Source organism: Triticum aestivum, chromosome 4B (genome assembly GCF_018294505.1).
Source record: "Triticum aestivum cultivar Chinese Spring chromosome 4B, IWGSC CS RefSeq v2.1, whole genome shotgun sequence".
NCBI classification, from domain to species: Eukaryota; Viridiplantae; Streptophyta; class Magnoliopsida; order Poales; family Poaceae; genus Triticum; species Triticum aestivum.
In genome coordinates, this window is record NC_057804.1 from 621688399 (window position 1) to 621760487 (window position 72089).

At 43.4% G+C, this 72089-nt stretch overlaps 1 protein-coding gene and 1 long non-coding RNA gene across 3 annotated transcripts; both read left to right on the plus strand.

The window, feature by feature from the left end:
• The first annotated feature begins 10699 nt into the window (after nucleotides 1-10699).
• LOC123093652 (ABC transporter G family member 45) lies at nucleotides 10700-22143 on the plus strand. Of its 2 annotated transcripts, none has more exons than XM_044515661.1 (22): nucleotides 10700-10962; nucleotides 11057-11177; nucleotides 15241-15329; nucleotides 15443-15527; nucleotides 15626-15785; nucleotides 16023-16099; nucleotides 16176-16226; nucleotides 16295-16385; nucleotides 17051-17352; nucleotides 17583-18172; nucleotides 18246-18406; nucleotides 18512-18615; nucleotides 18708-18867; nucleotides 18953-19116; nucleotides 19227-19559; nucleotides 19653-19943; nucleotides 20244-20327; nucleotides 20398-20531; nucleotides 20598-20825; nucleotides 20920-21091; nucleotides 21173-21427; nucleotides 21654-22143. In XM_044515661.1, the coding sequence occupies exons 1-22, from the start codon at nucleotides 10844-10846 to the stop codon at nucleotides 21921-21923; spliced, it is 4041 nt and encodes a 1346-aa protein (XP_044371596.1). In that variant the 5' UTR covers nucleotides 10700-10843; the 3' UTR covers nucleotides 21924-22143. The 2 variants fall into 2 exon arrangements, with proteins under 2 accessions (XP_044371596.1, XP_044371597.1); XM_044515662.1 differs by having other exon boundaries at nucleotides 16038-16099.
• A 28108-nt stretch (nucleotides 22144-50251) lies between these two features.
• Nucleotides 50252-52845, plus strand: LOC123089443 (uncharacterized). Its single transcript, XR_006442287.1, has 5 exons — nucleotides 50252-50409; nucleotides 50543-50862; nucleotides 51485-51731; nucleotides 51896-51986; nucleotides 52090-52845. It is a non-coding gene; the product is annotated as an uncharacterized lncRNA (long non-coding RNA).
• The last annotated feature ends 19244 nt before the right edge of the window (nucleotides 52846-72089 follow it).

The following is a 72089-nucleotide window of genomic DNA, read 5'->3' on the forward strand; positions in this document are numbered from 1 at the left end:
ATGTTTATATTAATGTTTTTATATTATTTGTAATGTTTGTTTGGGTTAAATTTCAAGTCCAAATAAACAGACAGATTGGGATGCGACGGGCTGATTGGGTGCACCAACGTCTGCACGACCGCACGCGGACGGCGTGTCCTCTTTTCTGCCCCAAACAAACGAAATCCGGAAGAAATGGACGTTTGTTTGGGGTCGTGCTTAGAGTTGCCCTTGCAAACGAAGAAGCTTTTGCGTACGCGCATGGTCCAAGTAGCGTCTGTTTCTTGCGCACGCACACCAACTCGCCAATCCGAATATCCCGCCATCTGCTTGTGTTGCGGAGGCAACTCGCTTGCATGGACCAAACTACTCGCTTGGCTCACGACGGAGGCGTCACCGTGTCAGGGGAGCAGGGCGTAGCCTACGCGGTCAAGTGCGGCATCTCCGCCCGCGCATCACCTCCTAGATCGGCGGTTTTGCCCCTAAAACAGCAGGGCGGGGGACGCGCTCGGTTGCCAGCGGGCAGCAAGCAGCCAAAGGAGGGTGATGCATCGGCATGAGAATGCGTTGGCACAAGCGCGGGGCCATTTCCTATGGGCGAAGACGTGTTGCTGTAGCTGGAATTATGATAAAGTGCTATTGTGAGATCGAGCTCACATGCTCTCGGATGAATAGTAAAATCCGAAAAATATCTGAAATTTTTGTCAAGAAACAATGATGTTTTTTCTACAGCCGTGCAAATTTTCGCAATGGAATCGCATATGTGGATGTGTCAGAAAAAAACAAAATCAACGCTCCAAAATGCTTCCATAAACACTCTTTTTAGAGCATTGATTTTGGTTTTGCCGGCTCCTCCACAAATGTGATTTGATCATGAAATTGTTTACGCATGTAGAAAAATCATCAATGTTTATTGACTAAAGTTTTCAGATTTTTCTGGTTTCTTACTATTTTTTTCAGATTTTACTATTTTTTCGAATTTTACGCATGTGAGCTCGAGGTCAGATACTCCATATGTCCGGAATTATGATGCTTCTACTAGTTGTTGCCTGTTTTCTTAGTTTGAGCGAAAGTAAAACTTTTGGAGTAGACACCCGCGTATCCTATTTTCCGCTCACTGCGGCAAAGCCAAATCCCCCCCCCCCCCCCCCCCCCAGGTCAGATACTCCATATGTATGGAATTATGCTGCTTCTACTAGTTGTTGCCTTTTTTTTAGTTTGAGCGGAAGTAAAACTTTTGGAGTAGACACCCGCATATCCTATTTTCCGCTCACTGCGGCAAAGCCAAATCCTATTCGGCGCCTTAAGCGCCGAATATAGGCCAGCTCATACAGGGCGCACCCCCTCCCCCCCATCACCACCCCGATCACACATCATCGCTAGCAAAAGAGAAACAGGTGCAGTAGGAATCGAACTGGATACCTGTTGTTTCATCGTACATTACACAAACCACCACGCCACCAAGCCAATTCTGATTATGTGTACCTTTTCTAGTTCTTCTCTTCCTTGTACTTTTCTTTTTTCATTTTCTGTTTTCCTTCTTTTCTTTCCTTTTTTTGCTTTCTTCCTGGTTCGACACAAAATCGATGAATTTCTCAGATTCGATGAACTTTTTTCAAACTCGATGAACTTATTTGAAACTTGATGAACTTTTTCAAACTTGATGAACTTTTTTGAAAACTTGATGAACTTTTTTCAATCTCGATGAACGTTTTTCTCAAATTCGATAAACTTTTTTCTCAAATTCGATGAACTTTTTTTAAACTTGATGAACTTTTTTTCAAACTTGCTGAACTTTTTTCATATCCATGAACTTTTTTCTCAAATTTGATAAACTTTTTTCAAACTCGATGAACTTTTTTTCAAACTTGATGAACTATTTTCATAATCATGAACTTTTTTTTATGAAAAGTGATGAACTTGTTTTAAATCTATGAACTTTTTTCAATTTTGTGGTCTTTTTTTTTATCAAAATGGATTAATTTTTTCAAGTTCGTGGACTTTTTGTGAATTCATGAACCTTTTTTCCTCAAAATCGATGAACCTTTTTCAAAATCTGATGAACTTTTTTCAAATCTGTGAACTTTTTTAAAAAATGATGAACTTTTTTTGTGAACATTTCTTTGAAATACACAACCTTTTCAAAATCGATGATCTGTTTTTTAAATTCGCGAATTCTTTGTTCAATTTTTCGTTCCCTTTTTCCAAATAATTTGTACTACCGCAGAAACTTGGGGTCAAATAAAACTGTTTTCGTACTTAACACATCAATGTTATCATGGTGCAGTGGTTGAAGTCGCAGGTACGTGAGCAAAGGCACGGATCGAAACCCTCTTTCTACATATAATTTCTGGCCGTTTGTTTTTTATCTTCAGAACGAGGGCTACATATATTTCGGCTCGTTCTTGGGCCAGCCCGCATAACCAGGTGCCTGGGCGCTCGGTTCGTTTGCTGGCGCATAAGGCGCCAGCGAGGAGCTCTCTGCGGCAAACTGCCAGAGAAATGTACACGTGAGGAGGGAGCGCATGAGTAGATGGGGTGACATGACTACAGGACAAGTATGTATTTTTCAACAACCTACGATTTTTTTTCTCTTTTGGGTGGCTTTTTTACTGGTTTTCGGTTTCGTCTTTGTTTTTTTTTCTGGTTCTTTTTCCTTCTCTTATTATTGTTTTTAAAAATTCTCAAATTTCAAAAGTCGATTCTTTTTTGTGTTTAAAAGAATGTTCGAAAATTTCCAAAAATATAGACATTGTTTAAAAAATTCTTAGAATTAGAAAAAGTGAGTGTGCTTCATAATTGACATGAAACTTAAAATATGATTTGTTTTTTCAAGAATCATGCAGGAATTTCAAACAATATTCACGTTTTCAAAAGTTGTTCCCGTTTCTAATATTTTGTCACTAATCCCAAAAATGTTCGCAATTTCAAAAATTGTTCGTATTTTAGCAAATGTCTATTTTTTAAAGAAAATTAATCTGTAAAAAAACGACTAAACAAGAACAAATGGCACGCTACGGTCCTTTCTACCACAGTACCAGATTGCTACAGTGTGCTCCGCTACAACACCCACCCCCCGTGCGCGATTTAATCAGCTCTGTACAGTTTATGGTGGTCCAGCCCAATACAGAGTGAGCCGTGGGTTGCTAGATTGTTTGACCTCCCGTAGACGGAAAATCCTACTTGCCGCTCGTTGCGGCAAGTTGTCGATCCTTCGCACAGGATGAGGTGCTACCAGCGAGCGAGTGGGCCGGCCCATTCTATCGTTTCAGCAAACACCGGTTTTAGGAACCTTCTATGAAGTTTCCAGCCGGTTTTTTTTTCCGGTTTTGGGAACCTTCTAGAAGGTTCCTGAACTGGCTTTTTCTTTTTCAGTTACTTTTTCTTTTTCGTTTTCCTTTTTTCTATTTCTCTTCTTTTTCTTTTTTTCTTTCCTTTTGTTGTTTCTTTCTTCTTTCTGTTTCTTTTCTTTTTTCTGTTTCTTTCTTTTGACCTTTTTCTTTTTTTTCATTTTCTTTTTCTTTTTAAGTTTATTTTCAAATTTATTACCAAATTTCAAAAACAGTTCCTATTTTTCAGATTTTGTCCACAAATTCAAAAAATGTTCCCATTTTATAAATTTGTTCAAAAATTCAAAAAATGTTCCTGGTTTGAAAATTTTTGTTCCAAATTTTAAATAAATGTTCCTGTTTTCAGATTTTGTTCACAAATTCAAAATATTTACCATTTTACAAAATTTGTTCACAAATTCAATAAATGTTCCTGGTTGCAAAAAAAATGTTCTGGATTTTCAAAAAATGTTCCTTTTCTCAAAAAATGTTCCTTTTTTCAAAAAACAGTAGATTTGTTTTTGTTCATTTTTTACAAAATTTGTAAATAATGACATGAATTCCAAAAAATGTTCCTGTTTTCAGAAAAAAAATCACAAATTTAAAAAAAAACGTTCTTATTTTTCAAATTTTTGTTCACGTATTAAAAAATTGTTCGCATTTCAAATTTGTTTGGAATTTTCAAAATTTTCTTCATTTCAAAATTTGTTCGTTATTTTAAAAATTGTTCCCATTTCAGAAGTTTGTTCGAAAATTCTAAAAATGTTCATGTTTTTGAAAATATTTATGTTTACAAAACAATTTGTTCACAATTCAAAATTTGTTCTCCTTTAAAAAATATTCATGTTTTTTAAAAAATCACTATTCAGAAACTTGTTCATATTTTCGAAAAACTTTTTCGTGTTTATCAAAAATTGATCGTAATTTAAAAACTATTCTCGTTTTCAAAAGAAATTGGAATTTAAGAAAATGTATGTGTTCCTTATATTATTTGAGTAATGTTGAGTTACACTGCTAAACTTGTATTCTTCTTGCTTCGCGCTGCATATATTTCACAGACAGCGACACAGTTCGAGTGGCAGCGTTGTTCTAAAGGTCTCAGGATCGAATCCTCGTTCCCACAAATTTGTTTTTTCGCGATTTTATGCGCCCAGCCACGCGCTGGTTTGACCCCAATGGCCGGCCCAATCAGGGCGCGCCCTGTGCGAACAGCAGACTATTTGCCGCAGAATGCGGCAAATAGGAGCTCCCTAGACCGTAGACACACTGTCACAATCTTTTTTGTTTCCAAAAAACATGCCACAACGGTCTGATGAGGCGCATGAGGCCCAAGTAAGAGCAAGAGTGACATTGCCCAAAAAGGACCCTGTGTGAAGCAATCAGCATGACACACAAGACTTTTGAGTTTAAAAAGAAACATTTTCTAGCGAAATAATAATAATCACCGCCTGCACAAAAAAAAGGCCAGCAAAAGGGATCTTTGAATGGTGGAAACAGCGAGAAAATGCACTATTTTATAATTTTGAAAATCTCATAAGAAACAGGGAAAGATAATGTGATAGGAGCTCCCTAGACCGTAGACACACCGTCACAATCTTTTTTGTTTCCAAAAAACATGCCACAACGGTCTGATGGGGCGCATGAGGCCCAAGTAAGAGCAAGAGTGACATTGCCCAAAAAGGACCCTGTGTGAAGCAATTAGCATGACACACAAGACTTTTGAGTTTAAAAAGAAACATTTTCTAGCGAAATAATAATAATCACCGCCTGCACAAAAAAAAGGCCAGAAAAAGGGATCTTTGAATGGTGGAAACAGCGAGAAAATGCACTATTTTATAATTTTGAAAATCTCATAAGAAACAGGGAAAGATAATGTGTTGCAATATATATAGGTAAAACTGTGTCTATCATAGCTTGTCATAGAACTAGTTAAGGCTTGCTAAACATTTAATGGTTTAAAAGTTAATAAAAAATGTGAAATAAATAGGGGAGCCTCACTCTAATATAATAAGATGATCCAACAGTGTGATTGTGAAAATATGCATTTGTGTGTCCTCGGTGAAAAAACAAGCATTTCAGCTCAATACTAGATCAATATATACTGAAATATTTTTTTCTTTTTGTTCAGGACACATCCAGTCATATTTTTTCAATTCCTCCGTTGGATCATGTTATATGATAGGTTTGTTGGTTTAGTATTTTTTTCAGGATTTTTGAGAACTGTTACACCGTCGAAAACCTTAACTAGTTCCATGGTAAGCTATTGTAAAAAATCCTACTCTTAACTACCACTAGTGGTAGTTACCACCACTTAAAATTTTGTATGTTGTATGTGGTATTTACCAAATCGGAGAATATGTACGCGTAGTATGTAGTATATAAAAATGTTTACTTAATATGTAGTACTTTTTAGGTAGTATACATCATATTTTCAGAATGCTTCATTTTACGTACAAATATAAACGTATTTCACAAATATAATAAAAACCATGGGCCAACTTGCAATTTTTTCATGTTACCCACTTTGGATTATCTTATATATAATATATGAACATACTTATAATGATGGTAATATATAGAATATCATATGGTAATATATCAGACATGTGGGGTAACTACCCCTAGATGGTAGGATGGATTTTCCATATATATAGAGAGAAGGGGTGAAGAATAACTATTCCTCACCCAGGGTGACGATTGTATGGGATTTTGACATAAAGCAATGTTCACATATATGAAAAAATATGTTCATGGTATGGAATTTTGACATAAAGTAATGTTCACATATATGAAAAAAAATATGTTCATGCATATTAAAAAGATGTTCTTATATTTCATTTAGAAAGTCAGTTACTGTATACTAAAAGGAAGAAATGTAAAATAAAATTTTAAGAAAAACTTATTCTAGAAATAGAAACTAAAAGGAAAAGGTATTGTAGAAATTTTTGGCACCATTTTACATTTCACTGCCGTTGTCGCTGCCGGAGCTGCTCACCATGATGGATGGAATCGGAGAGGGTGAGGGAGAGGAGTAGACGGAGTGAGAGAGAGGGACAGAGTGAGCTAGGGTTTGAGCTCGCCGCCCGGATTGGTTTTTTTTATAGGGTCCGTGGTGGGCCGGGCCTGTCAGGCGGACGCGCCCTGGCGTTCTCATATTCGCCCTATATTTGGGCTGGATATGAGGGATGTCGGTCAGCCAGGACGTTTGTCCGCAGTTTGAGAGGTCTGGTTGGGTCGATTTTTTATGACCGGTCACTGACCGGACGGTCTGTCCGGACGTTTGAGATGGGTATGAGAGGCCCGGCTGTACATACTTTGATGCGAGGATCAGTTCAAGATTTTCTTGTTATACGCTGATTCTGACATCAAACATCTAAAAGGAAGGTAAGAATGAAGTAGTCACCCATCTGAACGCGACCCTAACGATGTGTGCGTGAGAGAGAGGGGTAGGTCGTCGTACATCACCAACAGCGATAATCATTATGGTACACATATTGTCACATTAATGGGTGTCAATTTAAGTGTGACAACGCACCCACAATTTATGTGTGATCGTGCCTAGCTTGTGTGGTAACGTGTACTATATCCATCTAGCATGGGCCGTTGCAGAGTACCGAATGGGCACACCATAAATAATAAATACTGCCCATGCAAGGGTTGGCTTCTTCTGTCCTTGATCACTGTGTATGTCTTGGTGTCGATAGTTGTAGGTAATGTGATAGTTCAAACCAATTTGTAATTTGTACTCCCTCTGTCCATAAATAAGTGTATTTCTAGCTTTTGTCTTAAGTCAAAGTTTTAAAACTTTGATCAACTTTATAGGAAAAAGTAGCAGCATTTATGACACTATATTAGTATCACTAGATTCGTTTTGAATTGTAATTTCATAATATATCAATTTTATGTCATATATGTTACTACTCTTTTGTATATATTTGATCAAAATTTTAAAACTTTGACTTAGAACAAAGGCTAGAAGTACACTTATTCGCGGACGGAGGGAGTACACAATTTATAGACATAGCTGAAGAAGTGTCTTTCACTAGAAAATTCAGTAATGCCCACTGACTACAAAATTCAGTACAAATCCTCTTCTTTGAATTTATAAACATACTGAAGAAGTGTCTTTTGCTAGAAAATTCAGTTATGCCCACTGACTACAAAATCCAGTACAAATCCTCTTCTCTAAATTTATAATCATAACTGAAGAAGTGTCTTTTGGTAGAAAATTTAGTTATGCCCACTGGCTACAAAATTAAGTACAAATCCTCTTCTCTAAATAACTACTACCTCAGTGTTGCATCACTATTGCATCCAACAACTATCCAACAACTAACCTACAGTGCAAAATCCTACTAACTGCATCCAACTAACAAATCCGAGACAGTTAACCATCCAACTAACTAACTAAGATGAATCAATGCTGCATTAACCTAGGGTTTGGTCAATCCTAACTAATGATTGCCTGAACTGTGTACTAACCTACCACTAATGAATTGAACAAGGGTTGGGGAGAGAAGAAAATATACTTACTCAACACCTCCAAATGCCGATGCCCAGCGGTCGGAGTTGGCCGGATCCGCGGCCGCTGCCCGAGCAACACTCCTAGCTGCTCTGTACTCCAGGGAGAACTGCTTGTTCTCCGACGACGGCAGTGACGCCTGTGGCGTTGTCGTAGGTGTCCGCTCTTATATTTTTTTTATGGAGAGAGTACTTACGATGTTGTGTTATGTACTTTCTCTGTAAACTAACATAAAACATTCTAGATCACTAAATGAGTAATCTAAAACAAAGCATAACTCAGATGACTAGCTTTTTGTGGTGGAGCATGATCAAGGTCAAGTCCTGGACTTGGCACGGTGGTTGTATTTTTCTGGATTTATTTCAGTCTTTTAGACGCTACTCTTCCTATGGTATGACGTGTCCGTCAACTTTGAGGTTTCTGTGACACTTCATCAATCTCAAAATCTAGCGCTCACTCTTTCAAAGATGCTCATAGGTGTAGGTGTGTGCGTCTATTCATAGGAATGAGTGTGTGCATAAGCATCAACATTTGTGTCAGTATTGTGTTTAAAGAAAATTAGAGCGCATCGAAGAAAATAAAAAGTATAGTTTCTTCCGGGTGGGCCCTAAATTAATGGGATGTGTATTATTTTTATGTAGTAATATCTGGGGCGGCATTGGCCTTGGGCCATAGACCTCGGCCAATATATAGGAGATGGTACTCTCAACTCTCAATGGCTTTAAGAACGAGTCGATCGATCTCTGTAGTACAAGGCGGTTGTAACCCTAGCCGCCGGCAGGGGAGGCCAGTCTTCCAGCGCTGTCCTTTGGCGGCTCCCCTCCGTCGGTGACCTTGGTTGTCAGTGGCGAGGGGGGTCGCCGGATCCACGTGTGTGAATCTTTTCTACTCCTTGGTTGTATAGGTTTTTAGGCTGTTCATCGTCTTTACTTGGGCGAAGACGATGACAACGCTGAATAAAGATTCTTTGGATCCATCCCCGACGAGGCCATCGGTTCTATGTTTGGGGATGAATTTGAAAATCAGTCTGTTCAAGCAATGAAGGTGTGGCGACTGCGGCATTCTCGCGGTGGACCTGTGTCCTCGGGCTCCGCCGTTACGACTATGTTTGCTCCAGCGCCAACGCGGAGGTTGGGAGCTGGTCCAGGAGCGGATGCAGATTGTGGTCTGCATCGACAATACATGGAAGACGGAACGTGTGCTGGGCTCGTGGTTCATGGATGGCAGGTATGGTTTCCTCCTTCGACGTCTTAGTCGTGGTGGGGTGCCAGATATGGAGTTCGATGGCGTGTCCGGGGTGTTGCCCCGGTCTAATTCGTTCAACGGCAAGGATTCCACTTTTGTTTAGCCACCTTGAAGGTCCGTAAAGCTGCATATCAGCGATGGAGCCGCGTCGAGCTCGAGTGAGGAGGTGATTCATCACTCTTTTCTTCGGCGGCTGCTGTGGTGGTGCCGGAGGCAGGTGACGGGCGTTGGTGTCAAGCTCAGAAATGTTCTGCTATCTTTTCAGTTTTGTCATATGTCGCTCTTTACGTGACATGTACTTTGATCTTTATGATATGAATATAAGACACGTATTACCATGAAAAACAACGTCATTAAGAACGAATATGGTACTATCTCCTACTAGTATCTCGTACAAACCATATGTCCATGCACGTGTAGGCCATTGACACGCCGTCTAGGACAAGCAGCAACCGCCGACGTTGCACGACTTATGGCACCTACTTATACAAGGGGCCACACTACGTCGTCTCTGTTGGGATATTTTTTCGTAGGGAAAGACAGTATGGAGTACGTCTTTTCTTTGCGGGTGAGTATGGAGTACATCTTAAATAGAGAAGCCATACTAGCAAACATTCGTAGTAAAAACAAATTCTGATCTCACAATGAGCAACATCACCAAAATGCTGGAACCATTGGATTTGCTATCCTAGTCCACCAACTGCAAGATCTAAAAAAAAACTCTTCAACATGCAACATGTAATAGTTTTTTTTTGTTTCATTTTGAAAAGGGCTTGGATCATAAAGGTTCATCAGAAGTATAAAACACCTCAAACATAATAAAAGTTACATTGATGTCATTGGACCACCAAGCAACCATTGTTGCCATCCGAACATGCTGTTGACGAGCTGTTGTCGCCGGTCCTGTATCGGAGCTGGCCTGACATTATCGATGATAATTGGGAAATCTTTGCGCATCTGCCCCGCAAGGATCAACGCTCCCAGAGCTCCAGTCATGTGCAGTCGACTCTAAATCAATGGTGTTAAAGAATCGTGGCTTTAACAATCCCGCTAAGATTTCTCTTTTACTTTTTGCAGAAACTTCTCACATGTCTTTTGATTTGATGCAAATGTAATATTTAGAAACCAAAGAACAACATGGGTACCATCTAGTGAGTTTATATAATATGCATGACATCAATGTGACTCAGTACGAATGTCCAGCTAGTGACAGGTAACCAGAAGCGCAACGTACCTAGCTATGTGTTGAGTCATTGTAACTACTTACAATGTTGTGTTATGTACTTTTTCTGTAAACTAATATAAAACATTTTAGATCATTAAACTAGTAATCTAAAACAGAGCATACTCAGATGACTAGGAATGAGTGTAGGTATGTGCGTCCATTCATAGGGATGAGTGTAATATAAGCGTCAACATATGTGTCAGTATTGTGTTTAAAGAAAACTTAGAGCATATCGAAGGAAAGAAAAGGTATAGTTTCTTTCGGGGGGCCCCAAATTAATGGGACATGTATTATTTTTCGGTAGTAAATGTCCGGGGCGGCGTTGGCCGTTGGGCCGTAGAACTGGACCAATATACAGGAGATGGTACTCTCAACTCTCAACGCCTTTGAGAAGGAACATAGTACTATCTCGGAGTAGTATATATCTCGTAAAATCTATATGTCCATGCACGTGTAGGCCCATTGACACGCCGTCTAGGACAAGCAGCAACCGCCGACGTTGCACGCAAAGCCGAACGAGGCGTTGTCTCCGGCTCTGAAAGGATGATGGAATACAGCAGGGAGGCCGAGCAGGCGTCGGAGATGCGGGTCAGGCCACTGCCGCCGCTCACCCATGAGGACAACCGCCGATTCCTCGAGATGCTCCGCGAGAAGAAGGAAAGGTATGCGCATGCAACGATCTCATGCAAGGGTCGATTGAGCCAGCCAACAGGCTTTAATTTGTTGGGTGATGAGTTCGGGCTGAGAGCTTCGCAGGCTGGGGTTCGGCGCCGAGAAGGTGGAGGTGCGGTTCGAGGAGCTGACCGTGGAGGCCGACGTGCATGTGGGCCACCGCGCGCTGCCGACGCTGCTCAACTGCGCCGTCAATGCCGCCCAGGTACATGGTGTTACTTGCGACCGAAAAAACAATTGCTCTGCATATGCGTGGATATATCCGTTGCGACCAAGAGTGATTTGATGAGATGAAGCTATGCTTGGATCAGCTACCAGTGTCGCCCTCTTTTATTTCTTTTGGTTTGTTTGCTTGTTCGCTGAGGAACCACCGTCTAATTAGTACTACCTCAACTGCCAAAACTTCTTATAAACAGAGGGTGTACTTTGATGCTATGCCCGGTACTTCCTTTTTCCCTTTCTTTAAACTTTCCTTGCTGCTGGTCGATCAGTCGCGAACTTTGCCATATGGAAATCCTCTAGCATGTGACTAATTGTTGGCGTTGTTGGTTAAACAAGTTGATATCCCACGCAAAGTTCCAATAGAAATACAAGTGTTTTTTACCGGATCAATTGCTAAGTTTTTCAGTTTGCCTAATTTACATCGAGACATTTTCTAAGGATGTCACATCTAAACTCCCACAAATAAAGCAGCAACAAGAAACAAAAAAAAAACTGAGACAAAAAAAAAGACCACAAACATAGTGAACATACTAATACCCGCACGATGCACAATACGGCAGGCATGGTGAGCAATGTTCAAATCATTCAAGAAAAATGTGGGAGTGTTCCCGGTTTACTTTTGAAATAACAATAAACATACTAATCATGTTAGAAAAATGATATATAATATGGATTGAAGTTCACGATACGTCATTTCCTAGCAAAAAGGTGAAGCATCAACTACGTAAGTAGGCTCTAAGGGTCCAACACTTATACCATCCATGACGACATAAAAGGTAATGCAAAATGTAAGTTATGACGGGCATGGAGGACTTGCTAATGTGGCGTGGTTGCATGACTAAATTAGTGCAAAAAAATCGTAGGTTATGCTTGACATGCATGACTTGCTGATGTAAGATGGTTGCATGGATAAAAAAAAAGGTAGTGACCTATTACTATTTATGAATAAAAGATGAAGTAGTCAACAGTTAAGAAAAGTAATAAAAAAGGACTCCATGGTTAACGAATTTGCCACGTGGAGCTATTTTGGTTGGCGCACATCTGGTTTTACCCATTTTGCTAACCGGTTGAGATATCCATTTGGGCATATATTTGTTTGTAGATCCGCGGCTGAATTTATAGATTTTTTTTTGAAAATGGAGGCATGCCCTCGATCTCTGCATCATGACGATGCATGCAGCAAACTTATTAAAAAGTCTAAAAGTATCACAGAAACAAATAAGTATTACAGCTCGTAAGCGGAGCGAAAAATGAAAGGAAATTACATGCTCAAAATCCCAATCGGTATGACAATGCCAAGGGCAAGCTCCCTAGATTCCGATCCTGTTATGCAACCACCATCCGAACCGGCTGAATTTATAGATAGGTAAGGCCTACCTAAGAAAGAAACAGAGTATGCAAGTATCTCTTCAATAATGGCATTGTTTTTTCTAGGGAACAAATAAATCCATTCTTTAAACTAGGATAGAATATATTATAAATTTATTGCAATCTATCGCTGATAATCTAATTAATAATGGCCATATGTCCATAAAAATATGATCATTTGTTGATGCAAATAGCTGCTCAAAAAATGTTGAGGCAGTGAAGTGGTGGACTTCGGCAGGCCTGGATCTACGAGGAGGCTTCGCCGGGCTGATGGGCCTAGACCGGGCTAGATGGGTGGTGTTTCAGGTTGGGGCCTAGTGGAGACTAGGTGGACTAGCTGTTTTGGTTAGGGGTAGTGTGTGACGACATCAGGAGAAAGCTCGACCTCGGTCAAGGTAGGAGTCGTAAACGGCGACATATGTTGATGTCACTAACTTCTTGAAAGCATTGGTTAGGGGCAGTGTGTGACAACATCAGGAGAATGCTTGACCTCGGTCAAGGTCGGAGTCGTAAACGGCGACATATGTTGATGTCACTACCTTCTTGAAAGCATTGATGTGGTGATGTGCTACTCTCTTGTAACAACTATTGCTTCGTAGTGATATGGCCAGGGATTGGGAGGATGGTGGGGGTATTGCGGCGACGGCCGGTGGAAGACGACGTTGGTGGTGACGGGTCTTCTGCCACAACGACAGCGGGTGTGTGCGATGTCGTGGTCGCGGAATGGTTGTCGTAGTTGGCTCTTCTCCTAAGTGTCTACGGGATTGGCTCCGGTTGCTTGTTGCTCTGAAATCGGACATACGTCTGTGGTTCCGAGTGGCAATGACGACGGGTCATTCTTATCAAGTTTTAATATTTGAAACTTGATAAATTTTTAGAACTGATCAAAATGTATTTAGGAGTGCCTTATTTCAAAGTCCTCATCTAAGGAACAAAAATATACAAATGACACATAAAGTAGGCTTTCAGTTCAAAAGATATATTAGATTCAAAATTGGAAGTCAAATGAAAAAGCATGAAAGAGAAACTATCTTTGGCAAAAAGTAGGCATGCATGGGATAATGATAACTGATGGGTCGACACATCACATACCCTCACAGTAATCAAGGGCCAAGCCATGCATGAGACCCCGAATCTTCAGCCCAAATCTGCAGCCCACAAAGTGTGTGCACTAGCCATTGCGCCCATGTGAATTTCTCTGGTTAGATCATGTAGTATAGACAACAATCAGCTATAGGAAGTTGCAACGTCACTTATAGCCAACATAATATTACAGGGTTAGTCATACTACCAACAAACTGATGTGCTATCTCCTCTCCTCTCCTCTCTTCTGCTTTCTCCTCTCCTTTCCTCTCCTCCAACTAGCCAAGAAACTTATGTGCTATCTCTTATAGCCTGCCCACGTCATCCTATTATACTTGCTCTTAAAGTGATATTCTAACTGCCAAAAACATCAAACTTAGTTGTTTCGTTGTGCTACGGCTAATCCACTACTCCATCCGTTCCACAATGTAGTGCGCCCGCGCTTCCCGGATTTTAAGTTTGATCATAAATTTGACCAATGAGACCGACTGCGGCGAATTCGGTGGCATAATTTTTGCTCTCACCACAGTCGGTCTCGTTTGTCAAATTTATTGTCAAACTTAGATCTCGGGAAGCACCGACGCACTATATTGTGGAATGGAGAAAGTATTATTTAGCCGCATCCTAAAGACATCTATTATTATTTAGCTGTAATGTACCTAGGCAATTAAATGAAGACTTGACGACAAGGTTCCTAGTTAACCAACTTTACTGGTGCTACGATGTACTAATCAACTAATTAAATACTTCCTCCGTCCGGAAATACTTGTCGGAGAAATGGATGAATTTAGACATATTTTAGTTATAGATACATCCAATTTTATTCATTTCTCCGACAAGTATTTCGGGACGGAGGGAGTAGTTAGCAGAGTTTGATTGTCATTATTCGCAGATTCAAAATAAATACTACATCTGGAGTATTATCAATTCAAAATAAATACTACATCTGGACTATGAAAAGTGCGGCATCACTGCCCTCGAGCAGTTTATCAAAGATTCATTTTGAGTCTGCTAAAAAAACTGATCATTCTAACTACATCTAGTTGATTTCTAAGGATATGTGAACCTCTATCTCCATTTCCCCTGGAAAGAAAGTACAACACAAGCCAACTACACGGCCAAAGTAAACTACCTGCACATAAAGGGTTTTGAAGTTTGAAAACTGTAATGCACAACGACCAGATAATTGGATTACTTTGCAAGCCACATCACTCCATTGAAATGAAATCGGCCGGCTATGCATAACGACATGCACAAAAAGGAAACGGAGGAGGTGATAGTTCTAGAGCTAGGATGTATGGTACACAAAATTAAGCAAGTTGAGACATAGATAGTGTGCACCTACGCCAAGATAATTCAAATTGTTCAACATAATTTAAATGGAGATCAAAGTACATCTCAGCTTTTGCATCCCAGGACTTAAACTGAAAAATGTTCATATTGATTCCAGAACCAAAACGAAATGCATGTTGCCATAATGTTTAACATCTTTATAGCATATGCACGTTTAAATCTAGATGTTTCCTTCAATCTACCTATTGTTGGGTAGGTCACATCTAAAACCATCGTTCTAATAGTTTTTTGTATGTATGCAGAAATTGGCAACATGTTCACACATGTGTACTACAAGAAAAAAACCCATCAAAGTCATAAATGGAGTGAGCGGGGCAATTAATCCATCACGGTAAGCACTAAATTGATAATGATTACTTTTACACTATTTATCTTCACAATCAAGAGTTCATCATTCATTAATTTACTCATCTATGAAATTTCGTGATCTCATTGCATAATTAGGATGACCCTTCTTCTAGGAGCACCAGGTTCCGGGAAAACAACTTTTCTAAAAGCATTGGCAGGAAAGTTGGATTCTTCTTTGAAGGTAGACTATGTTAAGTACTTATCACCAAAAGCACTTTCTAACAAGAAAAGTGTTGGTTAACCAAAATTGCATTTTGTTGATGTTACTTCTGTTAATAGCTCGGAGGAAAGGTCATGTATAATGGAGAAGAAGTGAATTCCTCAACACCTCAATACTTGCATGCATACATTAGCCAGTATGATCTTCACCATGCGGAGATGACCGTTAGAGAGATGATTGATTTCTCTTCAAAGATGTTGGGAACCAATAATGAATTTGGTGAGCACGCTCTTGTGCATGGTGTGTTATTCATATTTCATATATGATATAAATTTAATTTAGTGTATAGGATGAAATGCGTTGAGGCGCAACAGTTGACTGGACATCTAGGCTGAACTAATTATAACCAAACCCATACAATGTAACTCAAGAAGCACTCTTGAAGATGTTCAAGGAGTACCTTTTTTAATGAAATGTATACTATACAAAAATGCGTGTGTGACATTGCCGCCTTAGGGACGTTGGGACAAGGAATGGGAAGGAAAAATGGAGACATTAATAAAGTGGACCAATATCTCGGCACATCTATGAAGGTCATTAATTTTACTTTCTCCCAATTTTGATAAACTTGAAAGTAGTTCATCAATTACTTCAATCCGTCTTCTGCAGGCTACTACCTTTGGAGAAGGAAGCAACCTTACAACAAACTATATTATCAAGGTAACTTAGTAAATTTTAAATTTTAAATTTGTCTTGGTAACATAATCACAAACTTTTGGTATATGGAGATACTTGGTTTGTCCGAGTGTGCTGATACCCTAGTGGGGGATGAGTTGAGAAGAGGCATATCAGGAGGACAAAAGAAAAGGGCCACAATAGGTAGGTATTCTATATTTTCTACTATATATCTTATTCATGTCATCACCCTACATGCGCAATTCCTAGAGTGCATTTTTGATCCAACTTTATGTTATAGTACTTGGCACAAGTAAAATTTATCACCTCAACAACTTCCATATTGTGTACAATATTTCTTGGTAGAACAAAAACACTCCTAGTTAGCCCACCATGAGAACATTATAAAGTAACAAAAAGTTAAAAATGACATCAATTTTGTTTTGCATATTCAGTTAAGTGGACTAAGAAAGTAGTAAACTAGTAGTGAGACAGTGAAAATACTATAGAATGCTCTCTCTCTCTCCTTTAACTATATATGTTCTCCAGAAAAATTAGTTCAACATGAGGTTTGGTATTTATGCTACTGAACTAAACAAGCTCTAAATCTGTTAGATGTAATTATAAATTATGTAGTCCGCTAAAATTTCCCCAGAATGGAATCTATAGCATTTGTAATATACATTTTCTATTCAATTAACTGTAATAACGTAAAAATATCATGCTCTTCTTACCAATATGATAGTTATACAGAAAAACTGTGCTTGATGATGCCAGCGCTCAAGTTAACAAGTATGAATATCGAAAAAGCACATTTTTTTTCAAATTTAACATTGTTGATGTATTTCAAGATAAAATTCTAAATGCAGGAGAGATGCTAGTTGGTCTAGCAAGATGCTTCTTTATGGACGATATTTCAACAGGTCTAGATAGCTCCACTACATATGAGATTGTAAAGTTCCTCCAACAAATGACTCATCTGATGGATCTCAGCATGGTTATGTCCTTATTGCAACCATCTCCTGAGACGTTGGAATTATTTGACGACATAATTCTATTATGCGAGGGTCAAATTGTATATCATGGTCCTCGAGAAAATGCTATTGATTGTTTTCAAATGATGGGATTCAGATGCCCCAGTAGGAAGAATGTAGCCGATTTCCTTCAAGAGGTATTAGATTATCGACTCTAATGGCAATGTACTATTAAATAAACTAATAGTGAGATTTTTTTAACATCCTTACAAAAATAGTGTTCAGGTAAGTTAAGGGCAATAATGCATTAATAGTACCAAGTAACTTCAGTATGAGTCATAATCTCATTCCCCAAATTCACTAATATGGCATGTTCATGCATAATAATGTATCTAACTCACAACAACATTTTTCTCCATTTGGCCAGGTGACCTCAAAGATGGATCAAAGGCAATACTGGATTGGTGATGAAAATGTGTATCAATACTGGCCAATAGAAAATATAGCAGAATTCTTCTATTCATCTTATCTCCCTCGACTTGCAGAAAACAACATGACAAACAATAGAGGAAATGACAGGGAGATCAAAACAAACGCAAATCACGGTATCTCTAGATGGAATATTTTCAAAGCATGCTTTTCAAGGGAAGTACTGCTTCTCAAAAGAAACTCCCCACTTCATATATTCAAGACTGTACAGATAATTATTCTTGCTTTTGTCATCTCAACGGTTTTTATTCGAGCAAATATGAATCATAAGACTATACTTGATGCCAATAAGTATATGGGATCACTCTTTATGGCTATTGTGATAGCAAACTTTAATGGCATGACAGAAATTGCAATGACAATGAAGCGACTACCAACTTTCTACAAGCAAAGAGAGTTACTAGCATTGCCAGGATGGGCACTTCTTTCTTCGATTTACATCATCAACCTACCAATGTCACTTATAGAGACGGGTCTCTGGACCAGCTTAACCTACTATGTGATTGGTTACTCACCTTCCTTTGTTAGGTAATGCTCTTGGTCAATCAATATATGATTATCACAATGTTTTACTAAGCTAGGGTAACCTTGCTTCTTACAGATTCACCCAACAATTTTTGGTACTTTTTGCCATGCATCAAATGTCAATGGGCCTCTATCGTTTCTTAGCGGCAATAGGAAGGACACAAGTAATGTCCAACATGCTAAGTGTCGTAATTCTTATAGCAATCTACATATTTGGAGGCTTCGTCATATCCAAAGGTTAGATATTTTAGCCATAATAACATAAGATGTAAGATAGAAACATGACATATTTCTAGACGTATGTCCATCAAAGATACTCACCAATTTTGTACATCGGAACAGATAATCTCCAACCATGGTTGCAGTGGGGGTATTGGGCATCCCCATTCACATATGCACAAAACGCAGTTGCCCTAAATGAGTTCCTTGATGAAAGATGGGCTACTGTATGCAATTAATTTAATATCATTCTTTATCTAAAGTGCATAACCTATGACATTAATTATGACCCGATGTTGATGATTGTTCATGCTGATAGGAACTTTACTATGAAAATGCTAAAACAGTTGGTGTAGCTATCCTCAAGATCAGAGGGTTGCTCACAGAGTGGCACTGGTACTGGATTTCTGTCATCATTTTATTTGGATTCTCAATTGTGTTCAACATCCTCACTATATCTGCGCTGGAGTTCATGAATTGTATGTATTCAAAGGCACAACAGTCCTTGTAAGTGTTAAAATATAAATGCAACCTAAAATCATCCTACTTGTTTTTCATTTGTAGCTCCACACAATCATCAAGTTAAGATCAATGCCACGAAGATAAATATGGAGTACAAGAACCAAAAAGTTGGAAATGTCAATGCATCAAGTACCCAAGTTACCCTCCCTTTTCAGCCTCTTTCCCTTGTATTTTATCATATAAATTATTTTGTCGACATGCCAAAGGTAAGATCTTTAGCACACAATGCCTTACTAAATAGTTCAATCCATTCCCGTCACTACAAAATAGTATCCATTCAAGTCAGTCATTTTAATATTGTCATTTCTTCCACCAGGAGATGATGAAGTATGGAGTAACAGGAAAAACTATTCAGCTGCTACACGATGTGGGTGGCGTTTTTAGGCCAGGGGTGTTAACGGCGCTAATGGGGATCACAGGTGCTGGAAAGACAACGTTGCTCGATGTTTTAGCTGGAAGAAAGACTGGAGGACATACTGAAGGTACTATTAGAATAGCAGGATACCCAAAGAAGCAGGAAATATTCTCGAGGATCTCAGGCTATTGTGAACAGAGTGACATTCACTCCCCTAATCTCACTGTATATGAGTCACTACAGTTCTCTGCATGGCTTCGACTTCCTTCGAACGTTAAATCTCGCCAAAGACATGTATGGCCATTGACCTACTACAATCATGACTATATTTGAACCTAACATATACCTGTATATATCTCACAGGATTCCTCTTGAACATGCTTTCAGATGTTCATAGAAGAAGTAATTGACCTGGTCGAATTAACTGGACTGAAGAATTCCATGGTAGGTCTCGCGGGAACAACTGGTCTTTCAGCTGAGCAGCGAAAAAGACTAACAATAGCAGTGGAGCTGGTAGCTAGTCCTTCCATTATATTTATGGACGAGCCGACCACTGGTTTGGATGCTCGTGCTGCAGCAATTGTCATGAGAACAGTCAGAAAGACAGTAGACACTGGGCGAACTATTGTCTGCACAATACACCAACCAAGCATTGAGATATTTGAAGCTTTTGATGAGGTATGCTTAAGTGTACCTTTTGATATATCAAAACAAATGCTTACAAACTTGCAAGAAAGGAAAATTATGGTCACATGGTGTCAATACCAGAAGATTAAAAAAAGAGTAATGAACTATTTATTACACATAACCAAACCACTACATTCTTACCAAAATAAAACATCACATACAGTCAGGCGTATTTTTTTTCTAATAGTAACTTAAATATAATGGTTGACCATTGATTAGCCTTTACAAATTATTAGCATTAGTACTATAAAACTAGATTTGTAAACTTGAATTTAATTTGACTAATTGCAGCTTCTACTCATGAAAAGAGGCGGTCAGATCATATACAGTGGTTCATTAGGTCCACTATCTGACAATATGATCAACTATTTCCAGGTATATTGCATGATCAGAAACATCTATCCAAAAGGTAGAGATAAAAAATACTAAAATTGTTATATTGTAGGCTATACCTGGTGTTCCTATAATAAAAGAGGGACAAAACCCAGCAGCATGGATGTTAGACATAACTTCACAATCAACGGAATATACGATTGGAGTGGACTATGCACAGATTTATCGAAACTCCTCCCTATACATGTAAGCATGTTAACTCGTCTGAGCAATAGGGAGAAGATATGCATAATGAATACCTTGTTTCTGCAGCAATAACATGGTTCTAATTGATGAGCTGGGGAAACCAGCGCCGAACGCAGAGGATCTACAATTTCCATCAGGATATTGGCAAGACTTTAGAGCACAATGCATGGTTTGCCTATGGAAGCAAATATATGCATATTGGAAAAATCCAGAACACAATCTTGTTCGGTTTCTGAACACATTGGTTCTTTCAATTATGTTTGGAATTGTATTCTGGAAAATTGGCTCAACCATGTAAGAAGGAATGGCGGCAACCCAAGTGATGGCTTCTTTCATGCAAACTAATAATACCTCAATTAGATCATAACTTGGTACTCCTTTGCAACAGAGAACAACAACAAGACATATTCAACATACTGGGAGTTGTATATGGATCGTCACTATTTTTGGGCTTTATGAATTGCACCATATTACAACCAGTTGTATCAATGGAGAGAGTTGTTCTTTATCGAGAAAAGGCAGCGGGCATGTACTCTACATTGGCTTATGTCATAGCTCAGGTCATATTACTTTACCGTCGTGTTCAAACCTAGAATTATTGGCATATGAATTTTCAACTCAAGTTGGATTTCTATTTGCAGATGGCAATTGAAATGCCTTACATGCTTGTCCAAGTTGTCATGTTTGCGTCAATCGTATACCCAATGATTGGGTTCCAGATGACCATGTGCAAGTTCTGTTGGTTTGTAATATACATGGCACTAAGCTTGGTGTACTACACACTCTTCGGAATGATGACAGTGGCACTGACACCTAACCTTGAGACAGCTGCCGGATTGTCCTTCCTTATCTTCATATTTTGGAATGTCTTCTCGGGCTTTATCATCGGAAGAGAGGTACTAATCTCACTCCTTATTAACCCTAACCTTTTCACCTTAATTAAAATGTTATCTAGAGAGAACATATGCAAATTAGGTCTCGTGTAAATCTGTAATAAACCACACATAGGTTGCATATAATTCAGATTTGTACTTTTACTTGAAGATAATATTTAATTAAAAATATGACATTTCGTGCATGACTTACCTAATGGACAACAAAAATGTGATGACATGGAAGCAGCTGATCCCAATATGGTGGAGGTGGGCGTATTGGGCTAACCCAGCGGCATGGACAATGTATGGGCTCATGTTCTCCCAGCTGGGTGACCGAACGGAGCTGATCCTTATGCCAGGGCAGGCAAACCAGACTATTAAGGAGTTCATTGAGGGCTACCTTGGACTTGAGAGCCGCTACTTCAGTCTTGTCACATGCCTGCATCTGACCATCATCGCCCTCTTCGCCTTCCTCTTCTTCATCTTCATCAAGCAACTGAAGTTCCAACGGAGGTAACATGAACATATTGAACTGGACTGATGATACACTAATCAGTTAATTACTTAACTCGATAAAGATAATTCAAGTGAGACACCTAGTCACAAGTAAGCAAAAGTCCACAATGATTTTGTTGTTGGACGATAAAGTGTGTAAATAGCCACATGATCCATGTGAGCATTTGTATATGTATTACTACAACTTTATATGATTATTATAATAGCAATGTTGATGAATAGATGGAATTGCAAAATGTACATGTGATTAAGATATGCAAAGGCATATTGATGTGTGCATTTTGCTCCGCGTTCTCGTTCACATTTTTGCACTTTAGCGTTAGCATTTTTTATGTTTTACCATGGTTGTGTTGCACTTTTGCCCTGATTTATTCGAGAGTATAAACTATGGGCACTTGGATTATTGGAAGAAAAATCCCTTTTTGGTGGCATTTATGAAGAGTGGACATCAAGGGGCCTTCTAAAAAGAAGACCAATCCACCGGAGAAGTATACAAAAGTGTAGGCGATCGATTGTAGATCTTTACCAAAGGTAATAGTGTCAAAACCAACAAAGAATAGAAGTATCGTTGTATGGAAGTATGTTAGGAATCACTTCAAAACCTGGAAAGAGTGACCATTATGTGTTTTGCTTGAATGGTAGCTGCAAGTGCTGAAGAAACAATAAAGCAAATGAGTGTAGCAAGTGGTTGATACGTCCTAAAATGATATATAATTTTTGTTATGTTTCATATAAGCATATTTGTATCATTTTTCTGGAAAAACACATTAACAAAGTGCCAGTTGTTGTTTTCTAGCGTTTTTGGTATAACCGATTCTGGAGTCCTTTTCTTGTACTTTGTTAGAGGGGGTCCTCACCGATGCATTATTCCCTGACATTGTTTCTCCCACGTGTGAGTATTATTCCCTTGGACTATGGGTTTATAATATTAGCTATGTGGCATTTTCTCTCCCGAGACCTTAGTACAAAAAAGATCACATGATGTTCCTAACATGGTTGTGATAAATTTGATGTAATCTTTAACGTAATTTTGTATGGTGTGATGAATTGTAACTTTATGATCATATTATATATTGATTTATTTTGGTTTTGTTGGCATGATTTATAGGTACATATTGTATCTAATATAGTAGTTTATTCACTAACCATGTTTAGATGAATAATATGGAAGAGCGAGTTATGTACATTACTTGGGTATGATTTCTTTGAGTGTTTTATCTCCCAAGTAAGAATACAAAGCTCATTGTTCTATCCTCGTTACTGTGGATAAAGGAGTAACTATCTTGCGCCCATTGCTTGATGAAGGTGTAGGGAAATTATCAACATTATATCAATTTGCTCAATTCTGAAGCCTCTCCTCCTCGAGTGCAAGCCTAGCTCCTCCGCCTTCAAATTCCTTTCTTTGGCCACCAACTCTGACCTCCATTTCTCATCCTCCAACTTGAGCTCATTTCATCTAGTTGCCTTCTCTTCCTTGTGTTTGCCACAAAGGCTTTCTTGGTCTCTCTCATGGGTACAAGCTCTTATTTGTATGTTCCACTGAATGCTCCTCTCTTCTTCCCTTTATTTCAAAATATTGTTTCCATCTGGTCACTTGTTGGCCTTTTCATCATCCTCAACGGGTATGCTTAGCCTTAATCTCTTTGGTGTGGTCTTGGAGTTTCTCCTATTCCACTTCTCCTTGTTGTAAAGTTCTTTGTACCTATGTTACAATGTGAAGGGCTTGTGGCCACTCGGTGGGGCATGGTTTGCTTGATCAATACAACTAGAACATCGGTTCTATTGGTCTTAGATGGTACCCAAATGGTGCTAAAGAGAGCCTTGGGTGCAGCTTGATGTGACATCACAATGTTGATGTTGTAGTCGACAATCCTCCCCCAAAACCGATCCTTTGATTGACCCATTCCTACCAATGCATTAAGGGAGATTCCCATCCTAGCATAGCACAAAGCTACATCTTATTCATGGAAATAGTTGTGAGTCCTTGATCATGATGGTGGCTTCATGGTTGGTTGTGTCTCCATGGGATTGTCAACCTCTTCCTCCTAGGCCTCGGCCACATCCTCAGCCTTGGCCATCTCCTCGGTATCCACCTCCTCTTCGTCCACTTGATGATTAAACATGTAGTCATAGTTGCGATATTTAAGCCCAAGCATATGTGAGTCCTTCAATGATGACAAGAATTCAGTCACGCTCATCTTAGCACCACCACCACCACAACAACAACAATCTTCATCACACTTCGACCGCAAGCAATCACCACACATTGTATCGCCAGAATGAAAAGAACATTTTTTTACCTTAATGGCATTTCATCGACCACTTGGCGGCCACGACCCTTGTAGCCAACAACGGCGAGCGAACAGGCTGGAGGAGTGGTCGTATGCTGGACGGAGACGGTGGTTGATACGTAGACGAGGACAAGGCACCGGAGCCACCTTCTAGTTCTTCTAAGCCACCTCCTCGGCGAGTGTCTACGCAACCGTCGTTGGCTTCCTTGCCACTTGCTAGTGGCAGGAGTAGCGGGACACTAGTAGAAAAACAACCTTACGTTCGTATCATTAGTCCTGGTTCAATTATTACCCGGGACTAATGTGACCATTAGTCCCGGTTCCAATGGCTAGGGCGTGGGCATCATTAGCCCTGGTTCGTGGCGTACCTCTAGTCCTGGTTTATGACACAAACCCATACTAAAGAGGTGGTGGCAGGCTGGCGTTAGGCTGGGGCCCACGCAAGCCCCTTTAGTCCCGGTTTGTATCACAAACCGGGACTAGAGGTATAACTTTAGTCCCGGTTTGTATAACCAACCGGGACTAATGATGTCACTATATAAACCCTTCGTCCAGCCCGATCCCATTCTCTCTGTTTTCCCCTTTCATTCCTCTCCTCTATTCTTCACCTTTGCTCGAGCTCATCCTCCACTTTTGCCAAAAAATTTCAAGATTTGAAGGCACCCCATCTATCCAAGTGTTCAAAAAGGTTAGCAACTTTGTCCTTTCATCTCTCATTGCTAGATTAGCTCCTGCAATGCTCTATAAGTACAATGATTTGTGGGTTTTAGTTTGGGAGTAATTATATGTGGGAGTTTATTTGATTTATATGCAATTTGAGCTCAAATTAACTTCTTAGTTTTCATATGTAGGTGTGGTTTACTTAGTGCCTTCCCATCCCCTTCCTAACAACTATCGATCTCCCACACTGTCCTGTCGCCGACACCACCTTCATGAGCCTCTTGTTCTTATCCTTTTATAAAAAAAATCACATTTGTATGATTTAGATAGTTACTTGTATAATTTTCTTACCTATATGGTTGTTTGTTATACATAGTGGCATGGTTTTGATATCCGCCCCCGTTGGCCCTTGCCCGGTTTATGATTCAGATTTGGTGTGTGTGTGTGTGTGTGTGTGTATTCTCTTCTATAACTATTTGTTCCATTTCGTGTTTATGACAATTATGCCCATCAAGTTGACATAGATATTTTTATCTAGGAGGTATGTGAACCGGAAATTGCAACCAACCCCCTTGTCGAGAAGTTAAATTTAGTTGAAAAAGAAAACAAGTATTTGAAAGAAAAATTGAAAAGAATTGAATAAGAGAAGATGAAACTGGAGTTGTATGTTGCCAATGTCGTCGATGATCACAAGATCAAGATGGATGCAATGCGCTTGAAGACTAGAAAGATTAGAAAATATGCCGTTAATAAAGAGGCTTGGTATCACTATGCTGTTGGATCATTTGTTACCTTAGTTGTGATCTTTATCGCATTTATTGTTGCATTTAAATGCTTTAGCTAGAGAGTTTGTATGTTGTTTTATGAGAATAAGTGTGTATGAACTTGTGTTAATTTGGTATTTTTGGTGTTGTGTAATGAAGATGAGCCAGCAATGGATGTATGATGACCGATGCTCTCCCCAGTTCATTAATGGCGTGCATACTTTTCTAGTTGTGGCTGAGGAAAACAAGTGGGCAGATGGTTTTATGTGTTTTCCATGTGCTGTCTGTAAGGATGATCACAATTACTCTAACTCAAGAACAATTCACGTCCACCTATTTACGTCCGGTTTCACGTCCGACTATAACTGTTGGACCAAGCATGGTGAAAGAGAAGTTCTAATGAAAGAGAATGAAGAAGAAGAGGATGATGACATCTATCCTGGCCATGGGTTCCCTGAATACGATGGTACTACAATGGGGGAAGAAGTTGAAGAAGAGGCATCAGATGAGCCCACTGATGATCTTGGTCGGGCCATTGCTGATGCAAAGAGAAACTGCGCAAGTGCAAAAGAGAAGCTGAAGTTGCAGCGCATGTTAGAGGATCACAAGAAATTTTTGTACCCAAATTGCGAAGATGACAAGAAAAAGCTGGGTACCACACTGGAATTGCTGCAATGGAAGACAATGAATGGTGTATCTAATAAGGGATTTGAAAAGGTGTTGATAATGTTAAAGAAGATGCTTCCAAAGGACAACAAATTGCTCAATAGTACGCACGAAGCAAAGAAGATTGTCTGCCCTCTAGGATTAGAGGTGCGGAAGATACATGCATGCCCTAATGACTACATCCTCTACCGCGGTGAGTATGCGGATTTGAATGCGTGCCTGGTATGTGGTGCATTGTGCTATAAGATCAGCCGCGATGACCCTGGTGATATTTAGGGCGAGCGCCCAAGGATGAGGATTCCTGCCAAGGTGATGTGGTATGCTCCTATAATATCACTGTTCAAACGTTTGTTCCAAAACAAAGAGCATAACAAGTTGATGTGATGGCACAAAGAAGACTGTAAGAAAGATGGGAAGTTGAGAGTACCCGCTAACCGGTCGTAGTGGAGAAGAATTGAGAGAAAGTGGGGGGACTTTGCAGATGATGCAAGGAAACGTATGGTTTGGTTTAAGTGCAGATGGCATTAATCCTTTTGGGGAGCAGAGCAGCAATCATAACACCTGGCATGTGACTCTATGTATCTATAACCTTCCTCCTTGGTTGTGCAAGAAGCAGAAGTACATTATGATGCCAGTGCTCATCCAAGGCCCCAAGCAACCCAGCAACAACATTGATGTGTACCTAAGGCCATTAGTTGAAGAACTTTTACAGCTGTGGAACAAAAAAGGTGTACATGTGTGGGATGAGCAGAAACAATTGGAATTTAACCTACAAGCATTTCTGTTTGTAACCATCAATGATTGGCCTGCTCTTAGTAACCATTCAGGACAGACAAACAAGGGATATCATGCATGCACGCACTGTTTAGATGATACCGACAATATATATTTGGATAGAATGTAAGAAGAATGTGTACCTGGTACATCGTCGATTTCTCCTGATCAAGCATCTCTTAACAAAGAAAGACAAGCATTTCAAAGGTGAGACAGATCACCGAAAGAAGCCTCACCATCGTACTAGTGATGATACACTTGATATGGTCAAGGATTTAAAAGTAATCTTTGGAACGGATCCTGGCGGACAATTTGTTCCGAATGACGCTGAGGGACGGGCACCCATGCGGAAGAAGAAATCTATATTTTGGGACCTACCCTATTGGAAAGAACTAGAGGTTTGCTCTGCAATCAACGTGATGCATGTGACAAAGAATCTTTGTGTGAACCCGCTAGGCTTCTTGGGCATGTACGGGAAGACAAAAGATACACCGAAGGCACGGGAGGACAAGCAACACATGCATGAAAAAGACGGCATGCATCCGAAGTAGTATCAAGGTCCTGCCAGCTACACTCTTACCAAAGAAGGGAAGGAAATCTTCTTTGAATGTCTGCTTAGTATGAAGGTTGTCTGGCTTCTCATCGAATATAAAGGGAATAATAAATATGGCAGAGAAAAAGTTGCAAAATCTAAAGTCTCATGACTGTCACATGATTATGACGCAATTGCTTCCGGTTGCATTGAGGGGGATTCTACTAAACAACGTTCGTTTAGCCATTGTGAAGCTATGTGCATTCCTCAATGCAATCCGTTCAGAAGGTAATCGATCCAGAAATCCTACCAAGGTTATGTAAAAATTTGGTGCAATGTCTTATTAGTTTCGAGTTGGTGTTCCCACCATCCTTCTTCAATATCATGACACATGTCCTAGTTCACCTAGTCGACGAGATTGCCATTCTGGGTCCTGTATTTCTACACAATATGTTCCCCTTTGAGAGGTTTGTGGGAGTCTTAAGAAATATGTTCATAACCGTGCTAGGCCAGAAGGAAGCATCTCCAAGGGCCATGAAACATAGGAGGTCATTAAGTTTTGTGTTGACTTTATTCCTGACCTTAAGTCGATTGGTGTTCCCGAATCGCGGTATGAGGGCAGACTGGGTGGAAAAGGCACGCTAGGAAAGGAGCAATTATGTATGGACAGGCATTCTTGGGCACAAGCACACTACACAGTTCTACAAAATTCCACCTTGGTGGCTCCGTATATCGAGGAACACAAGAATATTCTATGCTCCAAACACCCAGAGCGGTCTGATGACCGGATTACACATGAACACATGGGGACTTTCAGTGGTTGGTTGCAGACACGTCTCATGCATGACGACACTGTTGTAGACACGTCTCATGCATGACGACACTATTGCAGATGAGCTGTACTTGTGATGCATGAGACATGTATGCAACCAACCGCTGAAAGTCCCCATGTGTTCATGTGTAATCCAGTCATCAGACTGCTCCGGGTGTTTGGAGCATAGAATATTCTTGTTTTCCTCGATATACGGAGCCACCTAGGCGGAATTCTATAGAACTGTGTAGTGTTCTTACGCCCAAGAATGCCCGTCCATACATATTAATTGTTCCTTTCCATGCGTGCCTTTTCCACCCAGTCTAACCTCATGCCGCGAATCGGGAACACCAATCGGCTTATGGTCAGGAATAAAGTCAACGTAAAACTCAATGACCTCCTCTGTTTCATGACCCTTGGAGACGCTTCCTTCTGGCCTAGCACGGTTATGAACATATTTATTTAAGAGTCTCGTGAACCTCTCAAAGGGGAACATATTGTGTAGAAATACAGGACCCAGAATGTAACAACCCCGAAATTGGGTTATCATTTTTTGTGCTGTTATTTCTTCCTGGCACTCATTTTCCAAATCTTTCTCCTGATTTTTGCTGATGACCCTAAGACTTTTGGTCATTTCCAACCTTTCAAAACTTGCTCATGCCTTTTTTCAGTGGGCAAGACCTCAGTTGCATCAGCTTAAACCCTCTCAAACCCTAATTCCCAAATTTTTGGGATTTGAAAGTGCCCTTTGTGATTACAAAGGAGCTATCATTTTCTTTGATCTTTGATCATCCCATCTATTCCCAGAGACCCTCCTATCCTTTTCAACCTTGGATATGCAAAATAATTGCCAAGTCCCATGCAATATTTTTGAATTGTGATTTATTCCTTTTCTTGCCTTTCCGAGGAATAAAATCCAAAGGCATATCTAGCCATCTCCTAAATTCATGTGAATTTGTAAAGTTGATAATTATGTCTAATACAAGCTCCGTCAATTATATTGGCCATACTTAAATAAGGAAAATTGCCTTTTCCTATTTAATACCAATATTGCATTTCTGCCATTTTCTAAAGGAACTACTATTTTTATGACACAGAAAATTCTCACATAAATTCTGGAGCTTTTCCTTGCTATATAATCACTAGTTCCATCTTTATCTCATGTTCATCAGTTCAAAAATTGGGCACCTGATCCAATGCAAGTTTCTGCCTTCTCTGAAATTTTGCAAAGGAAGTGCTTTATTCCTAATTTCATTTGAGCTGCAATTTGGCAGGGTGATTAATATTGATAAATCACACATGGATAACAAATATGAGCTCAATCTATTCATCCTAGCTCCGTGTGCAATTTTTCAAAGTTTCTGACCAGATTGTAACTTTGTGAAGGAAGTACTTTCATAGAGTTTCGAAATGGGATGAAACTTTACCATCTTATCAAGTATCCCAAATCATTAGTCTCCACCTAAATTCAGCTCATTTCATTGAACTATGTGAGCACAGGAGCAATTATTGCTTTCTGTCCAAATTTTCAGTTTATGAGGCAAGTATGTTTTATCTTGATCCCTTATGGATGAAAATAATTCCAAGCCTTCTCCTATCCATATAATCCACCTACCCAAGATATTGGCTCATTTCCTGTAGCCAATAGTTTCCTATAATTTTCCCAAGTTTCTGGTCAAAAGTAATGGTTGTGAAGCAAGTACCAATTTGGCAAATACATTTGGTGTGATATTTCTACAGCATCTAATTATGACCAAATCATGAGGATTTGCCAAGTTATAGATCAATCCAATACTCCTAGTGAGTGCTTGTTCATCATCTAGTTTCTGGACCAGATTTGGCATTTGCACTGCATCTATGCTAAATCATTGTGCTAATGCCCTCATAATTCCCAGGACCGTAGTCCTTGCTACCCTAAGACTCCCAGACATGCATTTTACCTTTTTACATCCCTGGTTTTACCTCTAGGATATTGCCAAGTTTGCAGCAGTAAACTTGTGGAGCTTGGTTTACTCAGCTCCATTTGTCTCTGACCGTTTCATTACCGTGGTAACACTCCACTCTCGAAGGACTAAGCGGCAGACATGATCTGGAATCAGTTAAAACTGCAGAGCGTGCCACGTCCGTGGTGATCACGAGGGGAGCCAGCCAAAACGGTGGTCTGGCCACTGTTTCGTCGGCAGCGCTGCTCCAACCGTCTCTGGCCTTGCCATTAATGTCCTACAGCTCCCCCTCGACGTCTTATTCCCTCTGGACCTCTGGCCCCCTCCGTTTTCTTCTCCGGCGAGCCGTGCCAATGACCGAAAAGTGAGCGCCCGTGTGCACCATCGCTGTCCTCCTCTGTCTTCTTCCTCCCTGAGCCTCCTTGGTGTTGCATTGCTCCGTGAGCCTCTTCTGCTCGTCGTGATCCCCCTCGTCGCCTTCTCACCTCTGCCCGTGAGCCTTGCCGCACGTGTCCACACTGCGCCGTCGCCGACGTGGACACGTCGCCCGCCGCGTGCCACCTCCTCCCCTCCTCATCGAGCCCTCCCCGCGACTATTTAAGCATGCCCCGAGCTTCCTCGCATCCCACAATCCCTCCCCGAACCTCTCCCCGAGCCGGAGCCCCTCCCTGTCCGCTCCATGGTCGAAGCCTCGCCGCCGGCCGCTGCCTAAATTGGTCCAGTGCCGTGCTCCCCTTGCCTCGCTGACTCCACCAGCAGCCTCCCCGTAGCCCGTAGACCGTCCCCACTCCCTCCCCTTGCCGCCGGAGTGCCATGTGGCCGCGCCCCTAGAGCCACTGCTGCCATCGCGGAGCTCTCTGTCGCCATGCTCGCCGCGGCTATGGACTTCCCCGGCACTCATTTCCCCTCAAGATGGAAGCGGCATCCCTCGCTGAGCCCGCCGCCGCCCTCGCCCTGGTCGGAGGTGGCCGGAGCCGTCCAGCCCGTCGTCGGCGATGCGCCTAGCTTCGCCTCTTCTATGCTGCGTCGGGGAGGAGAAGGAGACGGTCAGGAGGAGGCGTTAACCTGGCCAGGCGGGCCCCGCGGCCCCACTTGACAGTGACCCTGGCACCCGGCCCCACCTATGCCACTTTGACTGGTCCAACGCCACGTCAGATAAGTGGCGGCGCCCGCCGATAAGCCGCTTTCCCCGACCCGAAGCGTATTTTCTGCAAATACGCCTTCAGCCCAGCCCAGCCGGCCGAAGTGCTTATTTTATGAACGTTCACTGCTTTAGTTGCTTTTCTGCTTAAAAAGTGAACGGCCACAACTTTGCACTCGTAACTCCGATTGAGGTGATTCCAAAGCCCACGTTTTCGTTTCGTCGAGCCCGTTCTGATGAGATCATTTTCACCATGTTTGCACATTCTGAAAATGACCATTTTGCCCTTGTCCATAAACAGCCCCCTTCGAGAGAGAACTATTTCTGGCAAATTTTTCCGCGGTCATTTCTCACTTCTTCACGGAGTATTTGTCGACCCCCAGGCAAGCTAACCTATTATCATGAGCCCAGAACTTGCATGTTGACTTTGCTTGCACCTTGTGTGTGTGTAGTTGAAGTTGTTTCCTATTGTTTTCGTCTGCAATTATTCCATTATGCTTACCATGTATGCTTGTGTTTCATGATATCTTTTGCCATGCTAGTTAGAATGTTGTTATCGATAATGGCATGTCACTACTCTACTTTATTTTCATCTCATCGTTATAAAATGCTATGATGATTGTAATACACCGTGGATATGTTAGTACTTGGTATTGTCATGTTCTTTATGCTGTACTTGTTCACTAGAGAAGTTCGATATGTTATTAAAGCATTTGTATGATGTATGCTCATTATTGCATTCATGTTCATGATGATGGAGAAGGAAATAAAATGACTTAATAATAACAAACGTTCTCCGTCATCGATAGGATCGGGTCATAGTGCCGCCAAATCAAACTTTTTCAGTGCAGCCACATTTGCCGGTATGGGACGACCTTAATGCGATCTATTGTCGTGCCTCCAACTAGGGAAGGTTATGGGCGCGCGCTACCATGATCAGGTAGGCGGACATAAGCCTTATGTGCCCGTTGTTGAGTTTGTACCGGGTCCCCGTGTGATCGTTTATGCTTTGGCCATGACGGTGGTCGTTGTGTCTTTGGTAGACATAGGGCCACCCAGGACTAGCCCAGTGGGGAGTGAGTCGGAGTGGCTGGGAGAGTGTCATGACAGTAGGTCGGTTTCTTCGGAATGGCATTGGTCCACCCGAATGGGATGATGAGGCCATGGGTTCCGTGGTGCGGGTACAGTGCGCTACCTCTGCAGAGTGTATTTAATCTATCGATAGCCGCATCCTCGGTCATGGGCACAAGTTCGTAGTAGGTCACACTATCAGGTCTTGGTCGAAATGGAGGATAAACCTGAAATAATTAAGTTGATTAATGTGAAACACATAATGTGGTGACTTGGACTATGGGATAGTCGTGAGAAGTCACGGTGATGTGTTGATATGATCACGAGACGAGGTCTCGGTGACCGTTTGAGACCAAGTGTTGGTCGTGGTTCTGATCGCCGGAAGGATCACCATTTAAGGCCAAATTATTGTCATGGTTGTGATCGCCGGAAAGATCACGAGATATCTCTAGTTAAGACCTGGAGGTTGGTACGTCTGTGATCCAAGAGCGATCATCGTTGGTAAGCCAGTCTGAGGGACTCGGTGCACAAGTTTGGTTGCATTGCATGAGTAATATGTTTGCATTTAAAGAACCATGTCAGAACTTGAGATGATTACATGAAGGTAGCATGTTATGTCTGCATTGGATACGGTTGGTAGCTTATTTTCAGCATAGTTTCAGGATGCCATGCTATGTTTGGATTGAGTTTATGCCATGTTTTGATTGAACTTGTGTCATGCTTAGATTATGTCATGATCAAGATGCTATGCTATGCCAGGTTTTGTCGTTGCCATGTTAGAAGTAAATTTGATATACCATGTTGTTGCCATGCTAGTAGATGCCATGATGTTAGTTTGATTTATGTCTTGGGTTGATATCATGGCATGTTTATTTATTGATATGAGATAGGTTGTTGCATACGCTTGGTTCGTGCTTTGTCTTCTACTTGTTTGGATGCTATGTATTTGGTTGTCTTGCAAGTACATTCAATGTACTGACCTGGCGTGTCATGCCAGTTTTGTAGGTCATACCCGAATTGTTCATTGTTCCGTTGTGCTAGGCCATAATCTTGCCAGTCCTGCAAGTTGTGGAGGCCAACCAGAGTGATATGCTGCCAAGACTTCCGCCGCCATTTAAATAGACTTCCGTTGTCATGTAAATAGCCTTAGGGCTATGCCAGAAGATTATATTCATCATTGATGTAATCATATATACATGTATTTGATGAATATTCTTGTACCTGGAATGCTGTATCATGGACCTGTCGTGTGTCAGGTGTTATCCTGGGCTGGCGTGCGAAGACCCCCTGCTCCATGCGGATCGGGGTGCCATAGGGCTTAGTATCAGAGCAGCCAGGCTGGCATAGATTATCCTAACATTAGATCACCGCCACCATCAACCCGTAATGACCCTAAGGGATTTGACCCATCCATGGCATCCGGCATGGCCACTGTTAATCAACAGGTGGCGCAGTCAGAACCGACACGTCCTCACCCCGCTGTCCCCGCCTAGTTATCCGTGGAACGTGTAGCAATCCTATCATTTTTGGTCGGCCGCACCGCTTTCCCTTCGCCATTAAGGGAAAGGGGCCACACCATGCGGGCCTATCCCGCGTAGCTGCCTATAAATGCCCTTTCCGTTAGCCGTATCGCTCGCTCCTCAGTCCAGCATGTCCCTGCAGAGAATCTTAGCTAGTACCTCCCCAGTCATGACTAGCAGCTTCAAAACTTCCCAGTATTACACCCGCACCTATGCCGTCAATCACCCTGGCTTTCCACCCCTTCTTGCCGAGATGCTCACCAAAGCCTTTGGCGGTAAGACTAGCCCCGATTACCTGGTGTTCCAATCGACACCCGTCCCTCACCTTCATCGCTTTGTTGCTAGAGTGCACATCAGCCTAGGTCCTGCAGCAGATGTCCAACCTTTGGTTTTACAGGGTGGAGCCATGCCTACCTCTGATTTAGCCATTCAAGCTGCTGCTGTGGAGGCTATCCTACACCTCCGAACCAACTTCCCGCATGTGGCAACAAGGCGGGAGTTCTGCTTTTTCCCCACTGTGGCAAAAGCAGCAATGCAACCTTCTTCCGTTAGCCAAGGAGGTGATCCCGCAATCGCTCGCCTGGTGCAATACATCACTGCCCAGGGGATGTTGATTTCAAAGATGCTTGTCGAGTTTAGAACCATGAACAATGATGTGGTACGAGTCGTCAAGGAAGCTTACTGTGAGGCTCGTAAATTCGCATCTCAAGCCGTTTGTCCAATGCCATCTGAACCAGTGCTATCCTCTCAGCCTGTGTTGTGGCCCAAGCCAAACATCATCACCCTCGACAAGGCTCTTCTCGGGATCCATCAGCAGCATTTTCCTGGATCAATTTCAGCCCCACCGCCCCAACCCATAGAAGTGTCAAACGATGAAGATGGAGCTTGGCTCAGTCTTCGTCCTCCCGGAGAGCCCCGGCAAGGCCAGTCTTCTGCATGACCTCAGTCACGCAGTCAGTGGGTCCCGCTAGTCGATCGGTGTGTCGGTTCGTCCCCGATATGAGGATAGAACCATGTATCCCGCAGCGAGTAGTTTTGATTAGCGTGTACCGCGTTTGTGCTTTGATGTATGCTGGTACTGTTGTAACCCGTATGCTGTGTTATTTCTTTTCGTGCTTTTGTTTCTGTGCTTCTTTTCGTTTGTCTCTCTGTCAAACAGAAATGTTTGACAGGGTTGGCACTGTGTTAACAAGATTTTAATCAGTACGACACATACACTAAAAACAACATGCACTCGTTCCGAGTCTCAAATAAAATGCGCGCTGGTGTAGGTATATGTATACCAGGATTACATATACCCACTAGCATTAAAACACTTTAGTATGATTTGTCTGGTGTGTTTTTCCGTTGCATGTTTATTGCATCTGTCTGTTTCTTTAGATTTTACTGCATACTGCATGCATACCCGGTTCACCCACGAGTACATTTGAGCAGTACTCGGGGGAATGCAAAGTCACATATCCCTTTTCTTTATCTGTGCACATCCTGTGTGCCAGATTTTCCAAACCCAGAACATCGAAGAGACCATTTTCATTTGGCCATTTCTCGTCCCTGATTCTTTTTCGTGAACCCAATTGTGTTTCTGGAGAAACACTGCCAACTTTATTTCCTCGATCCCATACATCTACCCCGATATAGGTTTCACCCTCGATTCTACCTCCACACCTACGTTTCGTGGAGGAATCCGCGAAATTTTTCTTGGTGCCCCCAACTCGTTTGAGTTTAACCAAAGGGTTAAAATTTACCCAGAGATTTTCCCCCGGAGTGGTTATCTTTTCTTTGTGTTGTAACCCTAGGAATCTCAAGGACGAGATTCTTTTTAAGGGGGGAAGGTTTGTAACAGCCCCAAAATTGGGTTATCAATTTTTGTGCAGTTATTTCTTCCTGGCACTCATTTTCCAAATCTTTCTCCTGAGTTTTGCCGATGACCCTGAGACTTTTGGTCATTTCCAACCTTTCAAAACTTTCTCATGCCTTTTTTCAGTGGGCAAGACCTCAGTTGCATCAGCTTAAACCCTCACAAACCCTAATTCCCAAATTTCTGGGATTTGAATGTGCCCTTTGTGATTACAAAGGAGCTATTATTTTCTTTGATTTGTTGATCATCCCATCTATTCTCAAAGACCCTCCTATTCCTTTTAAACCTTGGATATGCAAAAATATTGCCAAGTCGCATGCAATATTTTTGAATTGCGATTTATTCCTTTTCTTGCCTTTCTGAGGAATAAAATCCAAAGGCATATCTAGCCATCTCCTAAATTCATGTGAATTGGTGAAGTTGATAATTATGTCTAATCCAAGCTCTAGCAATTATATTGGCCATAATTAAATAAGGAAAACTGCCTTTTCCTATTTAATACCAATATTGCATTTCTACCATTTTCTAAAGGAACTACTATTTTTATGGCAGAGAAAATTCTCACATAAATTTTGGAGATTGTCCTTGCTATATAATCAATAGTTCCATCTTTATATCATGTTCATCAGTTCAAAAATTTGTCACATGATCCAATGCAAGTTTCTGCCTTCTATGAAATTTTGCAAACGACGTGCTTTATTCCTAATTCCATTTGAGCTGCAATTTGGCAGGGTGATTAATATTGATAAATCACCCATGGATACAAAAGATGAGCTCAATCTATTCAACCTAGCTCTCTGTGCAATTTTTCAAAGTTTCTGACAAGATTATAACTTTGTGAAGGAAGTACTTTCATAGAGTTTCGAAATGGGATGAAACTTTACCATCTTATCAAGTATCCCAAATCATTAGTCTCCAACCAAATTCAGCTCTTTTCATTGAACTATGTGAGTACAGGAGCAATTCTTGCTTTCTGTCCAAATTTTCAGTTTATGAAGCAAGTATGTTTTATCTTGATCCCTTATGGCTGAAAATAATTCCAAGCCTTCTCCTATCCATATAACCCACCTACCAAGATATTGGCTCATTTCCTGTAGCCAATATTTTCCTATAATTTTCCCAAGTTTCTGGTCAAAAGTAATGCTTGTGAAGCAAGTACCAATTTGGCAAATACATTTGGTGTGATCTTTCTACACCATCCACTTATGACCAAATAATGAGGATTTGCCAAGTTATAGCTCAATGCAACACTCCTAGTGAGTGCTTGTTCATCATCTAGTTTCTGGACCAAATTTGGCATTTGCACTGCAGCTATGATAAATCATTGTGCTAATGCCCTCATAATTCCCAGGACCGTAGTCCTTGCTACCCTAAGCCTCCCAGACATGCATTTTACCTTTTTACATCCTTGGTTTTACCTCTAGGATGTTGCCAAGTTTGCAGCAGTAAACTTGTGGAGCTTGGTTTACTCAGCTCCATTTGTCTCTGCCCGTTTCTTTACCGTGGTAACACTCCACTCTGGAAGGACTACGCGGTAGACATGAGCTGGCATCATTAAAAACTCCAGAGCATGCCATGTCCGTGGTTATCACGAGGGGAGCCAGCCAAAACGGTGGTCTGGCCACTGTTCTCGTCGGCAGCGCTGCTCCGACCGTCTCTGGCCTCGCCATTAATGTCCTACAGCTCCCCCTCGATGTCGTATTCCCTCTGGACCTCTGCGCCCCTCCGTTTTCTTCTCCGGCGAGCTGTGCCAACGACCGAACAGTGAGCGCCCATGTGCACCGTCACCTTCCTCCTCTGTCTTCTTCCTCCCCGAGCCTCCTTGGCGTTGCGTTGCTCCGTGAGCCTCTGCTGCTCGTCGTGATCCCCCTCATCGCCTTCCCACCGCTGCCTGTGAGCCTTAGCCGCGCCTGCCGATGCAGTGCCGTCACCGACGCGCGGACACGTCGCCCGCCGTCTGCCACCACCTCCCCTCCTCATCGAGCCCTCCCCGTGGCTATTTAAGCACACCCGAGCTTCCTCGCAGCCCACAACCCCTCCCCGAACCTCTCCCCGAGCCGGAGCCCCTCCCTGTCTACTCCATGGCCGAAGCCTCGAAGACGGCCGCTGCCTAAATTGGTCCAATGCCGTGCTCCCCTTAGCTCCCTTCCTCCACCAGCAGCCTCCCCGGAGCTCGTAGACCGTCCCCACTCCCTCCCCTTGCCGCCGGAGTGCCCTGTGGCCGCGCCCCTAGAGCCACTGCCGTCGCTGCAGAGCTCTCTATCGCCATGCTCGCTGCGTCTATGGACTTCCTTGGCACTCATTTCCCCTCAAGATGGAAGCGACGTCCCTCCCTGAGCCCGCTGCCGTCCTCGCCTTGGTCGGAGGTGGCCGGAGCCGGCCGGCCCGTCGCCGGCGACGCGCCTGGCTTCGCCTCTTCTGTGCCGCGTCAGGGAGGAGAAGGAGACGGCCAGGAGGAGGCGTTGACCTGGCCAGGCGGGCCCCGCGGCCCCACTTGACAGTGACCCCGGCACTCGACCCCGCCCCTGCCACTTTGACTGGTCCAACGCCACGTCTGATAAGTGGCGGCGCCCGCCGTGAAGCCGCTTTCCCCAATCGAAAGCGTATTTCTGCAAATATGCCTTCAGCCCAGCCCAGCCGGCCGAAGTGCTTATTTTGTGAACGTTCACTGCTTTAGTTGCTTTTCAGCCTAAAAAGTGAACGGCCACAACTTTGCGCTCGTAACTACGATTGAGGTGATTCCAAAGCCCACATTTTCGTTTCGTCGAGCCCGTTCTAATGAGATCATTTTCACCATGTTTGCACATTCTGAAAATGACCATTTTGCCCTTGTCCATAAACAGGCCCCACAGAGAGAGAATTGTTTCCGTCAAATTTTTCTGCGGTCGTTTCTCACTTCTTCACGGAGTATTTGTTGACCCCCAGGCAAGCCAACCTCTTATCATGAGCCTCGAACTTGAATGTTGACTTTGCTTGCACCTTGTGTGTGTGTAGTTGAAGTTGTTTCCTATTGTTTTCGTCTCTAGTTATTCCGTTATGCTTACCATGTATGCTTGTGTTTCATGATATCTTTTGCCATGTTAGTTAGAATGTTGTTATCGATAATGCCATGTCACTACTCTACTTAATTTTCATGTCATCGTTATAAAATGCTACGATGATTGTAATACACCGTGGATATGTTAGTACTTGCTATTGTCATGTTCTTTATGTTGTAGTTGTTCACTTGAGAAGTTCGATATGTTATTAAAGCATTTGTATGATGTATGCTCATTGTTGCATTCATGTTCATGATGATGGAGAATTAAATAAAATGACTTAATAATAACAAACCTCCTCCGTCATTGATGGGATCGGGTCATAGTGCCGCCAAATCGAACTTTTTCAGTGCAGCCACATTTGCCGGTATGGGACGGCCTTAATCCGATCTATTTTCGTGCCTCTGGTCGGTGCCTCCAACTAGGGAAGGTTATGGGCGCACGCTACCCTGATCGGGTAGGCGGACATAAGCCTTGTGTGTCCGTTGTTGAGTTTATGGTACCAGGTCCCCATGTGGGATCATTTATGTTTTGGCCACGACGGTGGTCGTTGTGTATTTGGTAGACACGGGGCCACCCAGGACTAGCCCAGTGGGGAGTGAGTCAGAGTGGCCGGGAGAGTGTCATGACAGTAGGTCGGTTTTGTCGGAATGTCGTTGGTCCACACGAATGGGATGACGAGGCCATGGGTTCCGTGGTGTGGGTACAGTGCGCTACCTCTGCAGAGTGTATTTAATCTATCGATAGCCGCGTCCTCGATCATGGGCACAAGTTCGTAGTAGGTCACACTATCAGGTCTTGGTCGAAATGGAGGATAAACCTGAAATAATTAAGTTGATTAATGTGAAACACATAATGTGGTGACTTGGACTATGGGATAGTCATGAGAAGTCACAGTGATGTGTTGATATGATCACGAGACGAGGTCTCGGTGACCGTTTGAGACCAAGTGTTGGTCGTGGTTGTGATCGCCGGAAGGATCACCGTTTAAGGCCAAATATTGGTCATGGTTGTGATCGCCGGAAAGATCACGAGATATCTCTATTTAAGACCTGGAGGTTGGTACATTTGTGATCCAAGAGCGATCACTATTGGTAAGCCAGTCCGAGGGACTCGGTGCACAAGTTTGGTTGCATTGCATGAGTAATATGTTTGCATTTAAAGAACCATGTCAGAACATGAGATGATTACATGAAGGTAGCATGTTATGTCTGCATTGGATACGGTTGGTAGCTTATTTTCAGCATAGTTTCAGGATGCCATGCTATGTTTGGATTGAGTTTATGCCATGTTTTTATTGAACTTCTGCCATGCTTAGATTATGTCATGATCAAGATGCTATGCTATGCCAGGTTTTGCCGTTGCCATGTTAGAAGTAAATTCAATATACCATGTTGTTGCCATGCTAGTAGATGCCATGATGTTAGTTTGATTTATGTCTTGGGTTGATATCATGCCATTTTTAGTAATTGATATGAGATAGGTTGTTGCATACACTTGGTTCCTGCTTTGTCTTCTACTTGTTTTGATGCTATGTATTTGGTTGTCTTGCAAATACATTCAATGTACTAACCTGGCGTGTCATGCCAGTTTTGTAGGTCGTACCCGAATTGTTCGTTGTTCCGTCATGCTAGGCCATAATCTTGCCAGTCCTGTGAGTTGTGGAGCCCAACCAGAGTGATATGCTGCCAAGACTTCCGCTGTCACGTAAATAGCCTTAGGGTTATGCTAGAAGATTATATTCATCACTGATGTAATCATATATACATGTATTTGATGAATATTCTTGTACCTGGAATGCTATATCATGGACATGTCGTGCATCAGGTGTTATCCTGGGCTGACGTGTGAAGGCCCCCTGCTCCATGTGGATCAGGGTGCCACACAGAATGGCAATCTCGTCGACTAGGTGAACTAGGACGTGCATCATGATCTTGAAGAAGGATGGTGGGAACACCAACTCAAAACTGACAAGACATAGCACCAAATCATTACGTAACCTTGGCAGGATTTCTAGATCGATTACCTTCTGAGAAATTGTATTGAGGAATGCACATAGCTTCACAATGGCTAATCGAACATTGTCCAGTAGAAGCCTCTCAATGCAACCGGAAGCAATTGCGTCATAATCATGTGGCAGTCATGAGACTTTAGGTTTTGGAACTTTTTCTCTGACATATTTATTATTCCATTTATATTCGACGAGAAGCCAAACCGGACCTTTATACTGAGCAGGCATTCAAAGAAGATTTCCTTCTCTTCCTTGGTAAGAGCGTAGATAGCAGGACCTTGATACTGCTTTGGATGCATGTCATCTTTTTTGTGCATATGTTGCTGGTCCTCCCGTGCCTCCGGTGTATCTTTTGTCTTCCCATACATGCCAAAGAAGCCTAGCAGGTTCACACAAAGATTCTTCGTCACGTGTATCACATCGATTGCAGAGCGGACCTCTAGGTCTTTCCAATTGGGTAGGTCCCAAAATATAGATTTCTTCTTCCACATGGATGCGCATTTGTTAGCATCATTCGGAACAGATTGTCCGCCAGGACCCTTTCCAAAGATTAGTTTTGAATCCTTGACCATATGAAGTATATCATCACCAGTACGGTGGCGAGGCTTCTTCCGGTGATCTGCCTCACCTTTGAAATGCTTTCCTTTCTTTGTTAAGAGATGGTTGATCAGAAGAAATTGATGATGTCCCAGGTACACATTATTCTTACATTTTATCCAAATATATATTGTCGGTATCATCTAAACAGTCTGTTCATGCATGGTATCTCTTGTTTGTCTGTCCTGAAAGGTTACTAAGAGCAGGCCAATCATTGATGGTTACAAACAGCAACGCTCGTAGGTCAAATTCCTGCTTTTTGTGCTCATCCTACACATGTACACCTTTTTTGTTCCACAACTATAAATGTTCTTCAACTAATGGCCGTAGGTACACATCAATGTTGTTGCGGGTTGCTTTGGGCCTTGGATGAGCACTGGCATCATAATGTACTTCCGCTTCATGCACAGCCAAGGAGGAAGGCTATAGATACATAGAGTCACAGGCCAGGTGCTATGATTGTTGCTCTGCTCCCAAAATGATTATTGCCATCTGCATTAAGCCAAACCTTACATTCCTTGCATCATCTGCAAAGTCCCCCCACTTTCTCTCAATTTTTCTCCACTGTGACCTGTCACCGGGTACTCTCAACTTCCCGTCTTTCTTACGGTCTTTTTTGTGACACCGGACCAACTTGGCATGCTCTTTGTTTTGGAACAAACATTTCAACCGTGGTATTATAGGAGCATACCACATCACCTTGGCAGGAATCCTCTTCCTGGGTCGCTCGCTCTCAACATCACCAGGGTCATCGCGGCAAATCTTATAGCACAATGCACCACATGCCGGGCATGCATTCAAATTCTCATACTCACCGTGGTAGAGGATGCAATCATTAGGGCATGCATGTATCTTCTGCAGCTCTAATCCTGGAGGGAAGACAACCTTCTTTGCTTCGTACGTACTGTCAGGCAATTCATTGTCCTTTGGAAGCATCTTCTTTAACATTATCAGCAACTTTTCAAATCCATTGTCAGATACACCATTCTCTGCCTTCCATTGCAGCAATTCCAGTGTGGTACCCAGCTTTTTCTTGTCATCTTCGCAAATTGGGTACAACAATTTCTTGTGATCCTCTAACATGCAGTGCAACTTCAGCTTGTCCTTTTCACTTGTGCAGCTTCTCTTTGCATCAACAATGGCCTGACCAAGATCATCAGCGGGCTCATTTGATGCCTCTTCTTCAACTTCTTCCCCCATTGTAGTACCATCGAATTCAGGGAACCCATGGCCAGGATAGTTGTCATCCTCCTCTTCTTGTTAATTCTCTTCCATTAGAACCCCTCTTTCTCCGTGCTTGGTCCAACATTTATAGCCGGACATGAAACCGGACATAAATAGGTGGACGTGAATGGTTCTTGAGTTAGAGTAATTTTGATCATTCTTATAGACATCACATGGACAACACATAAAACCATCTGCCCGTTTGTTTGTCTCAGCTGCAACCAGAAAAGTATGCACGCCATTAATGAACTGGGGAGAGCATCAGTCATCGTACATCCATTGCTGGCTCATCTTCATTACACAACATCAAAACGACCAAATTAATACAAGTTCATACACACTTATTCTCATAAAACAACATACAAACTCTCTAGCTAAAGCATTTAAATGCAACAACAAATGTGATCAAGATCAAAACTAAGGTAACAATTGATCCAACAACATAGTGATACTAAGCCTCTTTATTAATGATATATTTTCTTATATTTCTAATCTTCAAGCGCATTGCATACATCTTTATCATGTGATCATCGACGACATCGACAACATACAACTCCAGTTTCATCTTCTCTTCTTCAATTCTTTTCAATTTTTCTGTCAAATACTCATTTTATTTTCAACTAAATTTAACTTTTCAACAAGCGGGTCAGTTACAATTTCCGGTTCACATACCTCCTAGATAAAAATATCTATGTCAACTTGATGGGCATAATTTTCAGAAACACGAAATGCAACAAATAGTTCTAAAAGAGAATATATATACCACATCCGAATCATAAACCGGACGAGGGCCGACGGGGACGGATATCAAAACCATGCCACTATGTATAACAAACAACCATATAGGTAAGAAAATTGTACAAGTAACTATCTAAATCATACAAACATGATTTTTTTATAAAAACGGATAAGAACAAGAGGCTCACGAAGGTGGTGGCAGTGACGGGACAGTGAGGGAGATCGACGGTTGTTTGGACATGGACGGGAAGGCACTAAGTAAACCACACCTACATATGCAAACTAAGAAGTTAATTTGAGCTCAAATTGCATATAAATCAAATACACTCCCACATATAATTACCCCCAAACTAAAACCCACAAATCACTATACTTATAGAGCATTGCATGAGCTAATCTAGCAATGAGAGATGAAAGGACAAAGTTGCTAAGCTTTATGAACACTTGGATGGATGGGGTGCCTCCAAATCTTGACAAAGTTTGGTAAAAATGTAGGATGAGCTCGAGCAAAGGCGAAGAATAGAGGAGAGGAATGAAAGGGGAAAATAGAGAGAATGGGCTCGGGCTAGACGAAGGGTTTATATAATGACATAATTACTCCCGGTTGGTTATACAAACCGGGATTAAGGTATACCTCTAGTCCCGGTTTGTTATACAAACTGGGACTAAAGGGGCTCATGGGGGCCCCAGCCTGACGCAGCTTGCCACCACCCCTTTCGTCCCAGTTTGTGTCACAAATCAGGAGTAGAGGTACGCCAAGAACCGGGACTAATGATGCCCGCGCCCTAGCCGTTGGAACCGGGACTAATGGTCACATTAGTACTGGGCCGTAATCGAACCGGGACTAATGATGTGACCATCGGTATTTTTATTCGTCACATAATATGAGTTTTGCTTGGAGCGTCTTGTATGATATGAGTATTTGTTTGTGTTGCTTTGTGTTTTAAGTGTTGAATCCTTTCTGGACAAACCCTTTTTAGAAAGCCAAAAATTATGCTATGCTTGCTCCTATGCTTCACTTAAATTTTTAGAGCCACGGACTTGCTCTAGTACTTCACTTATATCTTTTCAAGCACGGTGTGCTTTATTATTTTTGAAGAAATGATCTCATGCTTCACTTAGATTTATTTTTGAGTTAGTAAATTTTTAAGAAATTGTCTCTTTCTTCACTTACATTATTTTGAGAGAAAGAAGAAAATTATGCTCACGATCTTCACTTATATTTGTTTGAGCTTATCAAAAGCAACATATGAAAATAGTCCCAAAGTGATAGATATCCAAGGAGGATATAATAAAAACTTTCATGAAGATCATTGGACAAAATAAACTTGATTCTTAGTAATGGTTTTGAGATATGACGGTATGATATGCGAGTCATGTTGATGAGTAATTGTGCTTTAGTAAGAATATTGATGTTAAGGTTTGTGATTCCCTATGCAAGCACGAAAGTCAATAGTTATGCAATGAAATTTATATCCTACTTATGGTGCATTATTTTGTGTTACTTATGCTTAACACTTGGGCACGAGATTTTTTGCTTTTTGGTTGGTCGCTTCTCAATCTTTTTGCTAGCCTTCATTTTGCACTAAGTATGATCTCTACTTGTGCATCCAAAACCCTTTAAACCAGTTTTGCCATATGAGTCCACTATACCTACCTATATGTGGTATTTCCATGCCGTTCTAAGCAAATTTGCATGTGCCATCTCTAATATTCAAAATAAATTTCTCTTTTGTGTGCTCTATTACATGCGAGGCGGTAAAGGGTAGCCAATATTTCCCATGCTAGATATGTTATTCTCACGATGAGTGTTTATTCACTTGTCATTGCATGAGAGTACGGCAAAGGTACTAGGGATGCCCAGTCTCGAAATGAATAAATGAATTTACTTTATGTTGTCAAATAATAAATTCCTGGAAAATGTTGGTATGGAGGGCACCCATGGATACGGCTAGCCATGGAAAGTGAAAGTTATGGTGGAAAAAGGAATAAACTTTATTTTCTGTTTGGGAACTTCCTATGATGTATCTAGCATGGAAAGTGTTGGGATGCTCCAAGTCGTTTTTCGTTGGTTGGAAAAGTATGCCTCTCAAAAATAATTTTATCTCTCAATTAAAGTTTTGAGCCCTCGCACCTCTACAAATCACTACTTCCCTCCGTGAAGGGCCTTTCTTTTACTTTTGCATTTTTTATTTTGAATTTGAGTCTCCATCTTCTCTTATAAAGCACCAACTAAGGGGCACTATGATCATATTTGAGCATTGGGTGTAGCTAATATTCGAGTGTGTTTCATGAATGGATCAATGATTGAGCATGATGGGCTAGGGATAACTTGCTTTAGTGTTGCTATTTTGAAAGACATGGTTGCTTGTTGGTATGCTTGAGTATTAAAGTCTTCATGTCAAAACTAGACTATTGCTTTGAATCATATAAAAGTCCATATGTCCATGCTATAAAAAATAAATGTGATGAACATGTTAGGTAGCATTCCACATCAAAGATTCTATTTTTATCATTTACCTACTCAAGAACGAGCAGGAATTAAGCTTGGGGATGCTGATACATCTCCAACGTATCTATAATTTTTTATTGTTCCATGTTGTTATATTATCATTCTTGGATGTTTTACAATCATTTTATATCATTTTTTGGTACTAACCTATTGACATAGTGCCCAATGCCAGTTGTTGTTTTCTGCATGTTTTTTACATCGCAGGAAATCAATATCAAATAGAGTCCAAACGTGACGCAACTCCTGTAGGATTTTTCTGTGCCAGAAGAAAGCCAATGGGCCAAGGAAGCACCTGAGGGGCTGCTCGAGGTGAGCAGCACGCACCAGGACGCGCCAGGAGGCCCAGGCGCGCCCTGGAGGGTTGTGCCCACCTCGGGTGCCCCCCAAACCGCCTCTATGCTCTATAAATACCCAAATATTCAAGAAAACCTAGGGGAGTTGACAAAATATTGATCCAGCCGCCGCAGAGTCCAGAACTACCAGATCCAATCTAGACACCGTCATGGAGGGGTTCACCACTTCCATTGGTGCCTCTTCTATGATACGTGAGTAGTTCTTTGTAGATCTAGGGGTCCGTAGTTAGTAGCTGGATGGCTTTCTCTCTCTCTCTCTCTCTCTTGATTATCAATACAATGGTCTCTTGGAGATCCATATGATGTAAGTCTTTTGGCGGTGTGTTTGTTGGGATCCTATGAACTTTGAGTTTATGATAAGATCTATGTTTTTATCCATGAAAGTTATTTGAGTCTTCTTTGATCTCTTATATGCATGATTGCTTATAGCCTCGTATTTCTTCTCCGATATTTGGGTTTTGTTTGGCCAACTTGATCTATTTATCTTGCAATGGGAAGAGGTGCTTTGTAGTGGGTTCGATCCTACGGTGCTTGATCCCAATGACAGAAGGGGAACCGACATGCATGTATTGTTTCTACTAAGGATAACTAGATGAGATCTATATCAGCCGCAATAGATAAACAGATCTCGTCTACATCATGTCATCGTTCTTATTGCATTACTCCATTTTCTCATGAACTTAATACACTAGATGCATGTTGGATAGCGGTCGATGTGTGGAGTAATAGTAGTAGATGCTGGCAGGAGTCGGTCTACTAATCTTGGACGTGATGCCTATATAATGATCATTGCCTGGATATCATCATGATTATTTGTAGTTCTATCAATTGCCCAACAGTAATTGTTTTCCCACCGTTTGCTTTTTTTTTCTCGAGAGAAGCCAGTAGTGAAACCTACAGCCCCCGGGTCTCTTTTCATCATATTTGCCTTTGCGATCTATTTTACTTTGCATTTATTTTCTGATCTATTAAACCAAAAATACAAAAATACCTTGTTGTAATTTACTTGTTCCATGATCTATTTATCTAATCTACAACTTTTATCTCACCTTATTTTCCTATCTTGAGGCGCCGTACTCGAAAGGGATTAGCAATCCCTTTAACACGTCGGGTCGCGAGTATTTGTTATTTGTGTGCATGTGCTATTTACGTAGTGTGAGGAGGTTCTCCTACTGCTTCGATAACCTTGGTATCATCACTGAAGGAAATACCTATCATTGCTATACTGCATCATCCCTTCCTCTTTGGGGAAATACCGACGTAGTTCTAGCAGACATCACGACGACAATCTGCGGATGATCATTTTGATGATCTTCTGGCGTGCTTGGCACTGCCGGAATGAGGTCACACATCACAAGCCAGCGCCACCAGTCGAGACATCAAGACGATTCCCCAATGTCTATATCGAGTCCCTTCTATGCCTCAAACAACATCCCGTGGGGGATATGACGAAGGGTAAAATGGTGATACAATGTGCAGGCCAGCCAACCAAGATTCAGACTCTAACGCCACATGTAGATATAGAGGTGCCTCGGTGGATGAGGCCTCCTGTTGGATGTGCAAAACTCAATGTGGACAGATCATATGTCCATGGTATGAGTACGGGAAGAGCTGGAACGGTGTTGCGGGATGACACTGGAGCTGTGATTTTCTCATCCTGTCACTACCTCCACTCGTTCTCCTTGCCGCTGATAACCCACAAGTATAGGGGATCGCAACAGTTTTTGAGGGTAGAGCATTCAACCCAAATTTATAGATTCAACACAAGGGGAGCCAAAGAATATTTGAAGGTATTAGCAGTAGAGTTGTCAATTCAACCACACCTAGAGATTAATTATCTGCAGCAAAGTGATTAGTAGCACAGTAGTATGATAGTTTTGATGATAGCAGTAGTAGTAACAGTAAGGTAACAGTGATAGAAGTGATATTATAGCAGTAACGATAGCAGTAGCAACGGTCGTAACTTAGCAAGAACAATATAAGATAAATTCGTAGCCATTGAATCGCTGACTCGTTGGAAGATATTCATCATGAGACAGTTATAACCTAGGGTGACACGGCACTAACTCTAGTTCATCGATATAATGTAGGAATGTATTCCGTAAATAGTCATACATGCTTTATTAAAAGAACTTGCATGACATATTTTGTCCTACCGTCCCGTGACAGTGGGGTCCTATTGGAAACTAAGGGATATTAAGGCCTCCTTTTAATAGAGAACTGGAACAAAGCATTAACACACGATGAATACATGAACTCCTCAAACTACGGTCATCACCGAGAGTGGGCCCGGTTGTTGTCACTCCGGGGTTGTCAGATCATAACCGTAGTAGGCGACTATAACTTGCAAGATCGGATCTAGAACATGGATATAAAGGTGATAACATAAACAGTTCAGATCTGAAATCATGGCACCCAGGCCCAAGGTGACAAGCATTAATCACAGCAAAGTCATAGCAACATCAATCTAAGAACATAGTGGACACTAGGGATCAGGCCCTAACAAAACTAACTCGATTACATGATGAATCTCATCCAACTCCTCACTGACCAGCGAGCCTACAAAGAAATTACTCCCGGTGGGGAGCATCATGGAATTGGCGATGGAGATGTGTTGGTGATGATGAAGATCGAAGATCCCCCTTTCCGGAGCCCCAAACGGACTCCAGATCTGCCGTCCCAACAAAGAACATGGCTTGGTGGCGGCTCCGTCTCATGGATCACGATAATTCTTTCTCCTCGATTTTTTCTGAAAATATGTGATTTTATAGTATCAGGGGCTCGTCTGCGGGGCCACCAGGTGGGTACAACCCACCTGGGCGCGCTAGGAGAGGGGGGCGCGCCCTGGTGGGTTGTGCCCACCCAGGTGCCCCTCTCCTGCAGGTCTTGGCTCCAGAAATTCTTATTATTGGTATAAAAATCCTCGCAAAGTTTCGTTCCATTTCGAGAACTTTTATTTCTGCACAAAAACAACACCATGGTAGTTCTGCTGAAAACAACGTCAATTCGGGGTTAGTTTCATTAAAATCATGCAAATTAGAGTCCAAAACAACAGGAAAAGCGTGAGAAAAAGTAGATACGTTGGAGACGTATCAACTCCCCCAAGCTTAAACCTTTGCCTGTCCTCAAGCAATTCAGTTGATAAACTGAAAGTGAGAAAGAAAAACTTTTACGAACTCTTTTGCTCTTGTTTGCATAAATAAGCTTAAACAACACGCAAGTTTTCAGCCAACATTATAACTAACCATGTAAACAATGACATTTAAAGATTATAATGACTCATATCAATGACATAATCAGCTAGCGAGCAATAATAAAATATCTCAAACAACAACAGGTTGTCAAAACAACCATGATATAATATGACAATAGTGGTATCTCGTTAGCCCTTTCTAAGACAGCAAAACATAAATGCAGAGCACCTCCAAAGTTCAAGCAGCGACTATACATTGTAATTCATGGTAGAAAAGATCCAGTCATGATATACCCAACATTAGCTACACATAATGCATAAATCATGACAGTTGTGCTCCACTCAGTTTCCGGCGCTTGTTTTAGAAGGTGGTGATACAACGACATGGGCGTTTTTGTGGACGAGCTGCATGGAGGCCGCTATCTGCGTCGGTCATTCTGGCGTTGTGATGTGTGGTCTCTGCTCTTTTTGCTATTTACGGGTTTTATCTGATATAAATACAACAGTGCCGCCTACTCCCGTTCGCGCGTTGTACGTGGGCCGCCGAGTACGCACAAGATGTTCTGCCCGTGCGGCTTCAAATTTGGACCACTTTGCGGGCTGGCGCACGTGGTTGCTGAGAAAAACAAATGTATATCTGGGCCTGTCCGGCGACAGCAACAACCATTCAGCGGTGCGTCGTCGTGTTTGGGTAGCCGACCAGAAAGTGAACGGCACCGCGCCGGTGAGGCGCAGCGCCGCTTCTCGCCATGGACGGCATGGAGTTCTTCTTTTAGGAATCTGGAGCAGGGTAATGTTTCTATTCTCGCCCAAGTTCTCACTATGGGGTGTGATTTTTTGAGCTGGAATTCGATCGATTGAAGATTCCCTTGACTTGTTCTTCTAAAAATCAGATCTGGCCTGGCTCTCATTTGCCTGTGCAGGTTCGTACCGCGCTTGGATGGCGGAGTTGTCTTAAGAGATCTACTTCCCGGTGAGCAACTGACTGAGGGCGGCACAACCGCTGATGCGAAGGAGGACTTGGTTTATTCTCTGCCGGTGAGACGAGCTGGAGGCTGCATGGATTGTGAAGGGGGCGAATATGCTGGTGTGGGGGGTGCGCATCATATGATCTTGGCGATGAAGGGATGGGCGATTCCTGCGAGATAGGCGGTGCAAATATAGTGCCTGATGCCGCGGACCAGGATGCAGACGAAGAGGGCGTGAGAGTGTCCAATACAAACCAATCTACTTAGAACAGGAGGTGAATTTGTGTTATTCCTCGCCTTGAAGCTGTTTTAGTTCTTGTGGATAATTTTGTGCTGAAATATATGCTTTATCAGCTTTGCTGGTAGTTTTGTTGCAAAAACGTTGTTCATCTGCTCAATTTTGATTTTCTGGCCAGTGCACCATATTGAAAATTAGTCAGAAACATGAACATTGAAAAACATTCTACAAGGGTGACCTATATTGTAGTAGCAACATGAGCAAGCAGTCACACTAGGGGCGCGATTTGATGTCCAGATTAAGAAATAAAAAAGAACATGCTATGACGATTTCCAGACATGGTTGATGCCTCTGTTCACAAAAAATTGCTGGTCTCGCACACCAAAAAATGGATGCTACTACCTGCCATTTTTTGTTTGATAAAACGAAAATTTTCTGAATCTGTTCCTGCTACTTGCATAGCAACACATATATGTCCACTAAATTATATCCCGGCAAATATTCTTGATTCTGCTATATATAACACCAAAGGAAAATATTCTCGATTCTGCTATGTATAACACCAAATGGTGTGGGCTGTGCGCCCATGATCACCACTTTATTTTGCGTCCTTTAGTAAATTTAATCCTCTGATGAGTTGGTGTGCCATTTGTTCACAGGGTCAGTGTTGGGAAAGCGGCAGATGAGAGGGAGCCCAGTCCTTGAAGCTGTTGTCCGTGCATATGTCAATAAGAAGTCTAAAAATGTTGTCAATCCATTGATTGGGACTAGTTTTGATTCCATCGAAGAGGGCTATGGGTTCTACAATCTGTATTCATGGGAGGTTGGTTTTGGTGTCCACTATGCAAAATCCATTTGAATGTACACCGGAAGAAGTGCATGCAGGAGATAGTTTGTGCATGTGCGGTGAGTCACTAGCAGGACGTCATTTCTCTTACATTTTGATGCCTTTGAGCTTTCTTTCATATTTTCTGTTGAAGCCATGCAAAAAATATGTGGGTATTACTTTACAATTTTTTCATCTTCTGATTTGTCTGTGTGCTTGTCTTCTGTGGGGTTAACCATTGCAGGCCAACAGTAGATCAATGAGGTGTGGTTGCAATGCCATGATACGACTGCCGAGGAGTTATCTGTTAACTGTGGAGAGAAATTGTACTTAAGGTGGGCGTCCGAACCCCTCTTCGTTATTTACAAATCAAATTCTGTAGATGGGCATGGCTTGGAAAACACTTGAAACTGAATTTTTTTTGTTGTTGTTGGTCAGGTCATGATACACCTAAAACTGCATGAGCTGCCTCCAAAACATGTGCTCAAGTGATGGACTAGAGATGCAAGAGATATACTACCGCCGGAGTATTTGCGCTACCAGAAGGATCATGGGTCGCTGAAGTATTCTTCTCATCGACACAACACTTTATACTTGTTGGCACTGGATTCCATTAAGTTAGGCGACAGCAATGTGGAAGCATATGCACTTGCTATGGAGAAAATGCGAGATGTCAAAGTGTTGGTCGAGCCAGTTGCCGCCGTGGGGGATGGGCTTGGTCTGTCTTATAGAGAGTTGGCTGCAGATTCAGCCGGCTCTGGCGTTGATAACAAGAAGCACTTTGGGCAAACTATGTCTGAGCACACCATTTCACAAGGATCAGATGTGTTTCCAGCACGGTCAAGGAAACGACAGGCTGGGCGTTCAACAACCAGCCGCAACAAGGCTCTATATATGAACAACCATCAAAGAGGAGTTGATTCTGTTCTATATGCAGAATTCAGGGGCACACGAGCACAACAGACCACATGAAGAACACATGCAGCAACCCGCCTAAAGTCTGAAAAATCTAAATTTTAGTGTTTGTTTACTCATGGTATGGATTTGGCTATGTGGCACTTTGTTATTAGAACCTTGTGTGTTATTTGTGTGAAACATCAAGAGATGGTATGAGTGCTACTATGCGTTCTTGTGTCAGCTGGTCAGCACATTGTAAAATTGCCTGATGAATTCTGTTAGATATGCTCTAGTGTTGTTGTCAGAGTGAATAAGCTTATTTCAGATGGCGATTTATTCTAGCAGCCCTGACGAACATGAGAGCGTGCCCATGCCCATGTTCATAAGTGTGTGTGAGTGATGCTAACACTATAGGATCATGATGGGGGAATGAATAGCACATCTAACCAGCCTGTCAGCGTGTCGTGGACGACATGGGATGCTACTGTACGAAAATACAGAATACAGGATTGGGGTTATAGCAGCTAGCTCGAATATATGACATAAATGCGTTGCTGTAGTGGCTCAATGGGACTACTGATGACCAGGATAGCGAGCTGCATGGAGCTCAGCCTCCAAACAGCATTTTCGGTGATACAACATAAAAGTAAATAGATAGTCCCTTCGCAGAGGGAAGTAGTGATTTGCAGAGGTGCCAGAGCTCAATTTTTAAAATAGAGATAAATGATATTTTGAGACATGTGTAAGAATTCGTGAGAAACTAGTGTTTATTGATTCTAGTCAAAGCCCTATTTATACAAGGATTTGGGGTGCCTCCGGAGAGGCGTCCGTTTACAATAGGCGCTTGTGGCGCGAGAAGACACCCGTACGGACGTTCGCGTCCGTACGGCGCTTTGGACACACATGACGACTCTTAGCGTTAATGACGTCGCGTTATTCTTAACACTCCCCCTTGTACAAAGTTGTTCTTCTATGTCTTGCATCCTTGTATAACTTTGAGAATATTGCTCTTAATCACAAGCGTATATGATCTTGAATAACTCCTCCAAAAACTCTGTGGGAAAAATATGAGGAGAATAGAACTTGATATGTTGTTAAAACTCCATTAAAACCCAGTAGGAAAAATAAGGAGAAAATGTTACAACATATGTTATCGTCTCTTTGATAACTTATATGAGAAAACCTTGAGGATAAAACTCATTGGTAAGTTTAGAGGACAATTAATATGTCCTGTATACACTCATTAAAAAACCTGGTGGGGAAAAATAGGATGTATGACATATATTCTTATGTTGATATTACCTCATTAAAAACCTTGATGAGAACCATGAGAGTAAACTCATAAAGGAAAAAGAGTGCAATATAATGTTTGAACAGGTTATGATTCAGAGAGACTCTCCCCCTGATCTTTGCAAATCTCGAAGTCGTCGCATACCAATCCCATGAACATATTTTTCAAATGTTGAAGCTGGGAGTGACTTTGTGAATAGATCAGCTAGATTATCGCATGATTTGACTTGCAAAATGTTTATCTTCCCTTTCTTTTGTAATTGATGGGGAAAAATAATTTAGGAGAAATATGCTTAGTGATATTGCTCTTTATGTAACCTGTTTGCATTTGAGCAACACAAGCTGCATTATCTTCGTAGATAATGGTTGGAGATTCGATAGAACCTTTACCACATGATTTTTGTATGTGGTTTATCATTCTGCGAAGCCATACACATTCACGTGTTGCCTCAAATAAAGAGATTATTTCAGAATGATTGGTGGATGTAGCCACTAGAGTCTGTTTGGAAGACTTCCATGATATGGCTGTCCCACCATGTAGGAACACAAAACCGGTTTGTGATCTGGCATTGTGGGGGTCAGATAAGTAGCCAGCATCAGCATACCCAATCATATCAATGTCCAAATTTCTCTGAAATTGAAAGAATAGGCCAAGATCCTTTGTGCCTTGGAGATATCGAAAGATATTCTTAACTCCCGTCCAATGGCGTTTAGTAGGAGCTGCGCTATGTCTAGCTAGTAAATTGACTGCAAATGCAATATCAGGCCTGGTGCAATTTGCAAGATACATGAGCGCTCCAACGGCACTGAGATATGAACTTCAGGTCCTAATATCTCTTCTCCATTGTCCATTGGTCTAAATTGATCTTTCTCTACGTCTAGAGATCGAACTACCATAGGAGTTTTGGATGGATAGGATTTGTCCATATTGAATTTCTCCAATATTTTCTGGATATAGGCGGTTTGATGAACCAAAATACCCAAGGGAAGGTGCTCAAGTTGTAATCCTAAGCAAAATTTGGTTTTACCCAAATCCTTCATCTCAAATTCCGTCTTTAGGTGATTGCATGCTTCATCAATATCTTGTGTGGTTCCAATGATGTTCAGATCATCAACATACACAGAAATAATACAAAATCCAGTTGCGGACTTTTTTATGAAAACACATGGGCAATCATCATTATTGGAGTATCCTTTTTTCAAAAGGAACTCATTGAGTCGGTTGTACCACATGCGACCCGACTGTTTTAAGCCGTATAAAGACTTATTTAGTTTTACACAATATGCGTTGCGTTTTGCGTTTGGATTCGGGATTGAGACTCCATCAGGAACCTTCATGTATATGTCCGAATCAAGTGAACCGTAAAGGTAAGCGGTCACTACGTCCATCAACTGCATAGATAGACGATTTTGCACTGCCAAAGATATAAGATATCGGAAAGTGGTTGCACTCATCACTGGAGAATATGTTTCATTGAAATCAATGTCGGGTTTCTGCGTGAAACCTTGGGCTACAAGCCTTGCTTTATATCTCACCACCTCGTTGTTCTCGTTTCTTTTACAAACAAAAACCCATTTGAATCCCACGGGGAAAACTCTGGGAGGTGTAGGTATTGCTTCAGTGAATACCTTTCGTTTATTGAGCGAGGCTAATTCTGCTTGGATTGCATCCTTCCATTTAGGCCAGTCGGAGCGTTTCTTGCACTCTGCCATGGTCTTTGGATCATGATCAGTGAGAAGGGTATCTGCAATCTTTTCAGCAAAATATATGTGACAGTCGTAGTCTTATGGTCAAATGATTCTATAGAATCAACATAGTTGATGGAAATTTCCTGCACCCCTAGTGACTCTTCGTGATTTCCCAATACGATTGAGTCTGGGTGTTCCGATGTCCCAGTCAGTTTGTGCACAACTGAGATGGGTTGTGGAGGTTGTTCTCTCACTGGGTGTATATTACCCATTTGATGATTATCAACGCTAGTTGTTTTACATTTACTGGTTCAGAGGGTTTCTTTCTCTGTTTCCTTTGTTGCTTGTGAGGAGCTGAATCCTGTTCTGTGGCCGTACTTCTCCCCCTCTTCCTTTGAACAGGGGGTTGAGTAGTTTTTGTTGGTACCTCCACTCTTTCGGGCGCATTTTTAGCAGGATTGTAGGATTTGGTAACACCTTTATAGTCAGTAAATGAATCTGGCAGGTTATTTGCAATGTGTTGCAAATTAATTATTTTCCGAACTTTAAGTTCAGTTTCTTGAGTACGTGGATCAGAGGAGGAAATGCCTTGGGCATTCCAATCGATTTCTGGGCATTCTTTTTGTTACTTGATGTCTCCCCCTAATGCTGGGAAATGGTCCTCATTGAAGATGAAGTCAGCATGACGGGTTGTGAACAGATCCCCTGTGAGGGGTTCAAGGTACTTGATTATCGACGGTGATTTGTACCCCACATAGATCCCCAATTTTCTGTGTGGGCCCATGGATGTACGTTGCGGTGGTGAGATTGGCACATATGTGGCACATCCGAATTTACGTAGATGGGAAATATTTGGTAGGTTTCCACGTACTAATTGTAGAGGGGAAGTGATGTGATATGCAGTTGGTCGCAATTGGATTAAGTCAGTAGCGTGTAAAACTGCGTGACCCCAACAAGAACTTGGTAAATTGCAATTCATTAGTAAGGGTCGTGCAATGAGCTTAATTCTCTTAATTAGAGATTCTGCCAATCCATTTTGAGTGTGGACATATGGGACTGAGTGCTGAACTTCAATGCCTAATGCCATGCAATAATCATTGAAAGCATGTGAAGAGAATTCAACATCGTTGTCCATTCGATTCTCAGAATAATGAGCTTGCAATTTGATAACTTGTCTCATTATTTTGGCAAATGAATGGTTTCGTGTAGATAGTAAACACACGTGAGACCATCGTGTAGACGCATCTATTAGAACCATGAAATACCTAAAAGGTCCACACAATGGTTGGATCGGACCATAAATATCGCCTAGAATTCGTTCAAGGAATTTTAGTGGTTCTGCTTGAATTTTAAGATATGAGGGTCTTAAAATGAGTTTCCCAGTAGGACATGCAGTGCACATAAAATCTGAAGATTGTGGGAATTTAGCTTCATTTAAGTCATGACCATTGGAATTGCAGATAATTTTCCTCATCATCCCTATACCAGGATGACCAAGGCGATCATGCTAAGTTTGGAATGCATTTACATTCTGAAAAATTACCTTATACGCAACATGCTCTACGGGTTTTATGTACATGTAGTACAATTGTGATGATAAAGAGGGAATTTTCTCAAATATATGTTTGCCATATCCATTGTCTTTGGTAAAGAGGAGATATTCCTCTTTGTTATTTTCATAAGTTTCAACGTGGAAACCATTTTTGCGGATATCTCTATAACCTATGAGGGTACGAGTTGAATCGGGATACAATAAAGCATACTCAATTACAATTTGTGTACCCATAGGGAGGGTAAATATGGTACGTCCTTTGCCAACAATTACCGCATCGTGTCCAGCGATTGTTAAAATATCTCCATTCAATTTTGTAAGAGTTTGGAAATACTTTATTTCCCCAAGTATAGAGTTTGTGGTGCCACTGTCCACAAGGCACATTTCCTCCTCCATTGGATTGACTCCTGTAGAAATCTATATATTAAAATGTGGAATTCTTAGTTTAATGAAAAACACTTTATTGGATATATAGAATACATACAAATTTTATTGATATCAAAGTGCTGATACAATATATATATATATATATTGTGTTTTTACAATATAGAACGATGACAACAACAATAATAATATGTTTTTATTACAACAATCCGATGGATGTAAACAAATAAAATATCTAAATGGAGTCAATTGACTAGTCAAAGTCCCCGAACATGTCGGCGGCGTATTCAGTCATCATATTCTCCGTGTCCATGGAGTCGTGCGATCGATGGAATTCCTTGTTGTTACTTGGTGCTCCTTGAACATCCTGCGAATAACCAGCTTCCTTGTTGTTATCAGGTTGAATATTGAAGTGAGCTTCATATCTTGCTCCTTGGGCAGGTCTGTTACGTCCCATGGATTGCAGGTAGAGGTTTACCAGATGTCTTGGGGTGCGGCATTTTTTTGTGACATGCTTGTAGCATCCACATTTCTGGCAAAGTTTAGTTTTATCAAACTTATTCTTTTTTATGCCCTTCCCCTTGTCTAAATTTTGTGGCTTGTTCTTCTTGTTGTGGTTGCTCTTACCCTTAAAGTTCTTGTTTTGGCCTTTGAAAGAACCATTGAACTTGGTGTTTTTCTGAAAATTTGCATGTACTTCAGGCAGAGGAGCGGCCCCAACTGGGCGTTGATTACTATTCTTTAGCAGAAGTTCATCATGTTTCTCATCCTGGAGGAGCACATGTATAAGTTCAAAGTAAACTGTATAATTGCGGGCACGATATTGTTGCTGTAGGATCCTGTCAGCCGGGAGCATAGTGGATAGAGTATTTTCTATCTTATCTGCTTCTGTAGGCTCCTTCTCACAAAACCGCAACTTTGAACAAATTTTATGAACCTTATGATTATAAGCTCCGATCGATTTGAAATCATGGAGTCTTAAATGGGTCCACTCATGACTAGCTTCAGGACGTATAATTGCCTTTTGCTGTTCATATCTAGTCTTAAGTGATTGCCACATATTGCTTGGAGATTCCTCCATCAAATATTCAGATTTCAGATCTGGATGGATATGGTGCCTTATTATGTATAAAGCAGCATATTGTGCAATTCCCTCTTGGGGAGGGTCTGCAGGAGGTATGAGTGCAGCTGCAATTCCACGAGATGAAAGACTGATTTTAACATCCATAGCCCATGTAGGATAGTTGTGTCCGTCGAGCGCAAGCTCTTCAAATTCTTTGACGGTCATTTTGTCCTACAAGATTGAGAACCAAATATTTGATCAATTTACTTGTATGTAAATTAAAATCGTCATGCCCATGTTGTAATAAATTTTGCAATTGTTATGAATTCAAGTAAAGACTTGAACTTTATTTAGTTTATAATTTGTTTTGCATATTAATTCTATTCGAATTAAGTCTACTTCATGCTAGATAGGCATTTTTTGGACTGAATTGATGACGAATTAATATTTGAGTTGCAAAAATAAATGATTTTCAATTGCAAAATAATATTATTGTACCATTTGTACATGTTATAGGGATTGCGAATTGCAAACACATTGAACATATAATGATTTATAGACATATTATGGTATAAACATCAATACACAATTTAATTGAGTACAATATATAATCACACCGAGATACAAGGTCTAAAACCTGACAAGTACTTAATTACAACACTAATAGTTGAACCTATCTGCGAATTCCCAAATTTATGGAGCTAAAACATGACAAGCACTAAATTAGTACTAGTAGTTGGACTAATGCACGAAATTCCGATAATATGAGGATTTTTCTGCAATCTCGCCTATCACCTGCTGGTTTTTTTTTCTTGCTGGTCGTTGCAACGTGGGCCACAGCCCACAAGGCCTTTCGGCCCAGGCCCATGGCGGCGCCGCCGAAGGAGCGGATAAGGGGAACTGGGAGGTGGGGCGGTTGGGGTCAATTCCCGCCATTCCAACTGCCACCCCCACGGGATCCTACCGCCCGCCGCCGATGGCGCCCAGCACCGGAGATCTTCAGGAGGAGGACAACCCCCCGCAGCATAGCTGGGGAGGTGGAGGCCTGCAGGGCCCCAGGAGCCGGAGTGGAGGCCGGGGCGGTGCTGCTCCAGCGCCGCCGCGAAACGGCAAAGGATCCGGCGAGCCGCCAATGGAGGCGTTTGCAGGCTTGCTGGGGGTGGAGGCGGTGGAGATGCTTGGGCCGTGGAAGACGACACCGCCTCCTCGATCTTCATGTCAGTGGCAGTGTTGAGGTCGGGGATGGTGGCGTCGGGTTCGTCGGTCTCCGCCGGCATGGTTGGCTCCTGCTTCACAACGGAGTTGAGCCACTGCTCCTCCTCTTCGTTCGGCGTCACCTCCCACTCCATCATGGCAGGCATAGGGCCATAGCCTAGAGGGGCAAAGTGCTCCTCGTCTTCGTCGGCGGGCGTTGGTGTTGGGAGGTCTGGGTAGTCGAGCGGCTCATCGATGACCTCCAGTTCCGGTGGTGGAGTGGCCGGCGGTGGAGGGCATGGCTTGTACCCATGCACAGGGCAGAAATCGCGGGCAGGGCAAGGTCCGTATCCATGCACCAGACAGAAGGCCACGCCTGCATCCATGCCATTGCTGAAGAAGATCCCTGGAGGTGGCGGGGCCTGAGCGGCGTCGAAGAACTCCTCCTCGCCTAGGAACAGGCTGCAACCTCGGCGGGAGCCCAGTCCATTGGAGGAGCGACAAAGGCCGGCATCGGAGGTTCCTGGTAGGCATGGTGGAAGGCCGCGGGTGGGTTGCTTGGTCATGCCTGATCTGCTGCGGCAGGGCCATGGTAATCCTGACCACCACCACGACAATGGCGGCTGAGGGAGTCCTGGATTAGGGGGTAGTCAAACAGTCGGACTATATACTTCGGCCGGACTGTTGTACTATGAAGATACAAGATTGAAGACTTTGTCCCGTGTCCGGGTGGGACTCTCCTTGGCGTGGAAGGCAAGCTTGGCAATCCGAATGTGTAGACCTCCTTCTCTGTAACCGACTCTGTGTAACCCTAGCCCCCTCCAGTGTTTATATAAACCGGAGGGTTTAGTCCGTAGGACAAGAACAACAATCATACCATAGGCTAGCTTCTAGGGTTTAGCCTCTACGATCTCGTGGTAGATCAACTCTTGTAATACTCATATCATCAAGATCAATCAAGCAGGAAGTAGGGTATTACCTCCATCGAGAGGGCCCGAACCTGAGTAAACATCGTGTCCCCAGCCTCCTATTACCATTAGCCTTAGACGCACAGTTCGGGACCCCCTACCCAAGATCCGCCGGTTTTGACACCGACATTGGTGCTTTCATTGAGAGTTCCACTGTGTCGTCACGATAACGCCTGATGGCTCCTTCAATCGGCTACAACGATGCGGTCCGGGGTGAGGTTTTCCTCCCCGGACAAATCTTCGTATTCGGCGGCTTCGTAGTGCGGGCCAACTCGCTTGGCCACCTGGAGTAGATCGATAGCAACGGCCCTGGCCATCAGGTCATGTTTGGAAGCTTGAACTACACCGTCGAGACTTGATCTTCGACGGATTCGAGCCCATGCTAGGTGCGCCGAACAATCACGACGAGCATGACTTAGATCTGCCATTGGACGGTGTTAGGGAGATCACTCCTGCAGCTTCCCCGGCCGTTAATGCGGAGCAGATCATGCCATCCGAGGACGGGTGGGTGGACCCTGCCACGGAAGTCACACACTAATCGGCGATAGAGCCGAACACAGACTTTTCCTCCAATGAGGCCGGTGTCATCGGACCCTCGGACTCGTCTCCGGCCATAGGACCCGAATCAGATGCATCTGTACCTGTCAAATCTGACTTGGTACCGATCATGGAGTTTACCTCCGCTGATATCTTTCAGCACTCACCCTTGGGCGATGTGCTAAATTCACTGAAATCTCTCTTCTTGTTGGGAGACTCTTGGCCGAACTATGTCCGGCTTGAGTGGGAAGCGAACGGCGAAGAAATTCGTTCCCCACCCACCACCCACTTAATAGCCACTGTTGATGACTTAACCGAGATGCTCGACTTCGACTCCGAAGACATCGACGGTATGGACGATGATGCAGGAGAAGAACAGGAACCGCCGCCCACAGGGAGCTGGACAGCCACCTCATTATATGATATATATACATGGTGGACACCCCCAAAGAAAGAAATGGCGATGAGGAAATGGAGGATAATCCCCTTGAGAAGCGATCTAAGCATCGGCGTCATCGATGCCATTCTAAGCCCCGCCAAAGCAAAACTATGGATACCGGCACAAGAGACAATAACACTCTGGATGATGCCAAAGACGAAAACAATCCCGCCCAGCCAGACTTTGAGCGGGCCGAACAGGAGGATGGGCAAGTTAGCCCTCATGAATAGACAACGGATGGAGACTTGGAGGACGACAATTATATGCCTCTCTCCGAAGACGAGGTGGGACTCAGCGACGAAGAATTTATCGTTCCTGAGGATCCCGTAGAGCACGAGCGCTTCAAGCGCTGGCTTATAGACACCGCAAAAAGCCTGAAGAAAAAGCAGTAGCAGCTTCATGCTGATCAAGATTTGCTAACTGATAGATTGACCGAGGTCTTGGCAGCCGAGGAATACGGACTCGAGAGCCCAACCAAAATTTAGCCGAAGCGTAGGTTGCTAGCTCAATTCGAGGAAGAGGCGCTAGAGCCTACACTACCAGCGCAGGACGAGGCTAACCGGCCACCTTGTGGCCGAGAAAAAGTGGCGTATCAAACCGAACACCAGCCCGCACCCCATCGCCAATCAAACAAAAACACGAAGGCCCGGGGCTATACGCAGGACCTGCGAGATACATTGGAAAACAGAGCAGGACAACCTAGATCGATCTACGGATCACGGGAGCGCGCCACAATGCGAGACGACGACTGTCACGCCGAATATACCAAATACAAATCCAGCCGGGCCGAATACAATAGACCGGACTCATTTGAGCTGCGTCGTGATGTAGCCCGGCACAGAGGCGCCACACACCCACTATGCTTCACTGACGAAGTAATGGATCATGAATTCCCAGAAGGGGTTAAACCCGTGAATATTGAATCATACGATGGTACAACAGACCCCGCAGTATGGATTGAAGATTTCCTTCTCCACATTCACATGGCCCGCGGCGATGATCTACACGCCATCAAGTACCTCCCACTAAAACTCAAGGGACCGGCTTGGCATTGGCTGAACAGCTTGCCGGCAAACTCCATTGGCAGTTGGGAGAACCTAGAAGACGCATTCCTTGACAACTTCCAGGGCACTTACGTGCGACCACCGGATGCTGATGACTTAAGTCACATAACCCAACAGCCCGGAGAGTTAGCCAGGAAATTCTGGACTCGGTTCCTAACCAAGAAGAACCAAATTGTCGACTGCCCAGATGCCGAAGCCCTAGAGGCCTTTAAGCATAATATCCGTGATGAGTGGCTGGCCCGACATCTCGGCCAAGAAAATCCGAATTCCATGGCCGCCTCCACGACACTCATGACCCGCTTTTGTGCGGGCGAAGATAGCTGGTTGGCTCATAGCAGCAACACAACAAGCAATCCTGGCACATCAGAGGCCAGAGATAGCAATGGCAAACCTCGACGCAACAAACACAAGCGTCACAAAAATGGTGGTAACGCCGAAGACATGACAGTCAATGCTGGATTCCGTGGCTCTAAGTCCGGTCAGCGGAAAAAGCCATTCCAAAAGAACAATTCGGGCTCGTCCGGTCTGGACGACATACTCGATCGTCCATGCCAAATTCACGGCACCCCAGGAACGGCAGCCAATCATACCAACCGAAAATGCTGGGTCTTCAAACAAGCCGGTAGGTCAGGCGCTAAAAACAAAGAGAAAGGGTCTCAAAGCGATGACGACAACGAGGAGCCCCGATCACCAAACAAAGGAGGGCAAAAGAAATTTCCCCCTCGAATCAAAATGGTGAACATGATAAACGCCATCCACATTCCCAAACTGGAACGGACGCGTACGCTTAGGGTGTCGACTTAACGGAGCCAGTCAGCCCAAAATATGTACTATGGCCGATCACTTTCGATCGCACGGATCATCCGACCAATGCCAATCGGGTCAATTCAGCCGCACTCGTCCTTGAGCCAATAATTGATGGATTCCACTTCACATGAGTCCTTATGTACGGAGGTAGTAGTCTAAACCTGCTGTATCAGGACACAGTGCGCAAGATGGGTATTGATCATTCGATGATCAAGCCCACTAAAACCACCTTTAAAGGTGTTGTACCAGGTGTGGAGGCCCGTTGTATAGGCTCCATCACTCTGGAGGTAGTCTTCGGATCACCGAACAACTACCGTACTGAAGAGTTAATCTTCGACATCGTCCCTTTTCGCAGTAATTATCATGCACTGCTCGAACGAACCGCGTTTGCTTGATTCAACATGGTGCCACATTATGCCTACCAAAAACTCAAGATGCCCGGCCCGTGCGGCGTCATAACAGTTAATGGCATGTCCGAACCCCCCCTCTGTGCCAAAGAGTATACCACCGCCTTAGCAGAAGAAGCAATGAGTGACATCTTTCGATCGAACCTCAAGGCGACGGCCTAACTTCCGGACACCATCAAGGGAGTCTGAGCTACTTCACGGTAGGATAGCCCGGATCGTCCGGAGCTTAATTAAAACACTCTGGTAGTAAAACGAGGCAGAGCCTGGATAGGCCACACACTGCGGCTCAACTGCTACGAGAAACACGAACATTTCTTTCCTTTTCTTTGCAGGTTCACTTTTGTGTAGGCTAGGACTGGCGACATGGAAACAACTTGAACACACAAGGGAATCTTTAGATATCCCCCTCTATGACCATCCGAACATACTCCGGATCCGCGCACAGCCTCCTTCCGCCTGGCCTCAGCAGGTTCTGAAATCATGTTTATTTTTCATCACATTACTTGTACTCATACGCATTGACATGTTATTCAATTGCAACATATAGCTTTATATGACGCTCATCTACTGTTGTTTCTTATCAACACTCTTTGTCAAATGGCATCCGTACATTGCGATATGCCTTAATATGCCAGGGGCTTCATTATACCCATAATACGGCAACAAAGTCCGACCACCTTCACGGTCGTCCGGCACCCCGAACTTATAGCATTATATGCATCAGCTCCGAATCATGTCTTGGGTCAATAGTTGGGTTTGCCCGGCTCCCATGTTTTGGTACCTTACGTTCCGCTATATCGGGTAAGGTAGCACTGGGAGAACTACTACGATTGTGTCTCGGTTCTTCCGGACAAGCACCTCAGTAGAGAAAGCCGAAAACTGTCTGTCATGATATGGCGAGAGCTGGTCAGCTGTTCGAGAGGTTGTAAAATCTTTAAGGATTTCTTCCGCATTATGCTACAACCAATCCAGCGTGCGATGGATCACTTTTTTCTGATCAGGTGCTTATAGAGCCCCTCGTGCGGTCTTCCGAACACCAGGGGCTGCGCCTACCTTCCTTTTGTCAAACTCCTATGGCTAAGTGAGACTGATAAAGCCCTATAGTCTGATTGCCTAGTTCATCGCGCTGAACACCTCCTTCAAGGACCCAAAACTGGGATAAAGAGTGCTCAGGTTTATCCCGAACACCCCCGTACTTCCTATGTGGGGGCAGAAGCCAACGACCGGCTAACTCTCAGGATTAATATATATGTATAACGGCTGCGCAGGAGGAAACACTTTCAAATAACAGGCAATAAATAATAGAAATGACCTTGTTTATCATTACAAAGGACAACATGACTGTATTCATGGAAATATAATGTCCTTGGTGCATTGCCCCGCCACAAGACGGGATCCTTTTAGGACACTATCATAATATAATTCGGGCTTGCGCTGCTCCTTCCCCTCCGGCGGTCCCTCAGTCATCAGCTTTTCAGCATCCATCTTCGCTCAGTGCACCTTTGCACGGGCGAAGGCCATTCGCGCACCCTCAATACATAATGATCGCTTGATGACATCAAGTCGAGGGCAGGCACTCGAAAACCGCTTCACGAGCCCGAAGTAGCTGCTTTGAATCGGCTCGACAGGCCATAGCCGGATAATTAAATCCTTCATGGCTAGTTTGGCCGCCTTATGCAGTTCGATCAACTGCTTTAGCTGATCGGCAAATGGCACCGGATACACCGGCGCCAGATACTGCGACCAGAAGAGCTTCTCCGCAGTGCTCCTTTCTTCAGCTCGATAGAATTGTGCGGCATCAGATATGCTGCATGGCAGCTTCGCAAACACTCCTGGAGAAATCAGAATTCAAAATTATCAACTTGATTTTCTCCTTTTAAACACCCGCTTTATATAGAAAAAGCCTTACTAGCCGCAATCTTCCTCGCCTCCTGGATTTCCTTCAGGGCACCTTGGGCTTCCCCCGGGCATCACTTCCGGCTTGGCGAGCTTGGGAGACTTCGGATTCCTTCCCTACTAAACTCGGATCCAAGGTCTCGCATTTCTTCACGGCCTCTTGAAGCTCTCGCTCAGCTTCAATAACCCTGGCCTCGTGCTTTTCGCGAAGTGCCTGCTCTGTGGCTGCTTTCTTCTCGGCTTCGGCCACAGCCTTCTTAAGAGCCTCAATTTTGGCCGTCGCCCCTAGAGCACATTAGAAAAATATTTTCATCATACTGACTAATTAATTTATGCTGAAGGAAAACAAGTTTCCTGCATACCTTGGTTATCCTCCAACTGCTCCTTCACTTGGACGAGGTCTCCTTCGGCTCGCTCCAGACTCTGCCTTAGTCCGGAGACTTCCGCAGTTTGAGAGGCGGCGGTTGCTACAGACACCTGCTTTTGAACAAAGGAGAGAGGCCATAAAGTGAGTCTCCTGGGAACATTTATTTGATCCTCTATTCGGTTCTCTCTTTCATCGAACAGTGTATCAGGGGCTACTACCTATACTATGACACTCTTCAAAACCTCACAAAACATACCTCAAGGCCCGTTATAAGGCTGATGCAGGCTTCATTCAGTCCACTCCCAGCAGACTGGATCTTCTCAATCACCGCACCCATAAGGGCACGGTGTTCATCAACGATGGAGGCACTCTTCAGCGCCGCCGATAAAGTATCCGACACCTCTGGTTTGACAGAGGTTGTCGGTGGAATGGGCGTACCCCCTCCAGTTGAGGGAGGTAGCCTGCTTGCTTCTGGAGCCGTATTGGTCTCCGGAATTGCGTCCGGCTGGGGGCCGAATTCAAGATAGCCCCCGTCGTCGTTGTCCGTGGGAACCTTTGCTCCCATGTGTCCGGCCCCCGAAGTTTGACCAACTGGCGCTGCCTTTACGAGCTTTCCCCCCCTCCTTGGCCTGGGTCCTTATGGGACGAAACCTCGGTGTCATTCACATGTTTGGGGAAAGGAGCCTTCGGGGGTGTCCCGCTCTCCATAACATCCGAGCCCGGTAAATCCTCTGAGGATTGTTCGGTGCGGGACCTTGCCGGACTGTAAAAAAGTATGGATCAGACTAAAATATTATGCCATGATGAGTCTGGACGCATAAACGTATTCGGATTCTATATACTTACGAGTTCACCAAGGGCTGGGCCCTGGGATCCCACTCCGGGCTGCTATCGGCAACTACGGTGGACTCCTCAGGAAGGGGAGTTTTTCCCCTCTTAGGCGACTCGGCCTCCAAAGATGTGGAGGCCGTCCTTTTCTTTCCTCCCCTCGCGGGGGATGGGTCTTCCTCCTCGTCGTCGTCCTTTCCGGAGGAGGATCGGGCATCAGAGCCTTCAGATATTGTGTCCGAAGTACCACGGCGACGAAGGCCGCCCCTGGTCTTCTTGGCCTCCTTCTCGGCCTTTTTCTTTGGCACCTTGTAAGGTGCCGGGACCAGCATCTTCGTTAGAAGTGGGCCAGTCGGTTCTTCCAGTAGAGGGGCCGGATAGTAGATCCGCTCCGCCTTCCTCGTCCAGCCCTACGAGAATTGTGAAAAACACATCAAGCATTTTCCTCAGGATATGCGAATGAAACATATCAATTGCCAACATACAATGACTTACCGCATTTGCAGGGCGGGACAATTGGTACCTGCGGTCCTCGGCGGAGTCCGGCCACGATTTGCCGGACTTAAAGAGCACCTTCCAAATATCCTTATGCGAAGAGCCGAAGAGCTCTCGCAGGGTCTGGTGCTTGGCAGGGTCGAATTCCCATAAATTGCAAGCCCTGTGTTGACAAGGAAGAATCCGGCGAACTAACATCACCTAGACTACATTGACAAGTTTGATATTCTGGTCTTCCATACCCTTGACGCGCGTCTGGAGCACCGACAACTCGTCGGGCAAAGACCAGTCTAGGCCCTTCTTGGGCCAAGACGTAAGCCGCAGGAGGGCTCCAGATCCGAATTCGGGAGCAACGGCCCATTCCGTGCTGCACGGCTCAGTGATGTAAAACCACTGCTAATGCCACTCTTAGACGGAATCATTGGAAGTACCTACCGGCTGAGGGAGTCCTGGATTCGGGGGTATTCGGATAGCCGGACTATATACTTTGGCCTGACTGTTGGACTATGAAGATACAAGATTGAAGACGTCATCCCGTGTCCGGATTGGATTCTCCTTTGCGTGGAAAGGCAAGCTTGGCGATTCAGATGCTAGATTTACTTCTCTAAACTGACTCCTTGTAACCCTAGCCTCCTCCGGTGTCTAGATAAACCGGAGGATTTAGTCCATAGGACAGGAACAATCAGAATTATAGGCTAGCTTCTAGGGTTTAGCCTCTATGATCTCGTGGTAGATCAACTCTTGTAATACTCATATCATCAAGATCAATCAAGCAGGAAGTAGGGTATTACCTCCATCGAGAGGGCCCAAACCTGGGTAAACATCGTGTCCCTAGCCTCCTGTTACCATTAGCCTTAGACACACAGTTCGGGATCCCCTACCCGAGATCCGCCGGTTTTGACACCGACATTGGTGCTTTCATTGAGAGTTCCTCTATGTCATCACTGTAAGGCTCGATGGCTCCTTCAATCATCAACAATGACGCGGTCCAGGGTGAGACTTTTCTCCCCGGACAGATCTTCGTGTTCGGTGGCTTCGCACTGCGGGCCAATTCGCTTGGCCATCTGGAGCAGATCGACAGCTACGCCCATGGCCATCAGGTCAGGTTCGGAAACTTGAATTACATGGCCGACATCCGCGGAGACTTGATCTTCGATGGATTCGAGCCTATGCCAGGAGCGCCGAATGGTCACGACGAGCACGACTTAGATCTGCTGTCGGACAGTATTCGGGATATCGCACCTGCAGTAGCTCCGGACCTAAATCCGGGGCAGATCATGTCGTCCGAGGACGGGTGGATGGACCCCGCCACGGAGGCCGCATACTCATCGGCGTTGGAGCCGAACACAGGTTCCACCTCTAAGGTAATCTGTGTCGCTGGACCCCCGGACTACTTTTCGGCCGTGGGTCCCGGACCGCACGCATCCGTGCCCATCGAAGCTAATTGGGCACCATTCATGGAGTTCACCATCACGGATATCTTTCAGCGCTCGCCCTTTGGTGACGTGCTAAACTCTTTAAGGTCTCTCTCTTTCTTAGAAGACTCTTGGCCGAACTATGTCCGACTCGAGTGGGATACGGACGACAATGAAAATCATGGCCCACCCACCACCCACTTAATAGCCACTGTCGATGACCTAACAGACATGCTTGACTTCGACTCCGACGACATCGACGGTATGGACGTCGATGCAGGCGACGATCTGGAACCACCGCCCACGGGGAGCTGGACTTCCACCTCATCATATGATATATACATGGTGGACACGCCGAAGGAGGACAACGACGACAAAAAGGACACAACGGAGGATAAACCACCCGGACAAAAGCCAAAACAATGGCGCAGGCGCCGCTCTAAGTCTAGTCACAGTAAAAATAGCGATAATAGCGCAAGAAAAATTGACACCTCGGTCGACTCCAAAGGCAACAACGACCATATGGACCCAGCGATGGAGCAGGATGAGCCAGGTCACGCTGAACACAGCCCAGAGCAGACGTCCGATCACAGCGATCCCGAGGGTCGAACTCATCAACCTGCCTCCGGAGAGGAGGACAGTCCGGACGATGATGCATTCATCATCCCGGAAAAATGTTTGGAACAAGATAACCTCCACAGAAGGCTTATGGCCACTGCGAGGAGCCTAAAGAAGCAGAAGCAAAGGCTTAAGGTTGCGCAGGATACGCTGAACCGCAGATGGAATAAAGTGCTAGACACTGAAGAAAATATGGCGACGATCGCCACACAAAGAGCTACCCAAAGCGTAAGCCGCTGCCTAAATTAGAAGATGAGGCCATAGAGCCCATTCCGCCGAAGAACAATATGACCAATTGGCCGGACCGACCACCTCATGGCCGCGATAGAACAGCTACTGACACTACACACAAGCCAGCACACAATTTACATGAGCTCCTGGACAAAAAGGCCGGTGCGAACAGGTCCATCTATGGATCTAGAGGACATGCTCCGGCACGGGATCATGGTCACCAAAACGATCGCACTGACCGAATACCAGTTCGGAATCAACACTGGACACAACAACAGTCAACATCATGCCATGACATGTCCAGATACAGAGGGGATGCGCACCCTCAGTTCTTCACCGACGAGGTGCTGGATCACGAATTTCCAAAGGGATTCAAACCCATGAAAATAGAGGCATACGACAGAACGACAGACCCTGGGGTCTGGATTGAGGATTTTATCCTTCATATCCACATGGCTCGTGGGATTGACCTCCACGCCATCAAGTACCTTCCCCTCAAGTTGAAAGGACCAGCTCGGCATTGGTTGAAAAGCCTCCCCGCGAATTCAATCGGAAGTTGGGAGGAACTTGAGGATGCTTTCAGGGCCAATTTTCAAGGGACCTATGTCCGACCTCCGGATGCAGACGATTTAAGTCACATAATACAACAGCTTGGAGAGTCATCCTATAAGCTCTGGAACAGATTTCTCACTAAGAAAAATCAAATTGTTGATTGTCTGGATGCCGAAGCCCTAGCGGCCTTCAAGCACAGTATCCGGGATGAATGGCTTGCCAGACACCTCGGCCAAGAAAAGCCAAGGACAATGGCGGCCTTAACAAGCCTTATGACCCGCTTTTGCATGAGTGAGGACAGCTGGTTGGCTCGTAGAGGCACCAGTGACCCAGGCACATTCGAAATTAGGGATGGCAATGGGAAGCCACAACGCAATAAAAACAAGCGTCAAAACAAGGAAGAAAGTCCGGACAACACGGCGGTCAACGCTTGATTCAGGGGCTCTCGATCCAGTCAACGAAAGAAGCCATTTAAAGGCAGCAAAGAGGGACCGTCCGGCCTGAACAAAGTCCTGGACAGATTGTGCCAAATTCATGGCACCCTCGAAAAACCTATGAATCACACTCACAGAGAATGCTGGGTCTTCAAGCAGGCCGGCAAGTTAAATGCCGAACACAAGGGAAGGGAAACACCAAGTGAAGACGAGGATGAGCCTCGCCAGCCGAACATTAGGGGACAGAAAAAATCCCCACCAGAAGTCAAAACAATAAACATGATCTACGCGACTCACATACCAAAGAGAAGGCGCAAACGCGCGCTTAGAGACGTATACGCTGTAGAGCCCGTCGCCCTCAAATTCAACCCCTGGTCGGCCTGTCCGATCACTTTTGATCACAGGGACCACCCGACTAGTATCCGGCACGGAGGATCGGCTGCCTTGGTGCTCGACCCAATAATCAATGGATACCATCTCACTCGAGTCCTCATGGACGGCGGCAGTAGTCTTAATCTGATATATCAGGACACCGTCCGCAAGATGGGGATAGACCCATCAAGAATCAGCCAAAGTAACACCACCTTTAAAGGAGTGATACCAGGAGTTGAGGCCCGCTGCAGGGGCTCCCTTGTATTAGAGGTGATATTCGGTTCTCCCGACAACTTCAGAAGCGAAGAATTACTCTTCGACATCGCTCCCTTCTGAAGCAGTTATCATGCATTACTCGGAAGAACGGCCTTCGCTCGCTTCAACACAGTACCACACTATGCCTACCTTAAAATCAAGATGCCCGGTCCACGCGGCGTCATCACTATCAGCGGGAACACATAGCGTTCCTTACATGCGAAAGAGTATGTGGCGTCTCTAGCAGCTGGACACTAAGCGGCCTCTCCTATCGGAATGCATGATCGGTCGTTAAGACCACGGACACGGTTAGACGAGTCTGGCGCACCACTGTCGGTAACAGCCCAGATAAACCTGAGCTGGGTGCTATACATATACCCCCATAGATGGTACCAGGGGCTGCAAACATTTAACAAAGCCCACAATTCGGCCTGACCTTATTAATATACCAATATCTCACATTTCTACTATCCATTGAGAATAACCAACTTTTCGCACGCTTACGCCATACTCTTTTACATGAGTTTTCCTTTTTACAGACACCATTCATGCGACACCCTTCTAGGATACGACACAATGGAGACAAAGGCGCAGACATGCAGCAGGGCCCCGCTCAAGGGTTTCTCTTTAGATTAAGCCCCTATGTAAACCTTCTTTACTCTCTCTTGTTACTTGACATCCCAC

Excerpts from the sequence above, each read along its gene's own strand:
- LOC123093652 (XM_044515661.1), top strand. The coding sequence starts at position 10,844 with ATGATGGAATACAGCAGGGAGGCCGAGCAGGCGTCGGAGATGCGGGTC. Across the intron at positions 10,963-11,056 it reads CTCCGCGAGAAGAAGGAAAG|GCTGGGGTTCGGCGCCGAGA; the intron begins GTATGCGCATGC and ends AGAGCTTCGCAG. Across the intron at positions 16,100-16,175 it reads ATCTCGGCACATCTATGAAG|GCTACTACCTTTGGAGAAGG; the intron begins GTCATTAATTTT and ends CGTCTTCTGCAG.